At 46.6% G+C, this 71,901-nt stretch overlaps 3 protein-coding genes across 4 annotated transcripts; 2 read left to right on the forward strand and 1 right to left on the reverse strand.

Annotated features, from left to right (window-relative positions):
* The first annotated feature begins 4,122 nt into the window (after positions 1–4,122).
* Positions 4,123–7,157, forward strand: LOC136504200 (AP-3 complex subunit delta-like). Its single transcript, XM_066499049.1, has one exon. The coding sequence runs from the start codon at positions 4,244–4,246 to the stop codon at positions 7,082–7,084; it is 2,841 nt and encodes a 946-aa protein (XP_066355146.1). The 5' UTR covers positions 4,123–4,243; the 3' UTR covers positions 7,085–7,157.
* A 13,217-nt stretch (positions 7,158–20,374) lies between these two features.
* Positions 20,375–37,207, forward strand: LOC136505504 (dihydrofolate synthetase-like). 2 transcript variants are annotated; one of them, XM_066500663.1, is made up of 13 exons: positions 20,376–20,865; positions 20,951–21,048; positions 21,794–21,944; positions 22,151–22,213; positions 22,885–23,046; positions 24,348–24,539; positions 24,640–24,739; positions 24,969–25,103; positions 25,198–25,329; positions 25,443–26,610; positions 27,474–27,712; positions 35,853–36,005; positions 37,079–37,207. In XM_066500663.1, exons 1-10 carry the CDS (start codon positions 20,587–20,589, stop codon positions 25,826–25,828), a joined length of 1,698 nt encoding a protein of 565 aa, XP_066356760.1. In that variant the 5' UTR covers positions 20,376–20,586; the 3' UTR covers positions 25,829–26,610; positions 27,474–27,712; positions 35,853–36,005; positions 37,079–37,207. The 2 variants fall into 2 exon arrangements, with proteins under 2 accessions (XP_066356761.1, XP_066356760.1); XM_066500664.1 differs by lacking the exons at positions 25,443–26,610; positions 27,474–27,712; positions 35,853–36,005; positions 37,079–37,207 and having other exon boundaries at positions 20,375–20,865; positions 24,964–25,103.
* On the reverse strand, positions 31,932–32,480 carry LOC136503528 (uncharacterized). The gene has a single exon (XM_066498577.1). It carries the CDS (start codon positions 32,478–32,480, stop codon positions 31,932–31,934), a length of 549 nt encoding a protein of 182 aa, XP_066354674.1.
* Positions 37,208–71,901: the final 34,694 nt, after the last annotated feature.

The following is a 71,901-nucleotide window of genomic DNA, read 5'->3' on the forward strand; positions in this document are numbered from 1 at the left end:
TTTGCAAATGCATGGTTACGTGTGGATAAAAGACACACATGAGACTATCTAGTAGATGCATTTATTAGAACCATGAAGTACCTGAATAGTCAAAACGGTGGTTGTATGGGGCCACAAATATCTCCTTGAACGCGTTCAAAAAATTTTAGTGGCTCATTTTAGATCTTAACGAGCGATGGTCGTACGATCAATTTCCCTGTAGCACATGAAGAGCACATAAAATCTGAAGATTTTGGGAATTTAGCAGTATTTAACTCATGACCTTTAGAATTGCTGATAATTTTCCGCATCATCCCTATACCAGGATGGCCAAGGCGTTCATGCCAAATTTGGAATGCGTCAACATTATGAAAAATTATCTTGTACGCAACATGCGGTACGGGTTTGATGTATGTGTAATACAATCCGGATGGAAAAGAGGGAATTTTCTTAACAATTTGTTTGCCATATCCACTATTTTTAGTAACAAGGAGAATTTTCTCATTATTGTCATCACGGGTTTCTATATGGAAACTATTTTGACGGATATTTCTATAACTTAACAAGGTACGCTTTGAATCGGGATACAATAATGCATCCTCAATTGTAATTTAGGTACCCATGGGAAGTACAATAGTGGCACGACCAGAGCCAACTATTGTAGCATCACGTCAGGCGATTGTCAAAACATTTCCTTGTCTTTTTATAAGAGTTTGAAAATATTTTATTTCTCTAAGTATAGAATTAGTGGTACCACTGTCCACTAGGCATAATTCCTCCTCCATCAGATTGACCCTCGTAGAAACTATATATAAATAAAGAATTTGATATAAAACTCTTTGATGATATATAGAATACATACTTTATTTATTGAACATCAAATGTTTACATTATATTTATTGGATATTCAAACCAAATAGTGATGACATTATTAAATATTTACAACACATATGACATAAATTATTTTAACAATTATAATCACTAGGACATAAAGACATGAGAATCTAAGGAATTGGGAGCCTATTCAAAGTCTCCAAATATGTCGTTGGATGCATATTCCACGATCATATTCCCCGTATCAGCAAGATCCTCGCCTCCTCGTATGTTGTTGCTACTTGGTTCCATTGGAACTTGTTGCGAACAACCAGCCTCACTCCTGGTGGTGTCATGTCGAATGTTGAAGTGGGCTTCATACTTCTGTCCTGGTGCAGCACGTCTGCGACCCACAGACGTTAAGTAGAGATCAACAAGATGACTTGGGGTACGACATTTCTTTGTAGTATGGCTATAACAACCACACTTCTGACACACATGTTTGTCATTCCTGTGTTTGGAAATGTTCTTACCATTGTTGGAAACACGAGTTTGTGATTTCTTATTACGTCTGCGTTGTTTTTTACCTTTCTTGGAATTTCCCTGAGGATGGGTCTTAGAAAGTCCACCATCAAATTTGGGTTTATTCTGAGTGTAAGCATGTACTTCGGGCAATGGAGCAGATCCTACGGGGCGCTGCTGATTATTCCAAACCATAAGTTCAGAATGTTTTTCGGCCTCAAGTAAAGTTTGTATAAGCTCAGAATAAACCTGGAAATGCCTTTCACGGTATTGTTGTTGAAGAATCCTTTTAGAGGGAAGCATAGTAGACAGAGTCTTTTCTATTTTATCCGCATCTGTAGGTTCTTTCTCGCAGAATTACAACTTTGAGCAAATCCTATGAACAACATGGTTGTAATCACTCACAGTTTTAAAATCCTGTAAGTGAAGTTGCGTCCACTCATAGTTGGCCGCAGGCAGGACAAGTGCATTTTGTTGTTCATAGCGTTGCTTAAGAGAATTCCATAGATTTCGTGGGTTCTCTTCCAACAAGTATTCAGCCTTAAGATCAGGATGAATATGGCTCCTAATGAGATATAGGGCCGTGTATACATGTTGATCATCAAAAGGTGCAACACCCTCTTCGGGTGGTAACATAGCTCGATAAAGTCCATAGGATGCAAGACTAACCTTTAAGTCCACAGCCCATGTGGAATAATTGTGGCTGTCTAGAGCAAGCAAATCAAACTCTTTGACGGTCATTGATCCTACACGAGGCAAACCATCAAAACATTTTTAAGTTATTAAAATGTTGTGGTGTGTTGTAATTATGGGATGCAAGATAGATACAAGATAAATCTTGTATTATTGATGTTGTAAAGATCTCATGTGCATAATGAAATAATGGAGGTAGTCACCATAAAAGTGTAGACCACAAATTGGTCATAGTCTGTATTAACAGTAGATGCCAAGTAATTATGCAAGTTGTATAAACATGTCTCAAGGTAGTCATCAAGAATGATGTAGACCTTAGTCAATTCGCAAACGAATTGGGTACGCACGTTGAGGATAGTCACTAAGTTGTGGATTTAGTGTAGATCCCACAGTAGCAACTATGGTGCTACCTTGTGTATGGCCAATAGAAATACGAATTAATGGTAGTCATCTTTGTGAAAAGATGTAGACCAAATGTTCTCATTTGTGATGTTGGGTACGCACATTAAGGATAGTCACTAAGTGTTTACTTAGTATAGATCCCGTAGTAGCAACAGTGGTGCTTCCTTGTGTATGGCCAACAAACAAATAGGAAACATGCGCGTTATACAATTGATGAGAAATTATACATAAAATGTCGCATCCATCATTTAAGCGCGTAGTGCTTTAAAGTAAAAAAGCATAAAAAGGGGCTTAAATAAAATGATCGATTGCAAAAGTGATTAATGAATAAATAATTTACAAGATCATGGTCGTAATAATAAGGATATTATTTATTGGATTTGCCATACATACATAGACAAATACTTTGAATAATATCATAAATTGATATTTTACAATGATAAAATATCACAAGTACAACTATAGTTAAAGTCAGTGACTAAACATAAGAGTACTTAATTTTACAGCACATAATTATAAGAGACTAACATAGTCATTGACGAATTAATGCTGAAAAATAAATAAAATAGGCACTAAGTTTGCTGGATCTATTGGAACTTGAAACAAAGCCAACATCGAATTCGGGCCTAGAAAAGCCCATGCAGGCAAGCACAAGGGAGTGGGCAGGGCACAAGCCTTGGGCCGCCGGCCCATTTGCACGTGCCATTATCCATAGAAGGATTGTTAGGATCATAAGCATAGAGTCCTTCCCCAGGCACATGATCATCAACTGGAATTGTAGCACCAGTTGTGTCAATATCAATGTCAGTAGTTCTATTTTCAGCTGTATTGTCCCTCTTAGCAGCAGCTTGAGCATCAGCCTCACTAGGCTTATCATGCTGATCATCCTCGTCTCTCAAACCCAAAAGACGAAACAACTGATCCTTATTAATTATATCTAGCATACCCTCACCCTCTCTATCAAATGTGTTTTCAATCTGCAGTTCCTCCCAATTAACAGCTCTAGAATGCCCTGCAGCCCGTGACCTACCAAGAAAATCACATGCTTCTTGTGAATTGCCAACATCTGGAGTTTCATCTACAAGCTAAGACGGATCATTGCTACCAATATCTGGAGTTTCTTCTACTGCATCTACACTATCGTCAGGCTCTGGATCGAGCCTGGACAAATTGTAAAAATTATACCGTGTTAGAAACCTATTAGACGAGGTGACTGTATTGGCTTCCCAAACTGAGTTAGAGAAATACAAGAGGAAAGAGGAATCTTACAGAACGAGGTTACTCCATCTGCATTCCATGGGGAAGGTCATTGCATCAGAGCTTGGAGAAGCTTGGCCGGGCGGGCGTGGGGGAGCGCACGGAGCGGGCGGGCGTGGGGGAGCGCGCGGTTGCGGGGGATTGGCCGGGCGTGGGAAGGCGGATCGAGCGGACGGCCGTGGGGTACCTCGGCGACGGAGGAGAAGAGCTCGAGAGCTTGATCCGTTCGTGGCTCCCGTTCCGTCCGTCCCAATCACGACCGTGAAAGGAAAAGAGAGAAGGGAGGGGTAGAAAGAAAATAAAAGGCTCCAAATTCCCTTAGATGACATTCTAGCGATTATGTCGCACTTGATAATAAGCGCCATTGTAAAATGGCATTCCGTCTATGCACACCTCTTGACGAAGCGCCATTGTAAAATGGCATTCTGTGTATGCCCACTTCCCACTCTCACCGAATAGCTCGCCTCACCAAGCCACGCCTCGAGCGATCTCGGCCGCGCCAACGCTTCCCAGTTTCTACCCCCAAAAGGCCAAAAGGCACACGGATCCAAGCCCCTTTCCTCTTCAGGCACCGCGGATGGCCTCCACGCCGGCGGCGCCCGCCGTGGCGCCGTCGCTGGTGGACACCCTCTTCCAGCGCTCCCTAAACGACCTCGTCAAGTCCCTCCGGGCGGACCGGTCGGCCGCCGGCGAGGCCGCGGCCGTCGCCCGCGCGCTCTCCGAGATCCACCGCGAGATCCGCGCCCCCGACGCCGCCACCAAGTCCGTCGCGCTGCAGAAGCTCACCCACCTCTCCTCGCTCCACTTCGCCCCCGTCGGCTCCCACCCGCTCGCCTTCCCCGCCATCGAGCTCCTCGCCTCGCCACACCTGCCCCACAAGCGCCTGGCCTACCTCGCCGCGTCCCTCTCGCTCCACCCGGCCTCGCTCTCCCTGCTCCCGCTCGCCACGCACCAGCTCCACAAGGACCTCTCCCCCTCCTCCGCTGGCGCCGCCCACCAGCAGCACCTCTCCGCGCTCGCGCTCCAGCTCCTCGCCTCGCCCGCCGCGGCCGCCGCGCCCGACCTCCCCGCCCACCTCGCGCACGACCTCGTGCCGCACCTCGCCCGCGGCAGCCCCCGCGCCATCGCCGCCGCCGCACGCGTCATAGCCGCCTCGCCGTCCGCGGCCGTGCCGGTCCTCTTCAAGCCGCTGGCGGCGTGTCTCGCCTCTCCGGATCCTCGGGCGTCCACGGCGGCTGCGGCAGCCTTCTGTGATCTATCGGCGCCCCCTGCTGACGCGACCCCTTTCCTGCCGCTCGCGCTCGACCTCTACAACCTGCTCACCACCTCCCGATCCAACTGGGCTCTCATCAAGGTGCTCAAGGTGTTTGCACGACTGGCTCCTCTCGAGCCCCGCCTGGCAGCGAGAATTGTCGACCCGGTCTGCCAGCTCCTCACCCGATCTTCGGCCATGTCACTGACCTTCGAGTGCATCCGCACGGTGCTCACTGCACTGCCAGCACATGATGCCGCGGTCCGCCTCGCCATTGGGAAAGCCAAGGAGTTCGTTGCTGCTGATGACGATCCCAACCTTCGGTACCTTGGGCTTCTGGCTCTTGGTATGCTTGGCCCAGCATATGCATCCACGGTGAATGATTGTCGGGATGCTATTGCGAAGTCACTGGGTGATGCTGACACCAACATTCGCCAGGAGGCGTTGCATCTCATTATGGGGATGGTTAATGAAAACAACATCATGGACATTGCTGGTATGCTGATCAGTCATGTTGCTAAGTCAGACCCAGAGTTTGCAAATGACATTCTTGGGGCTGTTCTAGCAGCATGTGGGCATAATGTGTATGAGATGGTGGTGGATTTTGATTGGTATGTTTCGCTCCTTGCGGATATGGCAAGGACCCTGCATTGTGCCCAAGGGGATGAGATTGGTCGGCAGCTTGTTGATGTAGGACTGAGAGTGTTGGATGCACGGCCAGAGCTTGTCCGTTCAGCTCGAACTCTCCTGATTGATCCTGCTTTGCTTGGAAATCACTTCCTCTTCCCTGTTCTTTCAGCGGCTGCATGGGTTTCTGGTGAGTATGTGGACTTAACGAAGGATCCTGTTGAGCTTGTTGAAGCACTCTTGCAACCAAGGACCAGCCTCCTGCCAATTTCAGTGAGAGCTGTCTACATCCATGCAGTATTTAAAGTGATTACGTGGTGTTTCAGTGTGTATGTTGGGAGATTGGGTGATTCAGGCATGGCAGTGGATGTCATATTCGACAGGTTAGCTGCTGATCAAACTGTTGGTTCAGAAAGCAATGTTGCACTTGGGTCTGGTGAAGAGCAAGATATTGGGGCGAGCACAGTGCGAAAGGACCCTTTTTCGCATGAATCTATACTTTACATGATTAACCTGATTCAAACAACAGTTGGTCCACTCATTAACTGCAATGAAGTAGAAGTCCAGGAGAGAGCACACAACCTGATTGGTTTTGTCCATTTAGTAAGAGAAATTCAAGAGTTGAACAAAAGGAAGGTTGCTGATGGTGACAAGCCAAGCAGGTTAGAAGAGCTTGTTAAGACTATGCGGACAGTATTCTGTCAAGAACTAGGTCCTGTTTCTGTGAATGCACAGATGAAGGTGGCCACTCCAGATGGCCTTATCCTGAATGAAAATCTTGTTGAACTTGCTGGCATTGTGAGTGAAGATGATACTACTCCCTCAACTTCAATCTTTTTCTATCCTTGCAGTCGTCATTCTGTAGATACCAGAGACGAGCCTGCAGTGTCAATTGGTTCGTCTTCTCTTTCTGAGCATCGCAAGAGGCATGGACTCTTTTATCTCCAAACAGGGAAAACTGAGGACGAGCCAAATGATTACCCTCAAGCTAACGATTCTCTACCATCTTCTAGCAATAGTTCTGTTAATGATGACAAGTTGAAGACTGCTGAACTTGTATTTGCTGGGAAAAAGTCGACGTCCACGAAATCTAGACCAAAAGTAGTTAAGTTGGATACTGAGGATTTCCTCAGTTCTATGATGCCTAGTGCAAATGTTCCAAAAGAAGACCCCTTGTCTGGTGCTCTACGTGATGTGCTCTTGGGTAGTGATGCTAAGGCATTGTCTTCACAAAGGGCTTCAGATATAAACTTGGAAGGAATGCTAAACAAAACAAGCAGTAATGAATCTAGCTCTCAGCAGATAGATAATTTAGGAAGCCATCCTGCTTCACGTTCTAGTAGTAGAACAAGTAAGCAACAAAACCATGATAAAGAGAAAGGTACAAATCCTCCTGAAAGTGATGGCAAAGAACCAAGAAAGCACAGAAGCTCTGGTAGAAGTGGACATCGTCAAGGAAAACATAAGCATAGAGAAAAGTCTAGTACTCAGCCTGATACTATACCTCAAGCTCCAGTCATTCAAGATTTCCTTCTATAGCATCTGAGAGACTCATTTGGTACACTTCAGTTACCCAATATATGTGGATTTTTGTTCCTTAAAGTTGAGTGCATTTCATTCTCTTTTGATCTGTGGTGCTGTTTAGTCTTTGATCTGTTACTGGTCATGCTGTTTCATGTCTATCTTGGTCATAGCACTTGATGCAGTTTGCTCTTTGATAGGTCTACTGAAATATGTTAGTTCGTACGTCATACTGTAGAGAGCCAGACACAGTTTTTATTTACTCTCTTTACGTGTACTTCTATAACCCTCCCATCTACCTCTCAAAATTGTGGAAGTCAGGCTCTGTTTGACAACCACCTAGATTATATAATCTGGGTGGTAGGCAAATAGGGCAGATTATATACAGGTGGATTATGATGGTAGATTATATAATCTCAACAAGCTGTATTGGGGGTAGATTATCTGATTATATAGCATATCCATTATCAACCTACAGTTTTTTTTTGAATAAAACCTACAGGTTATATAATCTAGGGGTTGCCAAACAAGGCTATGCACCAATACTTGCTGGCTATGTAAAAACTTCAAATACACATTAACTTACCATGGTATAGCATTGCACATCAATAGATCTATTTCAAATTGACTCATTGAATGTGTGGGGCTCATTTTTGCATAATTTAAATTGAAACATACAGATATTTCTTAGCTGTTAAGTAAGATGGGCTACTATTATAAGTGAGGCAGCCATATTACACAATCGAAATGAGGAGATACCGAAGCACTTTAATTAGTGACTTAAATCTGCGCAAGGTGTTTTTGACAAGATTCTTAAACCATGTTGTGTTTCAGGACATGGAAATGGAAATTAGAAGCCACACTTTTCCATAACTGCATTGTTCTGAGTTAGTACCATGATTATACAAAAGAAGATTTTTTAGTTTGAACACACGATACAACTGTTAAGGCTCTACGGAAATTTAGTATAGCGTTCGTTTCAGGTTTCCTCCAGTTACCAGAGTTAGATATCGGCGTTGCTATAGAATCCAAAAGTTCACAACAGGGAAATTTCTTTGGTTCGTAGGCTATTTTTTATTGTTCGGAAACAGATAAAGAATGACGTTCGAACAGGGCGTTTGAATGTTGCTTCAATTCTGTTGTTCCTTTTTTTTTTTTGATGTAGAAAGAAAGCAAGCAGGCAGTTCCTTAAAGGCGATGCATATGGAGATTTCTCTTCATAGGTGGTTCTCATAAGGAATGGGCTACTGTAGGAATGTTTCCGCATCTTTTAGCTTGTGCCCAAACCTGGCTAAGCAACCCAAACTCCACGCAACATACATAACATGATGTTATCATTCCGTTCTAAATTATAAATCATTCTACGAGCAATTAACCAGATCCTACAGCGACTTCAATCTCCTTGTGCTCGCATGTATGTACATCATAACTCTACCCAAGCATGTTGCTGCTAATATTAATCACTGTCACAAGGTCGAGTGCCGCTTGCTGCTCGCCGCCAGCCAAAGCCGCGGCCGCCGGTCGCGGTCCTTGCTCCGGGTGCCCTTGGCTTGCTCGAGCACCGCAAATTTGTCCTTACGTGCCGAGTGCCCCTGGGCAGGGCCAGGTGCTCGCCGCCCTGGTGCCCTGGCATGCTGCATGCACGAAGGACGGACCAAACATAAGGGCATTTTTTGAAATTTAAAAACGGGTTAAAATAAACGTTTCGTTTTTTATTATAAGACTAGTAGACATGCCTATGCGTTGCAACGGAGTTACGTGACCATCTGAACGACTTGTGGCTTAGACATTTATGCCATGGTCGCGTCATTTGTTTCAATATGTATTGAAGGACGCGTGTGGGAAAAGGCCACGATCGAAAGCAGTGTGTAGCCAAGCAGGGTTGAGCAAGTGGGCCGTGTGGTTGGACCGAAATAGGATGGATCGGCCGAAAAAAATAGTAAACAAATTTAGGATTTTCACGATTTTATAGGTCTTCATTTCAAATTTATACAGATTTTTCAAAACTGAACTGATTTGATCACTTTCAAAAAAGGCGGAATAGCCGATTTCGTCCTCAAAGTATTGCTCAAGGCTCACTTTTATCCCTGAACTACGAAAACGGCCGTTTTAATCCTCCAACCTTCTCAAACGGCTCAAATTCATCCTTCTGCCGACGTGGAGCGCCACGATGGCCCGCCTCGTCATCGTCTAGTCAGTTAGGGTTTCGATTTTGTCTTGAACTGACCCTTTTACCCCTCTCTTCTTTTTACATTAGGTTCAGGATAGCAGCCACCTCTCATTTCTCCCTCCCCATGGCGGCTGCACATGAGGAGTAGGGTTTCGTGAGGGGGTGGACAACGTTCTGCACGGGAGGAGTCTGGCTTCTCTTGGTTGTTTGGCGAATCCGTGGAGTGAAGATCCTGGATCGCGGAGGTGCGCCGACGGTTGAAGGTGAGTTCGAGTTGTACTCGTAGGATCTGAGTTTGATTTCGTTTTTGGATGGAATTTGACCATGCAGTGGATCTGTAGGGCGGATTTTGACATGGCAGATGTCGAGGTATTAACTGTTAGATTTCATTTCAACGGGGAATTTGTTCTTGATGGGTCGCAGATGTAGTATTGTGATGAGGATTTGGGAGTGTCACACATAGACAAGGATAAATTATCAATCCCAGAGCTCAGTGGCCATCTTTTGGATCGCACAACCTTTCATAGATCTGTTAGGATGTACTAGTTGCCAATTGGTGCAAAGCTAAATAGTGCAATGAGGCTGCTTGTAGATGATAAGTCATGCATGGACATGCTTGATGAGATAGGTTTTGTTGGGGCTGTGGACATATACACTGAAGTAATTGAGTTGGACATGAGTGGCAATGAAGGTACAGAGATACAATATGGTGATGATGACGTGTTGACCTGTTTTGAGATGATAACATAATGAATTTGGATGCTCCGGTAGCTCTTAAGGATGGTCAGAATGGACAAAATGGTGACCAACATGTAGAAAATGAGGAGGATGAGGAGGAAGAAGAAGACAGTGATTTTGATGCCACATGATTTATAAGTGATGACGATGATGAAGTAAGGGAAATAAGAACCAAATACAAAGAGTTTAAGGCAGAAGCAAGGAAGAGAGATTCCATTGGACACCCCAGTTACATTGGAAATTCCTAAAGAGACTAATATAAACAGTGCTCAAGTCAAAGAAGGTGGAGATGGCATTGTATATTTTGACTCAGACCATGATGCATCATATGATGAGGATAGTGATGGTGTTTCAAGGAGAAGGAACTGCAGGTTTTTTTAGTCTTTACGTAGCACAAACTTTGGGTGTCTTAACTACTGCAGGGAGGCTTAGGGTCACAAAATCCTTCACAACAGCAGGCCAACAATGCACTAAGTCAGGCAAGTACCACACCATTGGCAATAGAACCTGCACAATCCAAGCAATCTAAAAGAAAGCGTGCAGCCTCATCATCAAGTGCTGGAATAGCTACTGGCTCATCTTATCTTCAGGTCACTAAATTTTAGTGAAGTGATATGAAACGAGAAGTCAATTTCAGTGAAGTAATTTCAAACCATTTTTGTGCAGTCTGGCCATAAGAGAAAAATGGTGTCCTTTGCAAACTCGAAGTCCATTGCTGAAGCATCAGCAAAGGCAGTTGCTGGTGGCCTAGTGGGAGTGCATCTGTTCAATTGTGTTTGGATCCTTGAGCTAAAGTTTAGTCCGTGTCACATCGAATATTCGGAGGCTAATTAGGAGAATTAAACATGAGTTAATTATAAAACTAATTACACATATGGAGGCTAATTCGTGAGACGAATCTATTAAGCCTAATTAATCCATCATTAGCACATGTTTACTGTATCATCACATTGTCAAATAATGGACTAATTAGGCTTAATAGATTCATCTCGCAAATTAGCCTCCATCAGTGCAATTGGTTTTGTAAATAGTCTATGTTTAATACTCCTAATTAGTATCTAAACATTCGATGTGACAGGACTAAACTTTAGTCCTGGAACCAAACGGGGCCCGACAACCATCAAGGTGTCAGGTGGAACAGGACCTGTAAAAATTCGATCATCTTCAGCTGGACGTGGAGGAAAAAGCAGCTCCTCTCGAAAAAGATTAGGAAAACATGTAGTGTCATCAGAGAAGAGCATCATGTAATTCTAGTATCCAGTGCATGGCACAAGTATCATTTGTATTTAAAGATTCTCGTTGTCTGTCATTTGGAGATATGCTTACGTTTTAAAGCATTAAAATTGGGAGGCAAGTTGTTGGGAGCCGGCGAGCTATTGGGGGCGGCGAGCATCGAGCGGATGCTAACGAGACGGGAAAAACAGGGAGCATGCAGAGAAGGGTAAAAAGTGTATTTGGCCACCGAAGCTGACTAGGCGACGATGAGGCGGGCCAACGTGGGGCTCCACATCGGCAGAAGGACAGATTTGAGCCGGTTTAGAAAGTTGAAGGATTAGAATGGCCGTTTTCCTAGTTCAGGGACTAAAGTGAGTCTTGAGCAATAGTTTGAGGACGAAATTGGCTATTCTACCTTAAAAAAAATAGAAAAGCTAGTAGCAGCTTTTTCATCTGCAATCCCTAGAGCAATCCCTTGCGGACGAGAAAATTAGAATTTCGCGCTTATGCCAGATGGGTTTCACTCAAATGCTATCGAAGTTGTGGGCTTCGCCAGAATGCCTCTATGAAACTGGTACTTCATGTTGTTTTGCCATTTTGTGATTTTAGACAACTTTGAAGTTTTTTCAGCGTAACTTTTCACATTCTATGACCATTTTAGCCCTGGCTCCATTTACCTCATCCCCTCCTCGCTCTCATGGGAGCACCGGCGGCCACTCCGCTGCCCCCTACACGAGCCCCCCCGCAGCTCCTGGCCACGCCGCCCACAGGCTAGGACGCACGGTCGTAGGCTAGAACACACATCACCAGGCATGGCAGCACCCGTACTTAGCCCCCAGCCTCATCGTCGTCGTCCGCCCCCGAGCCAGGCTAGGCCTACGGGCACCGCATCCTAGCCTGCATGCGCGGTGGCCTGGGGCGGCGCGGCCTGGCCACTGGCCGGCGACGTGAGCAGGGAGCCGAGAGGCACGGCCTGTGGCGTCGCGCAGGAGGTGACGGGGTGGCCTAGGGAGGAGCGATAGGGGGAGGTGGCCGCTGGCATCGGGCGGGCTCCCACGCGAAGCTCGGTCGTCCTCCGTGCCGGTGAATGCGGACAGGTGGGAGCACTTGCTCTGCGCGCGTGCCGGTATGATGAGCATGGGCAGCGGCGCCGGGTGCGGTGACACGGGCGCCGACCACGCGTGGTCGCTGCTGCTCTCACTCCCACTCCTAGAGGACTCCGAGGAGCTCTAGCTGATGGGCGCTGCGCAGACCGCCGCTCCTAGGAACGCCAGCCCGTGCGGGATGGAGGCGTCGAAGATATGGGGGCTCGTGCAGGGGAACGCCGGCTCATGCGGGATGGAGCTACAGGGGCTCACGCAGGGGCGACGGGGTGGCCTGCCATGACGGAGATGAGAGGGAATGAGGGGATAAGAGGCTGAGGTAAAACGGTCACAAAAGGTAAAAAGTTGGGCTGAATTTTTTTAAAGTCGCTTAAAATCACTAAATGGCAAAATAGCATGAAGCACCTGTTTCATAGAGGCATTCTGGCGAAGCCCACAACTTCGATAGCATTTGAGTGAAACCCATCTGGCATGAGGGCATAATTCCAATTTTCTCCTTACGGACACAATCTGCGTGGCGACCATGGCTCGGTCGGCCGGCAGCATGCTCATGGGCGAGCACCGAGCAATGGAGCCCCTATACTACGTGTATGCGCATATCTAGGTTTCAGAGGTGTGGCCCGAGGTGCACCATGGCATGGTGAAAGCTCTAGTTTGGTTTTGGTGAATTGATAAAATCCTAAGTGCTAACCTAGTTTATCAAGTGATCATAAGATAGGTAGCACATTCCAAGTGGTGAAGCAAATGAAGATCATGACATGATGATGGTGATGCCATGGTGATGATCAAGTGCTTGGACTTGAAAAGAAGAAGGAGAAAAACAAAAGGCTCAAGGCAAAGGTATAAATAGTAGGAGCTATTTTGTTTTGGTGATCAAGACACTTAGAGAGTGTGATCATATTTAGGTTTGATAGCCGTACTATTAAGAGGGGTGAAACTCGTATCGGAATGCGGTTATCAAAGTGCCACTAGATGCTCTAACTCATTGCATATGCATTTAGGATCTAGTGGAGTGCTAACACCCTTGAAAATGTTTGTGAAAATATGCTAACACATGTGCATAAGGTGATACACTTGGTGGTTGGCACATTTGAGGAAGGGTTAGGAACTTCACCGGCGGAGTGTTCGCCCGTAGAGTGTGAATAGTCCAACGATGCCACCGGCGCCCTAAACTCAGGTGAACGTGGTCACTGTAAGTGACCGGACACTGGTCTCTAAAGGACCGACGCGTTCGGTCAGTAGCAACAGAAAAAGCGTAGCGTCGGTCATCGACTGGACGCTGGCGCTGAAACGATCGGACGCTGGCTGGCTGCGTCCGGTCACATTGACATGGTCGTGCATAGAGGAGTCACCGAGTGACCGGACGCTGGGTGTGTCCGGTCGAGCAAGTCATCTCTGGATGCTTACTGGAAACGACCGGACGTTGGGGATGAGCGTCCGGTCACTTTGAGCTGCTACGTCCGGTCATCACTTGACCGTTGAGATCGGGCGATCAACATTTGAAGAGAGGGGACACGTGGCACGCATCGCGTGACCGGACGCTGAGGTCCAGCGCCCAATCAATATGGTCGGAGCGTTCAGTCACCCCGTGTTGTGTCCAGTGAAGGGGTACAACGGCTCTATTTCATGGGGGCTTCTATTTAAGCCCCATGGCCAGCTCAAGCTCACTCTCTTGGCCATTTGTATTGACATAGCAACCTTATGAGCTTAGCCAAAATCCTTCCACTCATCTTCATCATTGATTCATCATCTTTGTAAGATTAGGAGAGAATCCAAGTGCATTGCTTGAGTGTTTGCATCTAGAGGCACTTGATGTTCGTGTTTCACTGTGGGATTCACTTGTTACTCTTGGTGGTTGCTGTCACCTAGACGGCTTGGAGCAGCGAGGATCATCGAGCGGAGGTTGGTGATTGTCTTCGGCTCCGATTGTGGTGATTGTGAGGGGTTCTTGACCTTTCCTCGGTAGAAAGCCAAAAGGTACTCTAGTGGATTGCTCGTGGCTTGTGTGATCCTCATCTTATGTTGGTTGTGCGGCACCCTATCGAGGGTTTGGCATGTGAAGCCAATTAGCGCGTGAACCTCCAAGTGTCGCCAACCTCTCTACCACCACCACCACTCCCGAAGACCCCTCGGCCGTGTCCCCCTCCATCCGGCCCACGCTAGGTGCCATCGCTTGGGCCGCCGAGGGCACAGGTCACGCCGGTGCCTCAAGCGCTACTACGGTTGTGCCCGGTCATGACACGACCTGTCTATCACGATCACTGCCACCTCCACCTATGTTGGGGGGTCATGAGTCACGACTAGCTATGTCATGCCCACCATGGTCGACGCAACAAGCATGGTCGGCAGCCCCGTCTACCTCATCATCGGCAGTGATATCGTGGCCATCATAGGCTACTCCACGACCTCCAAAGGCGCCCTTTGAGCCCCCACGTCTACCCATCCTGTCGAGGGCACGAGCGCCACCATGGGCAGCATCTAGCCGGCTAACAACGTGGTCACACTAGTGCCGCTCCCACCCAAAATGGGCGCAACACCAGCCGACGGTTGCCACCTCAATTAGAGGGTGACACTCTTCTTCAGCGCCAGCGCCAAAGGATTGCGCTGCCTACCAATGTTGCAAGGGATGAAAAGCATAAGTCATGATGAAATCTGACTAAAATAGCAAAAAATAGAAGAACTGATAACTCACCTCAGCGCCGTCGGGCGACAGATGCGTTTAGGGGGCGAACCCCTCGGCCACTGCTCCGCCTAGTCGGGATGAGGCCATTTTGAGCCCACCCCCTGCTCATGGGTAGAGGGGCTCACTTCCCCTAACTCTTAGGGCACAATGGTAGAGCTACCCGCCTCTGCCGACATCTTAGGCGCGGCAGCAGAGCCGCCCACCCCTATTGACCCCTGAGAGAGGCCAACGGTATGTCCTGCCTCCGCCGGCTCCCTAGATGTACCCTCCCCTCCATGGAATGGGAAGGATCCCAACTCCTACAAAGATTAACCAATACCTGTTAGCGCATCCTTGTTCTCCAGGATGTCCCACTCGACATCGTCGGCTACCTCGTTGTCGTCGCCATCGTCATCATCGTCGTCGCTGTCGGTGTCCTCCCCTTGTTCCTGCGTCTGTAGCTTTCGCTGCCTCTTTCTCTTCTTGTCCTCCTTCACCTTCCTCAGCCGCTCACCCTCGGCATGATTCGCTGCCCTCACGGACGAATCCCTCAGCAACGACGCTGGGTGATCCGTGAAGATGAGGTCCCTCGGCTGGTCCCGCCCCTCTCAAAGTTAGTATCAAGAGGTTGGGAAATCTATTGAAGAGAAGGCATGAGAAAGGTAAACTTATGAAGACGATGTGGCCTGGTTCTAGTTGCATCGGAGGATGTCCTGGCACCAGGTAGACAAAATCAAGGGGGGCACCCACGTCATCTCGCAAGAGCTCCATTGCCTCCTTGATGCGTTGTGCGATCTTGGAGCTACGGAGCGCCCCCTTGGTGAGCACCATTCCATCAAACGACACCTCGGGCACCATCACATACAGCGAGAACGCACGTGTCATCAATGGTGCCACCCTCCTTGCGTGGTAGGCCCTGATGACGCCCGACCCCTTCAAGCCATTCTCCTTGAGGATGTGGATGATGGCGATGTGGTCCTAGATCTTCTTCTTGTCCTTCTTCGGGATGCCCCACTTCCTCCATGACTCTAGGGCCTCTTCGATCAGGCACCCAGTGAACTTCGGCAGAGGGGCAACATCGTCATTCTTGAGGTAGAACCACTGCGAGTGCCATCCCTTGTTGGACGTTGATAGCCGAATCGACGGGTACTCACCGACCCGATTGTTCCAGAGCTAGATACCAGCGCCCCCATTGGCATGTGTAGCTCCTATCTACCACTCTTCTCCCTCTTCTTCTAGAGGGTGATGGTGAAGAAGTACCTCCACAAATCAAAGTGGGGGCTGATCCCCTAGAACCCCTCGCACAGGGCGACGAACACCACCATGTGTTGGATCCCGTTGGGATTGAGATGTTGCACTTTGATCTTGTAGTAGAGTAGCAGCTCCTGAAGAAATCTTTGGGCGGGGGTCACAAACCCATGCTCGTGGAAGTGGGCGAATGACACCACATAGCCATCGGGCGGTGATGGCACGTCCTCCTCACCGGGCAGCAGCCACTCCTCGGCCATGGTCCGTGCATGGAGAAGACCGCGACGGACAAGGTCCTCCATGCATTGGAAGGTGATGTCAGAGCGGCACCACGGATCCATTGGAGATGGGGCGGGTGGATGCGAGCTCAACGGCGGTGGGGATGCAGAGATAGGAAACCTAAGCGATTGGCGGTGGTAGTCATGGATACGGAGGCAAGGATGCAAGGTATAGAATCTAGGGGGTGGACCCTTTTGTTTTATAGGGGCGATAGATACGAGGAAACCAACTGCCCGCCTAGATCTCTATGCCTACCACAATCTACCACAACATCCCACCATGGGACGTACGCACGCAATCTCTGTCCGTTCCCTTAGAAAACTCATCGAACGTTTTGCCTCTCTGGACAGGCCACGACTCACCACGAGTAAGAGGAATTCGGATCTAAAAGCGCCTCTACGGCCCGACTGGTCCTAGGAGTTCGTAGGTCAGCCCATCGATGGGTTCGACAACCGCTCCAAGCGCCTTTAGGGTGAGAGGTGGAAAGGGACGGGCCCACTAGTGGCCAATACCTAGGTGCATGAGCGCCGTGGGCATCTCGGCCGGTTACGATCCATGTTTTTTTCGAAGAATGGTACTTAGCCCTCAGGACTAGTCGAACAGACTTGAGAATTATATGGATTGACCACTGAGAATCTGTGGTTAGTCACCAAGCTGACCCAAGCTAGATCCCCATGAACAGGATGCTAGGGGCCCCACTCAGACTAGCACATTAACAGGTCACCGGGTGCCATAATTCGTCCTTAGAGGAAAATCATGGCATGACTCGGCCCCTCTGTTTTTATCAGAAAATGCTTAAGGGAAGACAATTGCAAAGACAAACCGATCCTCAACTGGGCCCCTGCTACAGGAGGGGGCTCGAGGAAAGGGAATCACCGCCTCTAGGTCATGCTATGGGCAACAAAAGAAGGCCGAGGCCTTAAGAGTCCTCCCATTCAGAAAAGCCTCCGAAGGAGCATTCTACTCCTCGCATGCTCGAGGGCTACTATCGGGGACCAATACTAGGGTACCCAAAGAGGAGGAGCTAATAATCATCAACATTGATTCATTTGAGTAGTCAAGAGTGCGACTATAGCTCCAACCGATCCCTAAGTGCGCAAGCTTGGCCTCGCTCGACCTCTGGGGACAGGCTCTGCCTCGCTCGACACCAAGGCCGTGGACTCTGCCTCGCCCGACATCAAGGCCACGGGCTCTGCCTCGCCCGACACCAAGGCCGTGGGCTCTGCCTTGCCTGACACCGAGGCCGTGGGCTTCGCCTTGCCCGACCTCTAAGGGTAGGCTCAGCCTTGCCTAACACAAGGGCCACGGGCTCTGCCTTGCCTGACCTTTGAGGGTGGGCTCCACCTCGCTCGACACTGAGGCCGTGGGCTCCACCTCGCCCAACCTCTGGGGCGGGCTCTACCTTGCTCGACCCTTGGTTTAAGCTCCACCTCGCCTGACCTCTAAGGGCGGGCTCTGTCTCGCTCGACACCAAGGCCATGGGCTCTGCCTTGCCCGACCTCTAGGGGCGGGCTCTACCTCACACAACCCTTAGATTTGCGCTCTGCCTCGCCCGACCTCTAAGGACGGGCTCCGCCTCGCCCAACACCGAGGTCGTGGGCTCTTTCTTGCTTGACCTCTGATGGCGGGCTCCACCTCGCCCGACCTTTGAGGGTGGGCTCTGCCTCGCCTGACCTCTGAGGGCTGGCTCCACCTCACCTGACCTCTAAGGGCGGGCTCCGCCTCGCCCGACCTCTGGGGACGGGCTCTGCCTCGCCCGACCGTTGGGTTTGCGCTCCATCTCGCCCGACCTCTGAGTGTAGGCTCCGCCTCGCCTATCACCGAGGCCGTGGGCTCCGCCTTGCCCGACCACTAAGGGCTAGCTCTGCCTCACCCAGCCTCTGAGGGCAGGCTCCACCTCGCCCGACCCTTAGGTTTGCGCTCTGCCTCGCCCGTCCTCTAGGGGGACTCTGCCTTGATCGACCCCAAGGCTAGAGGATCCGTCTCGTCCGACGGAGACCCATACCGCCACTAATCACTCTAGGTCCAAGCGAATGGTCCTGGGTCAAAGCTCTGACACCAGGGAGGTGATCGGCATACCCCTATATAACCTGTGGTCGTAATGGGCCATACTTGGGGATTCACATCAGGAACATTATCGGGCGTACCAGTGCGGTTTTGCTTAACCCTCGTACGAGCACTAACAGGCACGTCAATTCACCACGACGTCCGCCAAGATAGAGTGGAGCGCCACGACCAGGAGACGACGCCTACGCATGGTGCCAGTGACGGACAGAGCCGTGACGTGGAGCTGTCCTTGTTGACGTCCACAGGATCTGTGTGACCTGCGTGAAAGGAAAGAAGGACCCAACGATCCTAGGGGACTTCTTCTCCTTCTCATTCTCCTCTTTTCCCTCTACTGTAACCCATGCCTTCCCTTGGCCTATAAAAGAGAAAGCAGGACGTCCTATAAGGGGCATCGCAACACATCGCATCAATTCGGACTTGAATCCATCGAACCCTAAACTGATAAGAACACACAAGCACACAGCCAGAAAGCGACCGAGCTCTCAACACCTATTCGCTCCTCTCACCAGAGACTTGGGACTTGTCCCTCTCTCGACCATTTGTAATCCCTACTACGAACTTTCAGTGCTAGTAATATGAGCAACAGCAACGAACTGGACGTAGGGACATTCTGCCCGAGCCAATATAAACCTCGTGTCCTCTTAGCACACCATCCGAGCCAGACGCATAATATTAGAAATTTACTAGTCGGTGGCAACTCAAAACACCGACACCCCCAAAATCGTGCTCTGTTTCAATGGGGAGATGACCGGTGGCGACGGAAACCCAAAATACCGGCCACGCCGATATCAGCCAGAACTGGACTGCCATGTTTGTTTGTGGACTCGAGGAATTGGAGGATGAGGCAGAGAACAGGGCGAATTTGAAAGGCGGAGGAACGAGCTCGGCACTGTGGCGACAATGGCGTTCGGTCTTTGCATATGTGGCTGCGCCGGTCGTCTTGGGTTCCCACAGGGTCTAGACTGGGTGGTCGCGCGGTCTGGCCTGGGGACCTGCGACGGCCGGGACGGGCGGCCGGTCGGCCGGCTATGGCCACGCTAGGCGGCCTAGGTGGCCGCGGGGGCCGCCCTTGATCCAGAGGACGAGGAGACGCTCCTCCGGCCTGTGCCCGCGCCGCCGTCCATCTCCATTGCGGCGCGCCAGCCTCCGAGAGGAAGGAAAGACGATACGGTGCAACCGGATGGGGGAGAGGAAGGAAGGACGGGCGGGGCGTGCATAAAGTACTTGGGCTGAGCGGAAAGGAAAGAGTGGATCCGACTGTTGGGATGGATTGAATGGTCTGGACGAAAAAAAAACTAGAAATTTTGCTTATTTATTATTAGAGATAGATTAGATAGAAATAGAGGTTCTCTCTTTTTTTCGTTAAAAAAATCACATAATGAGGTTATGTAGTTTCAGAATGACTGTTCAGTAAACGTTCTTAAAACGATTCAAGGGGTGTTTAGTTACTCCAAATTCTAAATTTTGGCACTATGCAAAAAGAAGATTCACCGTCACATCAAACTTGCGGTACAGGCATGGAGTACTAAATGTTGACGAAATCAAAAACTAATTGCACAGTTTGGTTGTACTTTGCGAAACGAACGTTTTGAATCTAATTAGTCAACGTTTGGACAATTATTACCAAATACAAACGAAATGCTATAACAGCAACTATGGCTACGATAACTTTGCCGGCGCGGGCCGAACTAAACGAGGGCTCATATGTCTTTGGACAACAAGATCAGAATGGCGCAGGGAAGCGTGGTGGGCCCATAAACCACAGCTCCAGGATCGAAACCGATCGAGATCGAAACCTTGATTCTAATAGGTTTATACTCTTTTTTTTTTTGCTGAAATTTTCATTTTACTGTCGTCTGTCGTCTCCTCGCGCCCGTCCTCCGCTGCCCGGCTCCGGCGTCGTTCCCACCGCTCAAGCCGTTCGTCCCTATCCCGTAGCAAGCAGCGGGCGCGCGCCCTTGATTCGCCGCATCTGAACGTCACGGCCGCGACCGCGCGCCTTCCGTCGCCTCCCGCCGCCGCCGCACGGCCGCGACGAATGCTCGGCCACCGCTTCCCCGGCGCGCTCCGCCCCCCGCGCGGTCTGCTGCTGCTGCTGCGGAGGGGCATCATCGCCCGCCGCGGCCTTTCCGTCATGGCCGGAGGCGAGGCGGCGGAGGGTTCGCTCGGGGGCTTCTTCGAGTACATGGAGCGGCTGCGCAACTACGAGCGCTCGGGCGTGCCGCGCGGCGCCGGCACCGACTCCGACGACGGGTTCGACCTCGGGCGCATGCGTCGGCTCCTCCGCCGGCTCGGCGACCCCCACACCCACTTCCCGGTGAGGTCTCTCGGATGTCATTTTTTTCTTTCTCGGAGCTAGTTTTCAGTGAAGGCAAAGATGAGCTTAATAGATGTGTCTGTAGGCTATGCATATCGCCGGCACCAAGGGGAAAGGTTCTACTGCTGCATTCCTGTCCAATATCATGAGGGCGCAAGGCTACAATGTGGGCTGTTATTCCAGGTAATCTTATCTCATCATCAGCATCATCTTTGTCAGTCATGTGCAGTTGTTACACATAAATTTTGTGGTGCAAGTATGATAGGGGGCATGAATACAATGGATTCATCATTGTTTGCTCGAACAATTGCATACAAAACATGGTTTTAGCCTTTAGGCTGGATATCAATTTTTAACAAAGGGCGTACCCAGTGCAGAGAGCTCCCGCTCTCTGCGGGGTCTGGGGAAGGGTATTAGTGGCAAGCCTTACCCTTGCCTATGTAATGCGAGGAGACCGCGACTCGAACCCGGGACCTTCCGGTCACAGGCGGTAAGACTCTACCGCTTGCACCAGGCCCCCCCGGTCACAGGACATCTGGATATCAATTTTAACAGAGGATATCAATTTGGAATTGCAAAAATGTATGAGTAAGAGAAATAGCCTAAATGGGTATGCAAATAATTCAATGTGGTATGCACGAGCAAAATCTAGTCTGTTTTAAGTAGCTTTGATTGAACGAGGCTTATGTATCCAAAAAACTATCATTCTCTGGTCTGTGCCTTAGCAATATCTTGTCAATAGCTTCTTTAGCTGGATCTCGTTTTCTCTCAAATTATTTTGTAATATTATTATTATCCTTCACTTTTCATGTTGAGATCTATGTCAAGGTATTGAAGTGTAGTCCTCTATTCTAGATGGTTTGTAATTGTTCAGTTCCATTGTGTCTCACTGTGTTTTGACACCGCTATAATTCTCTCTTCAATGCAGTCCGCATCTTCTAACAATACGTGAACGGATTTCTGTTGGAAATGATGGAGGCCCTGTTCCAGTACGACTGTTGAGTGATCTTTTTGATGAAGCTAAGGAAGCTATTGATGAAGCAATAGAATCAGAAAATGGATCCCTGACACATTTTGAGGTGTTTGTTATTGGAAATTTGCCTACCTGTTTTTTTTATGATGATTAGAATTTGACTGTTTTGTGGACACATACAAATAATTATTGTTAGCAACTGATAGGAATTTTCTCTTACATCCAAATAGTATTGGCTTTGAATCTGTTCATGTTTTGTTTCTCATTTGATCATAGTCATGATTTCCAGAGGTTATCTGCATGCCTTTGCAGGTTTTTACTGCTCTCTCATTTCTTCTATTCTCACAAGAAAACGTTGATATTGCCATCATCGAAGTAAGTTACAGGACATCTGTTACTGCCGTATATGTCCTCTCAAGTTTTGTGCTCATTGCTGTTAAATGTCAAGACTGAAATAGGAAGTAATGCAATTGATATAACTGATTAAAAAAATGAGTTCTTTGCATGGTTAGGCAGGCCTTGACATGGACGCCTTCCAAAATGATGACAAGTTGCTAACTGAAGAGGTGGCCAATTGATTCTGCCAGATAATGGCTAAGTTGAGAGGGTATATAGGATGTTGTCTAGACTGAATTAGCTTGCCAAATTATAGATAAGCATACAAACTTATATTATGCTGAACAGAAGTCACAAGAGTGCTGCTGCTGGGAATGTAGAATAGGCAACTGATGTATTATGAGATTGTAGGCCAAATGGCTAGCATGCAAAAGCAGTAAAGCACATGAAATACAAGACTGAAGGAAATAGTGCTAATAAGTAAAAAAGTTATGCTTTGCTAGCACTTTCAATGATTGCTTTCCGATCGATCTTACTATAATATAAGATCAAATGAACATAAGGGCAATGAAATAGGTCCGTTTTGTCTTGAAGGCAAAGGGCCTTGCTTTTCAAAGTTGAGTCACGTTCTCAATATCATCTGTCCAATACTGATTCTCAGTCATAAAAATGATATCACTAGTGCTTGCATTTATCTATTTATTTCCTAGGCAGGTCTTGGTGGAGCTAGGGATGCAACAAATGTTATTCGAAGTACTGAATTAGCAGCATCAGTCATAACAACAGTAGGGAGGGAACATCTGGCTGCATTGGGTGGCTCCCTGCAAAGCATAGCAATAGCAAAGTCTGGAATCATCAAACAAGGACGACCAGTATGTAATTCTCTTATCATTTTCCTTCTGTATGTCTACCAGTATCTTGTTGCTCCTGTTTATACCTTGAGCTTACAACCAACTTGAATGTGTTTAGCACTTTTTTTTTTACTTGTATTAAATGGTTGATATGACAGGCCCTGCTCCTGACACATGGTTCATTCCATTGCAGGAATCTTGTTCTCGTTTTTGTTCAGTAACATGAGAAAGATGTTACTCCCTCCGTTCCAAATTACAAGTCGCTTTGACTTTTCTGGTACATCAAATTTGCTATGTATCTAGACATAATGTATGTCTAGATACATAGCAAATTCAATGTACCAAAAAAAAATCAAAGCGACTTATAATTTGGAACGGAGGGAGTATCCTTTTTCTTGAATCTTAAAAAAAAAAGATACTTTCTCCGTTCCAAATTATAAGTCGCTTTGATTTTTTTTGGTATATTGAATTTGCTATGTATATAGACATACATTATGTCTAGATACATAGCAAATTTGATGTACCAGAAAAGTCAAAGCGACTTGTAATTTGGAACGGAGGGAGTAACATCTTTCTCATGTTACTGAACAAAAACGAGAACAAGATTCCTGCAATGGAATGAACCATGTGTCAGGAGCAGGGCCTGTCATATCAACCATTTAATACAAGTAAAAAAAAAGTGCGATGTGAAGGGCGGGCCTGGTGCAAGCGGTAGAGTCTTACCGCCTGTGACCGGAAGGTCCCGGGTTCGAGTCGCGGTCTCCTCGCATTGCACAGGCGAGGATAAGGCTTGCCACTGACACCCTTCCCCAGACCCCGCACAGAGTGGGAGCTCTCTGCACTGGGTACGTCCTTTTTTTCTTTCTAAATGACATGTCCAGTGTATTATCCTTACATAAGATCTGCCACAGTATATGACAATTATGATTGGACATGCAGGTCCTTTCCTTATTCAGTTATTCTTGTTTATGTTTACCCAGAGGTCCCAGACTGCTTGATTCCTTGTTTCTTAAAGCAACATTTTAATATTGATTTGTCTGCTACATAATGTGTTACCTCAGATGTTGCATCATGTCTTGGGTCTTGTCACATTGCACTGTATGCAAGGAGCAGCAGTAGTAGAAACCCTCCCTCTTCCAATTTCCTCTAATTTAGCTTCCTCAAAATCCTTCTTATTCCACTAATCTTTCCTCCACTCATATATGAATTTCTTACCATAGCATACATGGTCCAAATGAGGACACTGTGATTTTAAAAAAAAATTCCAGGTTAGTTTCAGACCTAGACAAGATGTAACCTGGATATCAAACATTTTTTGTCAGGTTGTGATTGGTGGACCATTTTCAGAAGATATTGAGCAAATTATTCGTGACAGGGCATTCTTGACACAATCTCCAGTGATATCTGCTTGTGATCCTGGCATCAAGAGCTTTACAAAATGCATAGATTGGGATAATGGTAAGCCGTATCAACGCTGTTACATCAACATAAAGATTTCAAATGATGTGCCCTTGGTGAGTTATATTGGGAACCTCACCTACTTCATCTGAAATTGATAGGTTCCCATCTGTTTTTCAAATCCTCTGACTGATCAGCGCAAACTATCCTTTTCAGTGCATTGAAATGCATGACATAAACCTCCAACTGCTGGGACATCATCAGCGTCAGAATGCTGTCACAGCTGCTTGCGCAGCTCTCTGTCTCCGTAGTCAAGGTAACAATACTCCTAAGCCAATTTGCTGTGACAGTCCGTCCATCCAGTTTCATTAAAGCGACATTTCTCCAGTGTTAATAGCATGTTAAATTTTGGTTCCTTGAGTCTTGATTATGAACGAGGCTGAACATTTGCTTTCTGTGTGGCTCTTGGTTCATTTGCCCTTGTTTTTATCACGCGCATTCACTGATCTATTTTTCCTCCTATGGTATGGCTTTGGTAAGTTAAGGATGGGATATCTCTGATGCTTCTATCCAAGCGGGCCTAGAGGAGACCCAACTTCCTGGGAGGAGCCAGTTTCTCACAGCAGAGGAAGCCTCGGTACTTGGGCTTGATGGTGCATCTACTGTACTAATAGATGGAGGTTAACCTTAACCTCTGCTATAACCTGCTCTTGACATCCCTCCCTTCTAGTGATTAGGAGCGTCAGTCGGTGATGCTTGGACTATGTTTTGCAGCCCATACTGAGGAATCTGCAAAGGCCTTATCAGGCGTGATAAAAACTGTCAGACCGGAAGGGCCTCTAGCGCTTGTTGTCGGAATGGCTAGTGACAAGGAGCATCTTGCGTTTGCTGAGCAGCTTCTGTCAGGTAGTAGTTCTGCTCATCTCTTGCTGAGCATTTGAAATCCAGGCAGGCGCATGAACGAAAGCAAGCTATTGCTGAAATTGATGCCACAATATTATTCCTGAAACTTGCTGCAGGTCAAACGCCTGACGTCGTGCTACTGACGGAGGCGAGCATCGCCGGAGGAACCTCCCGCGCGATGCCAGCCTCTTCCCTGAAAGACGTATGGATAGCCGCGGCACGGGATCGTGGCATCGAGCACGAGGACATCGGTGGCATCAGTGCCGGCGCTGAAACCCCAGAGCACATCGGTGGTGATCTGTTGGGCAGTCCGTCGTCGAGTTCCGGAAGAAAACCCATGGTGATAGGGTTCCAAGACGAGGGGGCGCCGTTCTCCTCGAACCTGATCATTGCTGCCTCCCAGCTCCTGGAGAGCAGAGGCAGGGCTCCTCCAGGCCTCATCTGCGTGACCGGCTCCCTGCATCTCGTCGGGGCCGTACTGCAACAGCTGGGACGGCATTAGGAACCAACCATTTCATCTTAGATTCCACGATCATTCGTGTGGTGTGCATTGCATCTTTGGCTGGTCACCTGCATGTGACACTGACACGCGTGGACGGCTGGCAAGCAAGGCATCTGTGGTGTAGTGGATCACGTCCTGTGTTACTGCCGCTCGTTCGTCTGTGTTACGGGCCCGATTAGCTTTGCTTGTGCTGGCAGCCTCGGCCTGGCACATAAAAAACCTTGGGCTTGGACTAGGGCCCAGGGGATTCTCAAGCAACCGATCCGGCCTAAAGACGAGCAACGGTAAAAAGTTCCAAAACCAAATGGCCCCGCTCCTCCAAAACCAAATGGAGGCCGAAACGGCAAAATTCCCCCGCTAGTCTTTGTTCCTCTGTACGGCGCCGTGCCGTCGTCGTCGTCTTCATCCCATCTCCGGCCGCCACGGGGCTCCTCCGGCGGCGCCAAGCTCTCCTCGGCAGCAGGGAGCTCTCCCCTTCCCCTCCGACCACCCCACCACTCTCTCCTCCGCGAAGCTACGAGGTCTCCCCCAGCTCCCCCTCCTCCCTCGTCCGTCGGCCGTCGCCATATCCGTCCTACGCCACCGTGCATCTCTCCAGCACCACCAAGCTCCCCTGTTTGGCGCCGTGCAGTCCTCGGCTGCATCCCATCCATATTCCCCGCTCGCCGCCGCCGCCGGTGAACTGTGCTGCATCTGCAACCGACCAAGGCTCTCCGCCACCGCCCGATCGAGGAAATAATAACGCCGGCCCCTGATCCATCCGTGTCCCACTCCGATTCAAGGTACTAAATCTGCTTCAGATGTGAGATGGTTTATTATTCCCTCGAATGATTTGATCCGTCGATGGCGATTAGATGTGCAAATAGTTGTAGCCGTTGGTCCTTTTCGATTCGGTTCAGATTTCACTCTGCCCCGTTTTTTTACTTGCTTCCTGGGGATTGAAGGGGAAACCTAATCCCCACGTGGAAATTAGTTAGAGGATACCCAATAATCCTTCCCAATACATGATTTTCAAAAAGAATGAAAAAAAATCATCTCAAATGACTCTTAAACTCATCTCCCAGTCTTTCGACACTTAGGAAAAAAAACCCCTTACACGTAAAGATGCGCAAACTCCAGGTCGTGCGTATCTTCTCCCACGGCTATCCAAACGCCGTATCCTTTGATCAATCTAGTGTTGGAAGGGCGAAAAAAAATAAAGAGTAAAAAAAAAGTTACTGATGAAAATATACAAGAGAGAAAGAATATATAAAAATACTTAGAATAATTTAGATATAATATATGATTTCTGATGTAAAATTGTCTCATATATTTTAGGAGTGAGTTATTGGAAACCATTGAAGATCTTATTTATTCCTCCTCATACTTTTGGACGAGTTGAAAAACTTCATAATTTTAGGAAGAAATTCTCAGTAACTCTCAGAAATGCTCTTACTCGGTGAAAATGAGAGGATGATCGTCCTACTCCCGTTGTTAAAAGTTTCAGTAGGAATTAGCTTCCCTAGCAGCAGTATACTTTTTTTTTCTCGAATATGCTACGACCAGCTGGACTAACTCCCATTGTAGTAGCAGTATACTATGTTTTATTCTGGATGCATCAGATAATTTTCTCACCCTCTACGCTCATTTTTTTTGGGTTTTGCAGCTAAGCGGGACAATGCAGCTCAGGTCCGGGCGTCGCTTAGTGTACCCACCGCCGAAGCCGCAAGGAGGTGGCCACCGCCGCCGCAGGTCCCAGCACAGCTCAGAGGACAGGATCAGCGGCCTCCCTGAGGACCTGCTCCTCGAGGTTCTCGCCCGTCTCAGGTTTCCTGCTGGAGCTACGCGCGCCGGAGCGGTCTGCCGTGGCTGGCGCGGCTTCTGGACCGACCTTCCTGAGCTCAGGTACGTTCTGCGGCGCCCAACCCCTCCATGTCGAGTCAACGCTAGCCAGGATCACCCGTCCCTCGCTGGACCTCCTCGACATCAATCTGTGGGCAGACTGGGCCGACGACGAAGACTGGACTGAGCGGGTATCCTTGCTTCTCCATGAAGCCGCACAGGTGTTGCCAGAGAAACTCATCATCACGGTGTCGTGGTGCCCCCTAACAGACTACGCCGTGATAGACTTGACAACATCGTATGCATAGATCTAGCATGTAGAACTGACATTTGAATAAAGTTGTAAACCCTAGAACGTGATCTAGTGCGAGAAACAAAGAGAGGGAGAGAGATGTGGGGTGGTAAATCATCGTCCGCATTCGCAGAAGATGAGCTGACCATCGCTGATGCGCGGTGGAGGTGCGGTGGTGACGCGGTGGAGGCGCAGTCGCAGGGCGGCGGTGCAGAGGCGGGGTGAAGCCGGTGGCGGTGCTTCTCGTCGCTGGCAGCACCCCCAATCTAGATCGGCTTAGGGTTTGTAGGTGGGGTGTCTGGCGGCTCAGGTGAATCTCGTGCCTTGTGCCTCGGCCCCCATCTCCCTTTTTATGGCGTTGTGCGACTGGGGCCCACCAACCATAGTTAGAATTGGGCGTCCATGATCAGGGCACGGATCAAGGCTCAATTGGCTGTTGGACCAACTAGTGGGATCAATCTAACATTCTTTCCCTTATCTTATCTTATGACTTAAACTTAACTTACTTTATCTTGTTCCCATTCCACCACAGATCAGTGCATAGAGCGTGCCTCATCGTCACGGTCAGTTGCCATTAGATTAAATAGCTACAATGCACCTCTCTGTTTTGAAACAGATTCTCAACTAGGCCCTAATTCTCCAGGAATCATTGGCTTTCCCTTAAACCCATGCTGGCTAAGTGTTATCTGAACACGTTGGGTGGTAAGCCTTTTATAAGCTGATCCGCGAGCATCTTTTCTGTACTTATATGCTCAAGACTAATTATATGATCCTGAACTTTGACTTTCACAACATAATACTTTATGTTAATGTGTTTGGCAGCACCACTTGACTTATTGTTGTGAGCATAACATACTGCTGGATTATTATTGCAGTATAACTTGAGTGGCTTAAGTATGTCATCTACCACTTTCAACCCGAGCATGAATTTCTTCAGCCAATTTACCTGCCCTGTGGCCTCATAACATGCTACAAACTCGACATACACTGTGGACGATGTAGTGATGGTTTGCTTTAAGTTTTTCCACGATATAGCTCCTCCTGCGAGAGTGAATATGTATCCTGACGTGGACTTTCTGTCATCTCCCGCATAATCAGAATCTGTATACCCCTCTATGTGTAGGGAATCAGATCTTCTGTACGTTAGCATGAGACCCTTTGTACCTTGTAGGTAACGTAAAACTTTCTTTACTAATTTCCAGTGTTCTATTCCTGGATTACTCTGATATTTACCAAGTAATCCGGTAACAAATACTAAATAGGGCGAGTACACACTTGAGCATACTATAAACTTCCAACAGCTGAACTATATAGAACCGCTTTCATTTGATCGATCTCATATTGGTTCCTGAGACATTGAAATTCCTCATATCTATCGCCCTTGACTATGAGAGTAGGTGAAGACTTATAATTTTGCATACTGTATTTCTTTAGAACATTTTCTAAGTATGCCTTTTGTGATAATCCTAAAACCCCCTTTTCTCTATCTCAGTGAATCTCTATTCCTAGGACGAACAAAGCTTCACCGAGATCCTTCATATCAAACTTCGAGGACAAGAACTTCTTTGTTTCTAGTAGTAGATTAACATCACCGCTAGCGAGCAAGATGTCATCCACATACAAGACTAGAAAAATATATTTCTCATTATTGAACTTTGCATAAACGCAATAGTCCTCTATATTTTCTTGAAACCCAAACTTTCTTATTGTTATATCAAACTTCAAATACCACTGTCTTGAAGCTTGTTTTAATCCATAAATGGATTTCTTTAGGCGACATCCCATATATTCTTTTCCTTCCACAACAAAACCTTTCGGCTGTGCCATGTAAACATTTTTCTCCAGATCCTCGTTTAGGAACGTCGTCTTTACATGCATCTGATGTAATTTGAAATCGTAATGTGCTACAAGCGCCATTATGATTCTAAAAGTATCCTTACATGAGACTGAAGAAAATGTCTCATTATAATCTATACCTTCTCTTTGCATGAAGCCTTTCGTCACAAGTCGTGCTTTGAATCTTTCTATATCCCCTTTGGAGTCATGTTTGGTTTTGTAGACCCATTTATAGCCTACTGTCTAGACTCCTTTATGAATTATTTCTAAGTCCCAAACACCGTTGGTTTTCATTGATTTCATTTCATCTTCCATGGCTTCAAGCCACTTTGATGAGTGAGCGCTTCTCATGGCTTCTTCAAATGAGGTGGGATCACCCTCCATTTGAAATTCCTCACATTCATAAACTTCGTAGTCTTCAGGAATGGCTGATCTCCTGACTCTTTGAGACCTTCTAGGGGCCTCGTTAGATGACACTTGATCTATATAAGGTTGTTGTTGCTCCTCATGTGTGACAATGAGTTCTATGGGATCCTGAACGACAGGTTCCTCATGTTCATTCATTGTTGCCACAGGAGAGCTAACAACAGATGCTGTTACTACAGTGTCTTGCACTATTGGTACAACAACAACAGGTAGCATGAAGAATGGTTCCTGAACCATTGGAGTGGGCACGTATACCCGCTTCTCTTCAAAATTAATTTCTCGTGCTACCATGCTCCCCCTTATCATATCATCCTCCAAGAACACAACATGTCTTATTTCTACAAACTTCGTTTGTCTGTCAGGACAATAGAAGCGATAACCTTTTGATTTTTCTAGATAGCCAATGAAATGGCAACTGACTATCTTGGAGTCTAGCTTTCCTATGTTTGGGTTAAAGACTTTAGCCTCAGCTAGACAACCGCACACACATAAATAGTTAAGTGAGGATTCCTTTCCTGTCCACAACTCATACGATGTTTTGGGCACCGACTTGCTTGGCACTTGATTAAGAATATGAATGGCGGTTTTTTAACGCCTCCATCCATAAACTTATCGGTAGGGTAGAGTAACTTATCATGCTTCTCACCATATCCATTAAGGTACGGTTGCGTCTTTCCGCTACTCCATTCTGCTGAGACTCGCCCGGTGTAGAATACTGGGCAACTATGCCATTTTCCTATAAGAATCTTGCAAAAGGTCCAGGAACTTGGCCATATAGGGTGTGTCGACCGTAGTACTCTCTCCCACGGTCAGATCTTACTACCTTAATCTTTAAATTGTGCTGATTTTCTTCTTCAGCCTTAAATATCTTAAATTTATCCAACGCTTCTGATCTTTCCTTAATTGGATAAATATAGCCAAAACGAGAATAACCATCTATGAATGCTATAAATGAATCATAACCATCCACACTTTTCACAGGAAAAGGACCACAAATGTCTGTGTGAACTATTTCTAAAATTCATGCGCTTCGTTTGGCATCTTTCTTTATTTTCTTAACATACTTTCCTTTTATGCAATCAATGCATTGCTCTAAATTTGAAAATTCTAAGGGCGGAAGAATTGATTTCTTAATCAATCGCTCTATTCCCCCCTCGAAATATGTCCTAAATGACAATGACATAATTTCGAAGATACACCATGCACTCTCTTTCGCTTATTTGTTGCATTCATAGACGATGAAGCATTCTCATTCTCAGTGCTCACAGCATTCACATTCTCAGAAAGTGATAATAAATAAAGCTTGTCTTGTAGGAAGGCAAGACCAACACACTTATTATTAATCACAATTTGACATTTGCCATTACCAAAATGGCAATCATATCCATCATCATCTAATCTGGAAACACTTATCAAGTTTCTACGCAAAGAGGGTACACAAAGAATATATGAAAGTTGAAGACTAAAACCATCATCTAATTCTAGAGAGAGATCTCTAATGGCTTCAACTTCAGCTTCAACTCTATTTGCAACTTTAATTCTTCTTTCTCCTCTTTACAGGGTCCTCCTCGTATGGAATCCCTGTAATGAATTTACAACATAAATAGTTGCACCTGAATCAATCCACCAAGTAGATTTTGCATAATTTAAATACAAGGACTCATCTTTGAATGTAATATGGTCCTCACCTCTCTTTAGAAGGCTCTTTAGGAAGTCCGGATAGTCCCTCTAGTAATGTCCATGCTTCTTACACCATTTGCACTGATCCTTTTCAACTTGAGCATTGTTGTTCTTCTGATGGTGCTCAGTCTGAGAGGCTTTCCCTTGAGATTTGGCATTCTTATTGAAGTTCTTCTTCTTGTTGTCCTTCACAAGGTTAGCAGAGTCACCTTGTGAGCTTTTTAGCCTCTCCTCTTCTTGAACACATATTGCAATGAGCTTCTCTATATCCCATTTATCGGGGTGCATGTTGTAGTTCACAACAAAAGTTTCATATTCTTTGGGCAAGGAAGCAAAAACCAAATGAATCAGGAACTCATCCTTGAGCCCCAAATCCATTGGCTTTAGCTTCGAAGTCATGTTGCTCATCTTCAGTATGTGCTCTCTGATACCGCCACCAGTGTATTTCTCATTGAACAATTTCTTAATCAAAGTACTAGCATAAGTCTTTGAAGAGCCAGTAAACTGACTCTCCACTTTCTTGAGGTATTCTGTGGTGGTGTCACAATCTAGAATAGACTCCCTTATCGCATCTAAAATTGTGGACTTAGCCAGCATCAAGCACTTGTAGTTTCAAATATCCCATTTCTTGCGTTCGAGATCATATTTCATCTGTACTTCTGCATGATCTCGCTGTCGAGGAGTGAAATCAGCATCAAACTCATTTTCTTCCCTCACCGGGTCCACTGGCTCAGTGGGACACTGGGAGATAAGTGCTAGGTCATTCTTAGACAGCGCAAGTGCTAGTTCATACTTCTCTCGCCATACCCTATAGTTGTTGTAACACCTCTGGTTAAGCATTACAATTTGCACTTGTATTTCATGAGCACAAGCATCATCCAAGCATTCATGAACATGAGCATATGAAATTTTATCTCATTCTTATACTTTGTCACATGAAATGTTGATTCATATATATATGCTAATGCTTACATATGCTAGGATTTACATGTGACCAATATATAAAATGTTTGTGGGACCTTAGGAGTACCTTAAACATGTTTAGAATGTCACATGGAACAACTTTAGTATTCATGACTTGGACCCATTTGGCCTCTAAGTCATGGTTATAGTGTAGGCTTTCATTTTCAAGTTGTATGTTTGACCTAAGTTGAACTATAGCATAGAGTGTTTGCATGGCAGTGCACACTTAAGCAAAGTTGTAGTACTTGACTAGGGTAACAACTTTTATTTTTTGGTCAAGGTCTAATTCAGTGCATAGCATGCTAAAAAACAGCTCACAAGTTTCAACAAAATGTTGTTTTGGACTTGCAAAATTTTTCCAAGTCTTAGTGCTGTTTACAGTTTCAATGTACCTCACTTTGGAGCAATGTAGTTTGTTAACCAGTGAGACTTAGATGTTGGTCCTTAAAGCAAAGTTGGAGATCTCATGTAGCTCTACAACTTTCATTAAGGAAGTTTTTGCTAATTTGCAACGGATTAGGAGTAATTGGATCACTAATTCATGTTGTCAGTCAGCGAAGGCAGCGCCTGAACCATGCCCGCGCTTCCGGTAGTGGCCGACTGTCCATAGTCCGCGGCAGCCATGTGGTGGTCGTACGCCGGTGTTGGCCCGGTCGGTCAGGCCAACGCGCGCACTTAAGCGCCGCGCATCCACCGTTCACTCCACTCAGACGCCTTTGCCTTCTCCTGCTCATTTCGCCTCTCCGCAGCACTGCTCTGAGCTCGCCGAGCACCACCTTAGCTCTGCCACAGTCGCTTGCCACCGACGTAGCTCCACCGGCTGATTTGTCTCATCCACAACTGCTATGCCATCACATCCACCTTCTCGAGCCACCAGCACCCCCTATTGAACCCAGGTAGAGCGACATTTTGACTCGCCATGGCCGCCACCATCACCGGAGTGCCACCACGCTCGTGGCTCACCGTGGCTCTACCATTCCATCGCACCACATGCCTTCATTTTCTTTGGTCCAGCACTGCGCTAGAGTCTAGCAGCTTAGGCAAGAGTTAGGGATGACGCTACCGCGTGACGGCGCCAGAATGAGTCGCCGCCCCGCGCCCGCCTGCCATGGCCGCCGTGGCACTCGAGCTCGCTGTTGTTGAGTTGGTTCACCGTCTCCCTCTTTTCTTGCGCGCCTTAGGTCGAGCAACCCTAGGCCTCGCTAGTGGCATGACAGAGACCCGCCTTTCACCGCCATTTAGCTTAAATAGCATGAGCACCGCCATGCTCCGTGCGCCACCGCACGGCCATGCACGCGGTCAAGCTCATCGGTGCCACCCTAAACCCTAACCTGCATCCTTTAGCTTTGCTAGGTCACTGTGTAGATGTAGCGAGTCTCGCCTGAGCTTACCGTGGTCGGAGCTCATCGGAGTGCTGTCGTGTAGCTCCACCGTCGACTATGGCCGCCGTCGAGTCTACTTCGGCGAGCCTCCGAGCCAACCAAGTGCACCCGTCGATGCGGGACGTCGAGGCGAAGCCGTCGGTGGTGACCTCACCGCCGGTGACCTCGCCGTCGACGAGCTATGGCTGGTCAGCGCCGTGCTCTGCTTCTGTGTGTCTGACGTGTGGGTCCCCATTGATCATGGGCCCCAGCTGTCAGCCTAAGTAATGTTGATTTTCTGAATTGTTTTTTCACAGATTTGAATGCAGGTTTCAAAAATTCATATCTCAAGCTAGGAGTGTCCAATTTTGGTGAACCAAATTTTGTTACTTTAATATTGAAGTGTAGTATTTGATAAAAATATGAGATGCACTGTTTCTAGTATTTTTTTGGGAGAATAAAATGTAAATTGCATAACTTGAGCTAGAAAAGTGATAAAATTATGATTCCAATTTTGCTGGTCTTGTGTTGGCTTGCTCTAGCTAGGAAAAATATTAGTCCTATAGTAAACATACTTTTAATATGATCTTCATATTTAATCCTAATTAATTGCTAGTTTCTGGTGAAATTAATTAAGGTGAAAATACATAACATATGATCATGTAAATGTTTACACATTATTCTTATGCTTGGAGGAATGTAAGAAAAATATTAAATATGTTATTTGACACTTTTTTACTATGCTAAACTATTTTTTTGCTAAAACCAGCCTATGTAACTTGTCATTTTTGTAGAGGTAGTTGTACTTATTCAAATCACATGAAATTTGTACAGTGGACTATTGAGGGCATTTGCAGGCTACTGTAATTTTATCAGAATTTATGAAGCACTGGAATTATTTATCCTTTAAATCACCCTATTATTTAAGGAAAATAATAAATGGATATAAATAAGTTAGTTATGTTTGACCATGATATTTTCTATGGTGATTGTGATACATATGATCTGTTCATGTTATTAGTAAGGCCTAAAAGCAACTGGTTGTATGCAACTAGTTAATTATTGCTTTATAATTCAACTAGATGGCTGCATGTATAGTTTTGGTTGAGTTGATAATTTCATGATGATAATGGTCTTTACTATAAAACTTATTAATAATAGAGTTGTAGATAACTTACTTATCTACCTTGTGTTAAATTTTTATAGTCATAGGCCTTAGGGTTTAAGAATTATGGCTCTTAGAAGTCTGCTGTCAGAAATACTTACTCTCTGGAGAGATCTGGAGGATTGATTTGTTTGACCAAGATAACTGCTGAATCACATTAAGATGATTGAAAGAAAGTTGTAGGAAATTTTATAAGCTTTCCAGAATGTCCATAACCATATTATTTTGCTATGTATAACTCCAGTTATGGTCAAAACAAGTGGCTACTGTCTAGTAGTCCATAAAATGATTTACATCAGTGTTTGTTTAGTTATTAGAAAAGAGATATGCGCCTACTCAGTAAAATAAGATATAACTTGTTATTACTTTAATACAATGCTGTTGAAAACACTTATGATGATGCATTCATCACATCATATCATATTATACATATCATTATATATGCATTCATAATATCTTATTCTATACTCATGCATGTAGGATCGTTCGATGAGATAACTCTCCTAGAGTTCAATGAAGAAGAGGAAAATGATCAGCAGGAGATGCCTTAGGCCACAACTCTAGGAGAAGAGGAGAAGACTCTCGAAGATCTCCCTGAGTGCCTGGATCACCGGCCCACCTCTTTCCTCAAAGGCAAGCCTCGGAGCATTCTAAGTCTCCCATGTTTTACAAAATATTACTTGAGTCATTTATGTTTGATGCATTAGGTTATAAGAGTTGAATGGAAACACTTGATGCATAAAACTACCTTATCCAGTAACATATACCTTTGACCCTATGTAGGTCTAGGATCAAATATATGCTTAGCCATGCTTAGACCGATAGAAGTCGGGTGATTTCCTGTCACCTGCGAGATATAGGTGGATACCAAAGCACGGTTGGCTATATTTGCTATCGTAGAAAAGAACCATGGGGTAATATAAATGGAGGCCAAACGGAGTCTATGTGTAGGTTGATTCATGTGATCCTGTCTGTGCCAATTAAGGACCGTACCGTTGTTGGGCGCTTTTGATAAGATTGAACACATGCCTATCACTTAGCTGGCTAGATAACTCGTTCTGACCAAGAAGCTAAGTAGCTCAACTCAGGCCGAGTTCCATTCTATAAAAGTGCGCACTCTGGATGGTAGTAAGGATGTGCGGGGAGCCAGACGTGAGCCCAAGGGCAGGCCGGGCCTGAACGTCCTGGTAGTTGGTTGTCCCTGATTGTGCGGCGCTGGGCGAACCCATGAACTATGGATCTTAGTTGTACCAAAGGTGACCTAAGGTGACCATTGATCTGGTCTGCCTGGGTTTGTGTTAGAAATAAATTCCCAGCTGGTTGAAATCAATTCGAAGCTCCATCTCTCCCGGACAGTGAGAAACTTGGCTAGTACCAACATCGTAGTAACTGTGTTATGGAAAATGATGGTTATGATGAATGTGGAATTACTACACTGGCTATGGTTACTATTATATGCTACTAAATGATATACTACATGTTTGGCCCAGGTTAGTTGCTAATCTAGAGATGAGTCGCTATAATGAACTTGATGACCAAATTATAATTGTATAACTGAGTTAATCGCTTTTTATGCAAAATGTTGTCAAGCTACCTCCACTTGTAAAGCCTTATATAATCCTTGGAGTCATATTATTTTTGGTTTATAATGGGTAAGTCTAGCTGAGTACCTTCTCATACTCAAGGTTTTATTCCCATTATTGCAGATGGTATAGTTTATCACGGCTATTGCAAGAACTGCTTCTATCCCACCGTGGATGAGAAGTGAGCCCTAGGCAGGCATCTATTATTAATCCTTCTTACATGCTTTTGTGGGAGGGTGATCACAAGTTGGCACTGTCTCTGAATTATGATGGCAAAATTTAGCTTCAAACTTTAATTTGCTTCCGCTACTATTTACTAAATTTGGTTTGTAATAACCTTAATTCGTACTTTGATGAATGAACTCTATTTGTGAACCTTATGTAACATGTGACATGTATGTTGAATCATGTACGATCTTAGTTGTATGTTGATGGTTAATCGAGACCCGTTGTGGTACTCAACGGACTACCGGGTTTATATAGGCTCAAGTATGATAGTGCGACCGCTCGTGGGCTGCCATTGTACTTGTGCTCTTATAAATTGGTCGGTTTTACTACAGCTGCCCCCTTCAAGAAGCGGTATGTGTGAGATAAATGCTATTGGGTTTAGTCCTAAAAAACACTGTCAGAGATAGTGAGAAAAATGACATAATAATTGTATGCCTTAGTTTAACATTGGTCAAAATTAAAATATACAACCTTCTTATACACTAATTCTACATCATTATTGGACAGAAATAGAATTAATGCATCGAAAAACTCATGAAAAATTATTATAATATTGCTATTATCAATATTGGTAAGAAAAATAACAATATCATAATTTACTAAATAAAATTTAACTGCTCTTCAAATTAAATTCTCTCGTTGGTTCCAATTTAATTAGAAGATAATAAACTTGAACATTGCAGCAGAAACATGAAAAAATTATTTATCTACTTTTTAGAAGCATTTTACTGTACTCATCTACTCTCTAAAAAATTATCCCGTTGGTTCAAATTTTGATAGAGATTTAAACTAGACAAAAAGTCAACAAAATTTGCTTCTGAAAATGAATAAACATGACTCGGTATCTACTGTTCATTTTGCCCAGCCCGTTGAAACAGTACACGGCCCAGCAGCAAAAAACCGCCCGCGCGCCTGCGCTCGTGGCCCAGCGGCAGCCCAACACGGCGCGCGCACCTGCTCCTCCACGCCCAGGCCGCAACCTGTGCCTGGGCCGGGAATCTCCGATCTCGCTTGGGCCACTTTTGGCCTGATGTGTTCTGAGCCGTTGATCTACATCCGATGGTCGTTCACGCGTTTCGCTCGGAATAAAAATGGCGACCGCAGCGTTGCGCCTGAAACCCTAACTCATTTGTTCCCCGACCTTCTCTCTCTTCGCCGCACACGCAGCCGAGCAGTGAAAAGAGTAGCGGTAGCGGCACCGCCGCCGGTCCCCTCGCCGGCGCGAGCGCTCGCCCTAGGTTAAGTGCACCGCCATCGAGCAGTCTAGGCGACGATGCCCCATTCCCCACACGTGCTGCGGTGGGCTCATCCTAAACCCTAGATTGTCCCCTTTCTCCTCAGTGCAACCGACGTCGGAGACGAAGAGTGCGGCGCCACCGTGGGTCCCCTCGCCAGAGCGTGTGCTCCCCAGTGGGTGAGCGCGCCGCCGTTGAGTGGTCCTGTGTCGGCGTCCTGAGCCCACGTGCCGGTGACTGAGCGTCGTGCGGTGGCTCGGCCCATTCTACCTACGCGACGATAGGATTCTATCCGTGCGACGGCAGTGGTGACACGCGGCGGGGAGTCCGGGTAGGTCCTCCCCTCCTTAGTCCTTACTCTAGGGTTAGTGTTAGGGTTAGGGTTTCTGGTTGGGGTCGATCCACTTGGCAAATCAAGTCCCCTCCTTCTATTTTCTTGTTCTGATCTACTCCAAGAGCTAGATCTACGCCTAGTTAGGCGCTTTGATACCATTGATAGACTTGACATGATGACTAGCCATAGATCTAGCATGTAGAACTGACATTTGAATGAAGTAGTAAACCCTAGAACGTGATCTAGTGTGAGAAACAGAGAGAGGGAGAGAGATGCGGGGTGGCAAACCATCGTCCGCCTTCGTAGAAGATGAGCTGACCATCGCTGATGCGTGGTGGAGGTACGGTGGTGACGCGGTGGAGGTGCAGTCACAGGGTGGTGGTGCAGAGGCGGGGTGAAGCCCTTGGCGATGCTTCCCTTCACTAGCAGTGCCCCCTCTCTAGATCGGCTTAGGGTTTTTAGGTGGGGTGTCTGGCGGCTCAGGTGAACCTCGTGCCTTGTGCCCCGGCCCCCACCTCCCTTTTTATGGCACTGTGCGACGGGAGCCCACCAACCATAGTTAGGATTGGGCGCCCCCGATCAGGGTGCGGATCAAGGCCCAATTGGCCGTTGGGTCAATTGGTGGGATCAATCTAATACACCGTGGATCTTCCTTGCTTCGAGCGCACCTCCTACCTTAGTCTTGACTTGTTTGGAAGCCTCCCAATTACGTTGCCACAATACGGCGAGTTCACTGCCCTCTAGAGCCTTTATCTGAAATCGTGCTGCATTGACCTTGGCGCCCTGCTCCCCCTCTGCCCATGCCTGCGCATCCTGAACATCAGCAATCTAAGTGTTGACACGGTGATTGTTCACTCGCTGTCGCTTGAGGAGTTTGGCTTGGAGGTACACAATTATGACATCAGTTGCATTGACATCGCAGCTCCAGTACTTAAGGAGGTGACATTGGATGTCGATATTGCCAAAGGCTTTAGTTTGTCTTTCTCGGCACCAACGGTGAAGAAACTCAGATGGGGTTGCTATTTTCCATGTATTTGTGTTGGGTTCGGCCAGATATGGCGCCTCATCAGCATAAAGGAGCATGAGCTAGATGTTCCATGTCGTCTCGCTGAAATTAAGGAGTTTTGCTAACGTGCGTATGTTACTTTCCGGGGGTGTAACTCCTTCATCCGGACTCCAAATTAGATGTTCCATATATGTTTTTTTGACCTTCTCGACGAGAGGAATACAATGGTGAAGTCCATTCCACATTTTGACAACTTCACAAAATAGACAATTTTGGTTGTCAACATATGTCCCCTGTTTTCAGGTGAATGATGCATGAACCTGAAAACACCGGTCAAAACAAAACCAAACAGCGACGATACCCATCTCATCGACTGCTCAGTGGCTAAGAGCGATGTATACATTGTCCATTTTTGTTCTAAGGGTGACACATATATTGACCATTGTTTGGAGAGCACTTAGGCTTCTTGCCAAACACTTGGAAATTACTTTTTCAAATACCTCCCGTTGATTGCTCTTGGGAGACGTTCACCTTGCAATGTCTCTAGCATATAAGAATTTCTGAATACGACTTTGATCACTTTGTAAGGACCCTCCCAATTTGATGACCACTTGCCAAACTGATCGCTCTTCGATCCAATTAGTGGTATGGTTTTCCACACTAATTCTCCCACTTGGAAGGATTTACTCTTGACTTTCTTGTTGTATGCCTTGGCAACTCGAGCTTTGTCTTTCTCTATTTCCTGAGAGTTTTTAATCTTATGTCAGTCACATCATCGATATTATCCATCATCAAATCATGATACATGACAACAGATAAATCATTTTATTTAGCAAGCCTGTATGCATCTAAATTTACTTCAACAGGCAACGCTGCCTCTTGACCATATACCAACTCAAAAGGAGTAACCTTTATAGCACCATGCCTTAAAATGCGATGTGCCCATAGAGCTTCAGACAAAACTTCATGCCACCTCCTTGGATTTTCCTCAATCTTCTTTTTGATAAGCTTGATCAAAGTCTTATTACTAGACTCAGCCTATCCATTAGCTTGATCATAGTATGGAGATGAATTGAGCAACTTAATCTTATATAATTTGGTAAACTCCCTCACCTCCTTAGACACAAATGATGTCCCTTGATCTGTAGTTATTGTTTGAGGGATGCCAAATGTATGGATGATATGCTCAGTGATAAACTCAATTACCTCCTTATGTGTCATATTCTTCAAAGGAACTGCCTTGGTCCACTTAGTGAAGTAATACATAGCAACCAACACAAATCGGTGTCCCTTTGAAGATGGGGGATGAATTTGGCCAATGAAGTCTAGCCCTCAACCATGAAAAGGCCATGGTTTGATGATAGGATGAAGCATAGCAGCAGGCACAAGCTAAATATTTCCAAACTTCTGGCACTCTTCGCAACCTTTGTAGTAACAAAAACAATCGGCCATCATAGTAGGCCAATAGAAACTGGCTCTACGCAACAACCACTTCATTTTCAAGACCTATTGATGCATACCAAAGATGCCTTCATGGACTTCTCCCATAGCCACTCTTGCTTGATCAGATCCTAAGCACTTGAGCAACAAATATTTGGCAGTTCTCTGATAGAGCTCATCATTATGCAACACATATTTGAAAGCGCTCCGCCGAATACCTTTATCAATCCTAGCACTTGGATCATGTAGATATCTCAACAAGGGAGTCCTCCAACCTTCTGAATCGGTCCCAATATCACTAGAAGTTACATTGTGCCGATTTGGGAGCTTCTCGAGTGAATTGACCAGGCTGGTCACATGTGAGTTGGCTTAGCTGGCTTGGTGGAGTTGGCCTAGCCGACTAGAGTAGTCAGCCTAGTCGACTGAGCTGCAACAGAGAGGGAATTGGCCGAGCCGACTAGGGTAGTCGGTTTAGCCGACTTAGGTGTATCTGCGCAGGAAAAAATTAGATTTTCATGCATCGACTGTTCTTGTATATAAAAATTACGCCCACCGGCGTCATAGCCAGATGCCTCTTGAGCAAGCATGTTGGCCTTTTGATTTTCATGCCTCAAAATATGCCAAATTTGGAATTTAGCAAAATAGTCAATAATATCAAGGCAAGCATCAAGACAAGTTTTTAGTGACCCTTCTAAACATTGAAATTCACTAGCAACTTTCTATACCACCAGCAAGGAATCACCATAGACTTCAACATGTTATACCCCATGGATTGCAATATGTCCAAGCCGAATAAGAAAACTTCATATTTGGCTCAAATGTTGGTGTAGATATAATTTTAATCGACTTGATGTCTCCAATAGCACCATTGTGAGAAATAATGATTATGCCATCACCTTGGCCTTATTTGCAAGCCAATTAATCATATTGTCACATCCAAGAAGTAAAACAAAATACATATATTGTCGACGAAATATGGTCGGCAGTCTACCTAGGGGTATGCCCAAGGTAGTAGATTATCGGCAGACAGATGCGCAAGTCCCAAACAAGACGGTGACGCAAGACAGACACGAGGTTTTATCCAGGTTCGGCCGCCAAGAAGGCGTAATACCTACGTCCTGCGTCTGATTTGTATTGCTGTATGTCAATGAGAGATGTTTTTTAGAGGGGTCCCCTGCCCGCCTTATATAGTCCGGGGGGCAGGGTTACAGATCTGGAAACTAATCCTAGTCAGTTACAATTGCCATATGTGGCCAGATAAGGATTCCTATTCTAACCGACCAGGATCCTGCTTGGTCGCCAAATCCATCTTGATTCCTTGTGCGGAACTCCGATCAGGTTGACTGAGCCGCACGTCGTCTTTCGCGTGGACTGAACCCATCGATCCGGGCCAGCCCAAGCTTAGCCGTAAGGGTATAGGGGTTAATACCCCCACAGCTAGTCCCCGAGCATCATGTATTATGCTGCAACACGCCATTTTAACCTTCTCCGACAAGCGAGGCTTGAATCCTTGACGCCTCCGACCACCGTCATCACCGGAGAAGTAGGTTGTCCGAAGAATGTATGGTGCTCTTAAGAAAAAAGAAAAAGATTTCTGTCCTGAGAAGTGTGCCCACTTGTATTTCTGAAAAGAAATGTAAGTGGTCTTGAAGCATAGCGTCCTTGAATATCAGAAGCGTAGGGGTCGAAAAACAAACACATTCACCGCAAGGTGAAGTGTGCCCACTTAGTCCCCGAGCCTGGTAGTAGGTGACGTAGGCACGTGGTGCCAGGGTCTAAAAAGAATTCCCAGTTAAGTTGAGAACCCAATCGTCGTACAGGCCAAACAAAATACACCGGCAGGTGCATCGTACCGATGTAGTCCCCGAGCTTGCTGGAAGGCGAAATATGAGTCTTGCAGCAAGGTCCAAATAAATGTCTTTCAACTGTATGTGAGTATAAATCACATGTAGCCGAAGAGAGCAAAACTCCAAAAAGTGGTCGGGAGGGTCTCCGAACACATCGGTGGTCATAGCAGTTCCTGAATATAGTAATGGTCGGAGCAGTCCCCGGGCACAACCGTGGTCGGAGCAGCCTTCGAGCAAAAAAGGTGGTCTAGACAGTACCCGAGCACCGTAGTGGTCTGGGCAGTCCCCGAGCACCGTAGTGGTCTGGGCAGTCCCCGAGCACAGTAGTGGTCAAGGCAAATCCACGATCACGTGCACTGCTTGTACTATTATTTGGTGTATTTATTTTTCTCTACTCTCTGCCAAGCCTAGTCTGTCCAGTCTGACACGTCTGGTCAAAAAAACAAATAGGTATAGTACGTCATTCTGTCTTCTTATTGTTTTCTGACAAACAGTCGGTTGACACCTGTATTGAGGTGTGTCAGTGTGGGCCCTCTTACACCATCAACGAAGAGGCGCGTACACTGTTATCGAAGGAGCGCGTTTATTGGCGCAGATTTCGGGGTTGTGTGAACAACCGTCCGCGGCGCGTGCGCACGACTCCCAATATTCTCGGGCGGATGAAACGATGGTGCCCTTTTGCTTTATATAATGTAGGTCTGGTAAGTTACCCTCACCATTCCCCATTGTCATCCGCCGCCGCAACCTTCTTCTTCCTCCTGCCAAACCCTATTCCCCAAAGATCATCACCAATCCCCTCGGTCTCCCGCATCCACCCACTTAGTAAGGACGAACAAATGGCAAAGAGAGACGCCCAGAAGAAAAGCGGGGTCATGGTGAAGGAATGGTGGAAGTCGCGGAGCAACGAGCAAACCATCGAGGACCTCGTCGCCATGGGAGTGCTCCACAACAAGGCACTTGCGGGATGGCGTGCACCCGAAGGAGAAAACTTCCCCGATCCACAACCAGGTGAAATTGTGATCTTTGAAGATTTTTTCAAACGGGGTTTTGGGATTCCAGTGCACCCTTTCCTTCAGGGGCTCTGTTTGTACTACGAGATTGGGATTTGCAATCTGCATCCCAACTCGATTCTTCTTGTCTCTACCTTCATCCATCTCTGCGAGGCATATGGTGGCTTCCAGCCCCATTTCGACCTCTTTCGCCACCTGTTTTGCCTTCGGAAAAAGGGAAGCGGTGGCTCGAAGATCGCCGGAGGCGTCTACCTGAACCTTCGGGACGGCATGAAGGCTCAATACCTGCACTGCCCCTGGAACACCTCTTTGGACGAGTGGTACAAGAAGTGGTTCTACATCCGTGAAGAGCCAAACTCCATCACTCTATGCGATGTGGGACTGATTCCAGAGAAGAAAAGCAGCTGGTCGGAGAAGCCCGACAACTTGGAGCAGATCGCCGAACTACTCGGGTTGATTCCGTGGGGAAGGCTTGACGGCCCGAGCGTTGTCGGCAACTTCATCAGCCGTAGAATTCAGCCGTGCCAGAAAAGGATTCACCCCGGCTTCGAGTACCAAGGAGGCGCTGATCCGACGAGGACCAGAAAGGAGCCGCTGGACAAGCTGGAGATCAAGTCCAGGATTGGAGAGCTATTCAACCTGGCCGATCCCAACTATGTTGCATTGAACGCCATTGAACACGCCTTCAAGCTGGCTCGCCCTCCCCCAAAGGTAAATGACGCCTCCTTTTAACTGTAAAGTCATGTTGCACCAAGAAAATAACTGTTTTTTCCTTCATTTTGCGTCTCAGTATAATGGCCGTGACCGGGCAGGAGTGTTTGTGTCACCTCCCCTCGGTGTAGAGTGGCCGCAAGTTACTGGACCAACCGCCCAGACCAGCGCCAGGACCGACGGCGTTCACTGGGCGGTACTCGAGACCGTTGAAGACGCCTCGACCAGAGCCACCGGCAAGCGTCCGGCTACCAGCAAACGACGCCAAGCCATCATCTCCCAGTCGGACGACGAAGCAGAGGATGCGGACATCTTCCGGCTCATCCCCCGAAAGAGGAGAAGGCAGGTGGGGCCGTCGGAGCAGGGTGGCTCCTCTGTGCCAGCAGTGGTCACAGCACCGACCACGGCAACACAGAGCACAGACGAAGGGAACATGCCGCATCATCCTCCGACGCTCGTACCGGAGGTTGAACAAGTCCCGGTGGAAACTGCCGAGCAAGCAGAGCAGGGGCGGTCGAGGAGACGTTCCTTCGCCACATCCTTCCGCAAGTCAAAACTGTAAGTATATATATTTTGGATGTAAGCTTGTCATTTTGCATTGGATGCTATTGTCTTATGAATTTGTCTCTGAATGTATTAGATCGGCGTCCACCGAAAGCCCCGACCAGCTAGCTGGGTGCGGGACGTCCTTTCCAAAAACGGTGGGACAAACTGCACAGAAACAAGCCGTGGAGGAGCCCATGGAAGGGACTCTGCCTGGGCCTCGGCAGGCGTACGACCAGACGCCAGTCCCCGAGCAGAACGCAAGTGCTCCGAGCACAAACCCCGATGAGGAGGATACCACAGCACCACAGGAGCTGGATCTAGCCGAGGGGCAGCAGCCAGAAGTTGCCCAGGACAAGGGTGCCGACGCGACGGCTCGTGGGAAAGCCCTGGTGGTCGTGGAGTCTACGAACTCCGGACCACTGCCGCCTCCCGAACAGGAGGCTGAAGAGGATGAAGTGGAAGAAGTCCTGGGCCGTCCCCAAGATAGACGACAACATGTATATGTGTCGCGCTATCGGAACGATGAATGGGTCATGCACGAGGAGATCCCAGAGGCCGAGGAAACCTTAAGAGTTGAGCGAGCAGCCAAACGCCTGGTGACTGAAGTCCAGGTATATTTGGCTTTAGTCCTTAAACCTGTTGTTTAGTCAAGCTGTCTGACGTAGCTTGTCTGTATGCAGGACGTGATGAAAACTGCGAGGTACCGAAAAAGGTGCTTCGACCAGATAGAAGTAGTCATGAAGACCAATAAGGAGCTGACGGCTGAAGTTGAACGCCTACGGCGCCAACTTGAAGCCACCGACCAGGAGAGGACAAACCAAGAAACACAGAACCAAAACCTGGTCGGCCAGCTCAAAAACAAAGAGCAGGAGAAAACATGTAAGTGTTCACCGTATCATAGCAAGTGCTGGACTTGTGTTTTTTTTTTTTTTTTTGTTCCTGACAGTAATAGCTGTAATGCAGGTTTAGAAGCTGAAGTGACCCGCCTCCAGGGGGAGAACAGCCGCGCGCTTGCAGAATGTGGTCGCCTGAAGGAGGACAACGAGAAATTGGAACGCCGCCAGTCGGAACTCCAAGACCACACTAACAGAATGAAGGACGACCTGAAAAGTAAGCACTCCAGACCGCCTTGCTCATTCAACTGCCCACATTGCCTTGTCGTGTCATCACGTTTGATGTCTTGTAATATTTTCAGTTTTGAAAGTAAATGCCAAGAGGCACCTTGAGGCCGTGATCAAGGAGCGTGACGACTGGAAAGCACAATGCCTTAAGGCCGTCGAGGAGCGGGACACGTGGAGCAAGCGGTGCCAAGAAATGGCAACTGGCATTGTGCCCGTCCTCGACCTCATCGACCCGGCGCTCACAGAGGAAGAGCTAAGGACGCCTCAGCTCGGACTGGTCGAGAGATGCAAGCAAGCATGGGGATGGTTCCAAGACTTCGTGAAGGAGGCAGGTGAGTACACGGGCGCCCATGTGCTAAGCATGGTGCGTGCTCACTACCCCCTGATCGATCTCAAACGCTTGGAGGCTGGGTACCCGAAGGAGATAGACCCAGACAAGGCCGAAGAGCTTCGGACAGCCCAGCTGGACTTGTCGTCAAGGATAATTGGCGATATTAACCTGTGCGGAGGTGGGACAGCACCTGTGCAGGGTATGCCATCGACAAGCCAGCTGGAAATGCCATCACCTTCAAGCCAACCAACGAAGCCTGCGGTCTCGACCAGCCAGGCACCGGCGGGGCCATCCCCTTCAGCTTGACTAGCTCTAGAGTCCCCTAGAATCGAGTAGGGTATCGGAGGCGGCGAGCAGTAAATGCCATGCGCCCCGACCAGCCAATGTAATAGGCTTAGAGCTGTAGAAGGAGGACATAGTTGTGTTATTGTAAACTTGAGCCTTTTCAGGCAAGCTTGTAATAACGTAACTGTATATCATTATAAGCTTATTTGTTTTATACAAAACGCACTTTAAGCTTGAATTTTTTTTTTGTCGGTGTAACTAAGTGGGAACGTGTTAACGCTCTGTTTTAGTTGTACCGTTTTGCTCGACACGTCATCCTGAAAAGTTTGTGCGGCCCCAGTCTGGCATGTGGTCGGAGTATGAGGTACTATGACCTGTGCATACGTGGACGCAGACAAGTCAAACCAGAGGGGACCTGCCGATCACCCGCAACGCAGAGAGCAGATCCCGTGCACGTGTTGGGAGGAACCGGAGACAGGGCCTGCTCCGAAAACCGTAGAAGGAGTGGTGGTCGGCTTGTACTGCCTTAGGTTAAAATAACCATAAAATTCGGAGTGACACATTAGAGTGGTCGGAGAAATCATAATTGCTTTATTAAAGTAAATCGAAAATGTAAGTAGAGTACATATCTCAGTAGTTAAGCATAGAAACGTCTAAGCTTGTCGATGTGCCACGAGTTTGGTACGTCCGTGCCGTCCAGGTGAGCTAACCTGTAAGACGTTGGACGTGTGACTTCCTTGATCATGAAGGGTCCCTCCCATGGGGTTGCGAGTTTGTGGACGCCAGCCTGGTTCGTCTTCCACTTCAGGACTAAGTCCCCGACCACGAAGAAACGCTCTTTAACGTTCTTGTTGTAGTATCTGCGCAAAACAGCAAGGTATTTGGCCGTGCGTACGCAGGAATCAAGCCTTTTCTCTTCTGCGCTGTTGACTTCTAGCTCCCGTATTTCATTGACCCTGCCTTCATCGAAGTTCTCTACCCGTGCTGATCTGAAAGCTATATCTGGTGGGAGGACTGCCTCAGCGCCGTAAACCATAAAGTATGGTGAGACGCCGGTGTTACGACTGGGCTGAGTTTGGAGGCCCCAGACCACGGCTGGTAACTCTTTGAGCCATCTTCCAGGAGCTTTATCATTTTCTCTGTACATCCTCTTCTTCAATGCGTCCAAGATCATGCCATTTGCCCGCTCGACTTGTCCATTAGCTCTAGGATGCGCCACCGAGACGTATTTTACAACTATGCTCCTTTCATCGCAGAAGTCCCAAAAAGCGTTCCCGGTGAACTGAGTACCTAGATCAGTAATGATGCTGTTGGGCACGCCGAAACGGTGGATGACCTGGTCGAGGAATGTGACAGCTTTCTCTGAGGATGCCTGTACCAGAGGCATGTATTCTATCCACTTAGAAAACTTATCAATTAGCACGAAGACACATGTAAATTTCCCAGGAGCTGGTTTGAAAGGCCCAATCATGTCCAGTCCCCAGCAGGCGAAGGGCCAAGAGGCTGGAATCGTCTGGATCTCATGTGCTGGTACATGGATTCTCTTGGAGAAGAACTGACAACCCTCACAGCGGCGGACTAGCTTCTCTGCGTCGGCCACTGCTGACGGCCAATAGAACCCTGCTCGGAAAGCCTTACCGACCAGTGTTCTTGAGGCCGCGTGGTTGCCGCAGGAGCCAGAGTGGATTTGGTCTAGGAGATGCTCGCCTTCCTCCTGGGTTATACACTTCATCAAGATTTCCTCCTTAGCGTTTTTGCGCCATAACTTGCCATCGGCGAGCAGATACTGCTTACTACGACGCATCAGTCGCTCATTTTCTGTTCGATCGATATAACCGCTACCATCTGTCAAGTACTTGATGAAAGGTGTTCTCCAGTCCGGCTCATGAGTGGTCGGAAGCGGCTCGGCTGTGCTCGGCGCCGGAACCGTAGCCACTAATTGCTGGTCTGAAATTTTGTTGGTCGTTGAATCTTCGTCTTCAATGGAAGGCGTGAGCAGGTCCTGGACGAATACGCCATGTGGGATTTTGGCTCGGGATGATCCTAACTTTGACAACGCATCCGCTGCTTGGTTCTTGTCCCGGACCACGTGTATGTACTCGATGCCATAGAACCTGCCTTCCAGCTTTCTTATTGATTTGCAATATGCGTCCATCTTTTCACTGGTCGTGTCCCAGTCCTTGTTGAGCTGGTTGATGACCAGAGCCGAATCTCCGTAGACATAGAGACGTTTAACCCCAAGCTCAATCGCAATGCGTAGACCATGCAGGCATGCTTCATACTCTGCGGCATTATTAGATGCTGGGAAATAAATCCTGAGGACGTACCGGAGCTGCTCCTTGGATGGTGACACGAAAAGAACTCCTGCTCCCGCACCGTCAATGTTGAGAGAACCATCGAAGTACATCGTCCAATATTCGTCGGATCCCGGAGAGGCAGGAGTGCTTAAGTCTGTCCACTCGACGATGAAATCGACGAGTGCCTGAGACTTGATTGTAGTACGGCTTGCAAATTCCAAGGAAAGGGGGCATAGCTCCATTGCCCATTTGACGATGCGCCCGTTCGCATCCTTATTGCGAATGATGTCCCCCAAAGGATACTCGGTCATGACTACCACACGATATCTGTCGAAGTAATGTCTCAACTTTCGGGATGTTATCAGTATGGCGTAGAGCAGTTTCTGAATCTGTGGGTACCTGGTTTTGGATTCGTTGAGTACCTCACTAATGAAATAAATTGGCCGCTGTACCTTGTAGGCGTGGCCCGGCTCGTCGCGCTCGACCACCAGTGTAGTGGAAACCACCCGATCGGTTGCCGCAATGTAAAGTAGGAGAGTTTCGTCTTCTCTGGGAGCAGTAAGTACCGGAGGTGACGTGAGGTATTGCTTCAGCTGCGTGAAGGCAGCGTCTGCTTCCTCCGACCACTCAAACTTCTCGGACGCTTTGAGCAGTTTGAAGAACGGTAGTCCTTTTTCTCCTAACCTTGATATGAAACGGCTTAGAGCAGCCATGCAGCCGGTAAGCTTCTGGACATCCTTCACCTTTCTCGGGGGCTTCATGTCTAAGACAGCTTTGACTTTCTCCGGGTTAGGGCGTATGCCGTCGTAACTGACGACGTTGCCAAGCAATATGCCAGAAGGGACACCAAAGATGCACTTCTTTGGGTTTAATTTCCATTGGAACGTATTAAGGGCTGCGAAGGTGCGTTCTAGATTGTCAACAAGGGTATGAGCTTCCTTGGTTTTGACAACTACGTCGTCGACATAAGCCTCGACGAGGCCGTCTTTTATCTCATCGTTGAGGCAGGCCTGTACAGCGCGTTGGTAGGTAGCACCGGCGTTTTTGAGCCCGAACGACATAGTCGTATAGCAGTAGGCGCCGAAAGGCGTGATGAAAGATGTCTTGATCTGGTCGTCTTTTTTGAGAGCGATCTGGTGATAACCAGAGTAGCAATCGAGAAAGGAAAGCAGCTCGCAACCGGCGGTTGAATCTACGACCTCGTCTATGCGAGGTAAACCAAAGGGGTCCTTAGGGCAGTGTTTGTTGAGATCAGTGTAATCAACGCACATTCTCCATTCATTATTCTTTTTGCGTACAAGAACCGGGTTGGCTAACCATTCCGGATGATATACTTCTTTGATAAATCCGGCTGCCAAAAGCCGCGTAACTTCTACCCTAATCGCCTCCTTTTTGTCGCGAGCGAACCGTCGTAGCTTCTGCTTGATTGGTTTGGCCTTGCTGTTGACATTTAAGGAGTGCTCGATCAAGTCCCGAGGTACACCGGGCATGTCGGAAGGTTTCCATGCAAACACATCCACGTTGCCCCTCAAGAACCTGACGAGCGCGTCTTCCTATTTGGGATCCAGGTCGGCCCCGATAAGGGCCGTTTTGCTGGGATCGCCTTCGACCAGCTGGATCGTCTTGTGCTCCTTGGATCTGATGTTCTTGCGCGGAGCCTCGAGCTCTGGGATCTCCAGGTGGTCGGCCGGGGTCTTCTTAGCGTCGAGCATGGTCTCGGCCATGCGAATAGAGAGGTCGTGGGCCTCTGCGATTTTGAAGCTGTCGTCCTCGCAGGTATAAGCTGCGTATACGTTGCCCCTGAGGGTTAAAACTCCTTTCTCAGTAGGCATCTTGAGCACCAGATACCTGTAATGAGGTATGGCCATGAACTTGGTGAGCGACGGTCGACCAAGAATAGCATGGTAGGTGCCGTCGAAGTCAGCGACCACGAAGTTGACGTAGTCGGTGCGGAAGTGGTCCGGAGTCCCAAACTGCACAGGTAGCGTGATCTGCCCGAGAGGTGTGGAGCTCTGTCCGGGGAGAACGCCCCAGAACTGTGCCTCGTACGGCTTCAGGTCTGCCTAGGCTATTTTCAGAGCGGGCAGGCTGTTCTTGAACAGTATATCAATGGAGCTGCCGCCGTCGATCAGTACCCTGTCGAATTGAACCTTGTTGATACAAGGATCGAGGACCAGGGGAAAATGCCCTGGCTCGGGTATGGCGGCCCATTGGTCCTTCCTGCTGAAGTAGATTTCACGGTGAGACCACGGAGGAAGCCGTGGATCGGTGAGAAGGTTGTCGGTGTTTGCCACGTTCATGCAAGCGCGGGCGAGCAGCTTGCGTTCTCGTTTGGTTTCGATGGACACCTTGCCGCCGATGATGGTGTGTACGCGATCAGTCGGCTTGACGTATTTGTGACGAGGGTCTGCATCGTCGTCGTCGTTGTCCTCGTTGCGCTGTTCCCCCGCGTCGTTAGGCTTGTCGGACGTATCCGGAGCCTGTTGACGCGTGTAGATAGTCTTGAGGACGCGGCAATTCTCCATGGTGTGGTTCGACTTAGGATGGAGCTGGCAGGGCCCCTTCAATGCTTTGGCGTAGTCGTCCTCGTAGTTACGACGTCCGCCGCCCTTTTTCACGGTATTGACCTCGCCGTCGTCTTCCCGAGCGCGCTTGTTTCTGTAATCGCCACGGCGGTTGCGCCGCTGATTACGTTGATCACGGTGGTCGCGGGAGTCGTTGCGCTGGTTGCGGCGGTCAAAATTGTCGGTCCGACCATGATTACTGCGGTAATCGTCGCGGTGTGGAGGGTGGTCGGAGCGTGGAACCCTTGCTGCTTCTTCAACGATTATCTTTTTAGCGTCGTCAGCGTCCGCATATTTCTTAGCGGTGGCCAAAAGCGCTGTGACCGATTCGGGTCTCTTCCGGAGGAGCTTGTCTCTTAGGGCGTCGTGGAAACGGAGGCCGGTGACGAAAGCCTCGATTGCTTCGTTGTCGGATATTGATGGGACCTTGATGCGCATCTCCGAGAAACGCCGAACGTACTCGCGCAGTGGTTCATCCTTTCGATCTCGGATCCGCTGCAGATCGTACTTGTTGCCGGGTTGTTCACAAGTAGCGATGAAGTTGTCGATGAAGGCCTGCCTGAGCTCCTGCCAAGAGTCAAAATAGTTCGCTGGCAAGCTAACCAGCCATTGGTGACCTGCATGACCAACAGCGACTGGGAAGTAGTTAGACATGACGTGCTCGTCGGCCATGGCCGAGCGGCATGCAGTTTTGTAGAGCATGACCCATAATTCGGGGTTTTCCTTGCCGTCGTACTTCTGAAGCTTCTCGAGCTTGAAATTCTTGGGCCATATGACTTGGCGCAGGTGTGGAGTGAACTGCTTCAGGCCCGGCGGACCGTGGGCGGTGTCATACTCCATACGGCGATAGCTTTCATGGGATGCACGATCGTCGGCTCTCTGGTTGATGCGAGCACGTAGATCACGTCCACCGAGGTGATGGCGGAGATCGTTATTGCCATCGCGGCGATCTCGATTGCCATCTGGGTTGGCCCTGCGACCGTGGTTATCACGGCGATTGTCGCGGTTATCTCGGCGGTTGTCGCCTCGAACGTCGTGGCGGTTATCCTCCCGGCGGCGGTTGTCGTCCCGACCACCATCACGACCACCGTTTCCGCCTTGACGGTTGTCTGATGGGTCGTTATTGCGCGAGCCACGTTGGTTGAGTGGCTGTGAGCGACTTGAGTATTGGCGGCTGTGGCTTGATTCGACAGAAACGGATGGAGCCCGGGCTTGGTTCATCTCTGCGGTCTGAGCCATAGCAGCCGTCAGATAAGCTTGTATGTCATCACGGATTACTTGAGTCTCGGGAGTGTTGGGCAGCCGCTGCATTGTCGCCATGGCGACGGCTACGTTGGCGCTTGGGGTCTTGAAGACTTGTTTGTCCCCCACCCTGTCGAAAGCATTGTTGAGGTCACGTGGCTGGACCCTTATGCGTCGTGCCTCCTGGTCTGCTCCAGCTTCGGTTTGCCGGCGATTAAACCGGTCAATATTGCGTGCTTCGCGTGCAGTCTTTTCTTGTTCTGTTTCGCCAACCGCTGGCGGCTCGTCGTTGCTGACAACATGGATTAAATCCCCTCGTCTTGGCGGGAAAGACGGAAATTGGGGGAAACCCGGGGCGTGGTCTGGTAGATCCAGATCGTATTTGACGCCTTCATCTTCGTGACGCTGAAGCTCGGTGTGGACCGATGCGTTGGAAGCAATGCCGGATGAGGAGCTGGAATCACCCTCTCGGACTGTGTGGACGGATCCTTCTTGATAATCTTCGATCCGGACCATGTTGACGATGTTGCATGGCTTCGGCCGAGATCGATGTATAGGACACAGATCCGAGCGGCGTCGTAGGTTGTACGCGTAGCTGGAGGCAGCGTTTCGCAGGCCGTAGGGCTGGACCTGGTGGTTCTCCTTCGGGACCTTGTACTCGCAGAGTCGGAGACCCGTCGCGAAGGCTGGCTGGCGACGAGCGGAGCGCCCCTCAGGGGTAGATACGACCACAAGATCTGTTCCAAGTCGTGCAGGACGACTGGTCCGAGCTGGTCGGATAGATCTGTTGCGGGGAGATGTTACCTGCTCATTAGGTTGGCTTTGAATCGTACTTACCAGAGCTAGGGTTTCAGCGAGTTTGATGCCGATCCGATCGATGGAGTCGAGCAAGTCGGTGTCGTCGATCTGCTTTCCTTTGTAGCGGGGAAGCGGACGACGGGTTGTCGGCGTGGCTGTAATCGTGGTCGGAGCCAGATGTACCGTGGTCGGAGCCAGATCCATCGTGGTCGGAGCCACGTTCGTCGTGGTCGGAGCCGTGTCCACCGTGGTCGGAGCCGTAGCCGATGCAGGTGGAGTAGTCGTCGGCGCGGGTTGAATCCACGCCTCCTCCGCGGTCATGGCGATGGAAACGTCGGGGCCGGTGGTCCAGGTGATCTGGCCGACGGTGAACGTGAGGCCGTTGGGCGTAGCCATGGAGCCGGAGATGATGACCATCTTGTTTGCTTGGAGAGCAGTACGCACACCCCCTACCTGGCGCGCCACTGTCGACGAAATATGGTCGGCAGTCCATCTAGGGGTATGCCCATGATGGTAGATTGTCGGTAGACGGTGCGCGTAATCAGGAACCAGATGGTGACACAAGGCGCAGAGACAACGATTTAGACAGGTTCGGGCCGTCTGATTGACGTAATACCCTACGTCCTGTGTCTTTGGTGTATTGTATTGAGATGTATACTGTATGATATCTATGGATCTGTCCTCTAGGGGACCCTTGCCCCTCCTTATATACTCCGAAGGGACAAGGTTACAAGTAAAGTATCCTATTTGGTACTATTACAATGTAGAGGCGTAGCGCGATACCACAAGAGCGGTAGTACATGATGGTGTACGAAATATATTGACCTCTCTATAGGAGGTGAAGTAAACACTTGGTGTTCGGTTGGCGATGAATTATACTTGGTGTAATATTCAAAAAATAACATTAGCTGTTTTTAGCCCTTTTGTTATGTAGAGGCGTAGCGCGATGTATTAACCTGTCCTGAAGAATGCGCCAGCCCTGGGCTGACCAACATCTCGTAGCGCGAGGTACGGAACGCTGCCGCGCGTAGAGTGCCAGTGTTACCAGGGAGCGACTGCCGACTACCCGTAGCGCAGAGGGCGGACTCTCATGCACGCGTGGGGTGGAGCCGGAGACAGTGCCGGCTCTGGAATTCTCAAGCAGGAAGGAAAACGTATCGGCGAACCGTTGTAAAAACTTATACATGTTTTGGACTGTATGTATGGAGAAAATTCGACGCGGAGCGCACCCTAAGGGTGGTCGGTGGAGGTGTACGATGATCGAAGAAATTTTCAATTAAAAATAATACTTAGCTTTATTGACGACCGGTGGGTGTAGTCGGTGTGTTGCGATGTTCGAGAGATGGCTTGACGTGTCGTTGGCGATGAAGTTGTCCAGTCCTCGAGCCTTTTGACCTGTTGTCATGACTGTGGTCGCGATTGTCATAGCACCGTTCTTCGCGGCGATCATCATTGCGACATGGTCTGGTGGTCGAAGCTCGGCGGAGCCGCTCGGGATGTTTTCGACGTGGTCTGGTGGTCGACGTGGTCGGAGCTCGGCGGAGCTGCTCGGGACGTGGTCGACGTGGTCTGGTGGTCGAGGTGGTCGGAGCTCGGCGGAGGCCATCGAGCGGTGACGACGAGTCGATGGCGAGGGACATCGGCGAAGGCCGTCGAGCGGTGACGATGAATCGACGGCGAGGGACGTCGGCGAAGGCTGATGAGGGCAGCGACGGTGAGTTTTCGGCGAGGGCTGACGAGAGCAGCAACGGCGAGTCGTTGGTGAAAACGACCTCGGAGGTGGTTCTGAGATCGGATCTGCTGTCGCAGGGGCTGGTGTAGCAGCGATGAATCGTCGTCGTGGACCGGGATGGATCTCCACGAGATTGACGACGAGAACGCGTTGTTGATTTGGGGTCCATCTGGCTCGCCATGGATCAAGCGCACACCCCCTACCTGGCGCGCCACTGTCGACGAAATATGGTCGGCAGTCTACCTAGGGGTATGCCCAAGGTAGTAGATTATCGGCAGACAGATGCGCAAGTCCCAAACAAGACGGTGACGCAAGACAGACACGAGGTTTTATCCAGGTTCGGCCGCCAAGAAGGCGTAATACCTACGTCCTGCGTCTGATTTGTATTGCTGTATGTCAATGAGAGATGTTTTTTAGAGGGGTCCCCTGCCCGCCTTATATAGTCCGGGGGGCAGGGTTACAGATCTGGAAACTAATCCTAGTCAGTTACAATTGCCATATGTGGCCAGATAAGGATTCCTATTCTAACCGACCAGGATCCTGCTTGGTCGCCAAATCCATCTTGATTCCTTGTGCGAAACTTCGATCAGGTTGACTGAGCCGCACGTCGTCTTTCGCGTGGACTGAACCCATCGATCCGGGCCAGCCCAAGCTTAGCCGTAAGGGTATAGGGGTTAATACCCCCACATATATCATGCCCCCCGATCCTTAAAGCCATCAAAGTAAATTCCATGGGGGCTTTCTAATAGCACGATGGTCGCAAGCATTCATCGGCTATATTTCTACGATAAGGGCTGTTGACGGTAGTTAACAACCATTATAAACCATCAATATAACATATATAAGGGCATAAATATAATTACCAATGAAGGTTTAGGGGTTTAAACTAACAAATTCCATGAGTTTTGGTGAATCTGTATTTTCTGGAGGGTTTATCCAGAAAATCATCAAGGTGGACTTACATGTCAGATTTAATTGCGCTTATCTATAGTGAAATGGACACCAGAAGATTCTAGAAGACTCAGGAGGACTCCACACCAAAGCGGAGGGCGAGACGCCACCAGGTGGGGCCGCTCGGCCCCACCTATAAGCTGCCCGGCCCCTAGGGACCACCTGTCAGCCCCTCGTTGTTATGTCGGTTCTCTACCGCCTCCTAGGTTGCATCTACGCCATCCTTTAAGTCGATTTGATCTAAGGGCTCATGTTGGACGCTTTGGCCTATATATATCAGCCCCTGCCCCCCTTGAGGAATTGCATAAGTTATTTGAGAAGACATAAATCCTAATCATCCTCAGAGCTCCACCATATTCTAGGGCATAGCTAGTTAGGCTGGGTCTAGAGGGAGGCAAGCAGGCTTCGCTTGGATTCCCGATCTTGTCAAGAGCGTGGTTTGGTGTAATCTTTGTACCCCTCTCTCTTTTGTATCTTCATTACTTTTATATGCTAGTTATAATTGTTATGACAATATCAGTATTCATCTTATTCATGTTCTTCGTTATAATGTTCATGGTCTGCTTTGATTATATGCTTAGTATAGTTAGATTATCATTATGTTCATGCATGAGTTCGTATAGCGCTCACTCTAAGGATTCATGGGTGGGTGGTCGACATTGTTTAAGCATGGTGCTTATACGTTGTTTACCTACGGATACACCCTATATTCTAGGTCATGTGGTAGATCATGGATGTGACACTCCCATTGGGTCCTTTGTAGTCCACTCCCCGAATATAGGCGCACATAGGGTTCAGTTATGATGGAAGAACAAGCTCTGTTCTTAATCTTCCTTAGTAATATCCCTTATGTGTAGATATGAGGATGATCTTAGCAATGATTACTAGGTATAATTGCACTAATCAATGTATGCTTTGACTTGTAATTAAGAATGACTTAGGAATTATTCCTCTAATATTCTACTTGACTATGCTAATGCCATAGAAAGGAGTTCTATGAGTGATTTATCATTATAGCCAATTGTTAAAGACAATGCAAATTATTTAGCCAATTGCTCTCAAAATTTAGCACCATATGCCAATGCTCCTATTCATAATTTGGCTTCATGTGTCACTTCCAACTCGAGCCAAATTAATAAAAATTCAGCAAGGTATTTAAGTGCTAATACTCATGATTCGGCTCCACGTGTTACTAGTAACCATAGCCTAATTAATGAAAACTCAACACCTTATGCAAGGATCAATGCCCACAATTCAGCTTTGTATTTTGCTCATGATCATAGCTGAATTAGTGAAATTTTAGCAAGACATTCGAGTGCTAAAACTCATGATTTGACTCCACATATTGCTAATAATTATAGCCGAATCAATAAAAATTCAGCAATGTGTGCACATGCAAACAATCATGATTTGGCTTCATATGCTGCTCTCAAATCAAGCCAAATAGATGAAGATTTAGCCCATGCTAGGAATCCATATGGGTCCTCTAAATGGAAGGTGCCCACGTATCATAGACCGTACCCATTGCACATTGAATACTTAAAAACCCCTAATGGTTGGTGGGTACCTAATTTTTATGAATTTAGTGGTGAAGATGATAAGACCGCTGTGGAACACATTAGTATATATCTCTCACAGCTAGGTTTTGCCAGTAAAGAAGACTATATGAGAGTGCAAAATTTTCCTTTATCTGTTACTGGTATTGCCTTTGCACAGTTTACATCTTTGTCCTGGTGCACAGTTGGTTCATGGTCTCAATTAGAGGAGCAATTCTATGAATATTTTAGAAAGACTAATGAGAAAAGGTCGGTCGCAGTTGAGTCATCGGCTAATAGAGGATTGCTAGTGGGAATGAAAGAAAAATTGGTTCGGTTGTAAACAAAGGTTTAGATACAAAAGTTGAACAACATAATATCCTTTCAGAATCAATCACATCTCAAAAAACAAATCTTGCTACTGAAAAGTATGAAAAGCACCAAAAAATAGCTAGCCTTGATTTTTCAAGAGCTAAAGGGGTTGTACACTTATCTAGTGATTATCGCATCTTTGATGGAGATTAAGCCCCAACAAGCAACAAAAGAGGGCTGCCTTCCTACTTAGAATTGGCTGAGCCAACTTCAAAGTCGGCTGAGCTGATTACTGCCTGCCTTGAGTTGGCTAGGCTGACTGGCTCTACCGCCTGTCCTGAGTCAGCTACGCTGACTTCCTAGTCAACTAGGCCGACTGCCCCTGCTAGTGCCTAAGTTGGCCTTGCCGACTTTCTCGGTTCCAGCAGCCGTTGATGCATCTTCAGATGACTCGGCACCTATTTTTGATCTTTCTCTAGAGATGAAGAGCAACATCATTCAAATCAAGGGCATGCACTTCTCCAACATGATCAACAAGGTAGAAAATACAAATATTTTTCTCAAATTCCAATCTGGTCATACTATGTCAATTTCTGCAAGTATTAGAGATATCCTTGCTAGTAGTTGTAAAAGACCGATTGAGAATGCCATTTTATTTGTTAATGATAAAATAAATTCAGATTCTATCGGCCAACACAGTGTGCCATATGGCAAGGCCGATGGTGGTACTTCATCAAAGCTAAAGCTTCCTGTAAGCAATTGCAAAGGTGTGGCCGAATGGATTGATAATAAATTCGATCCATTCGTTGGCCTAGATTTAAAGCCGACTCCACAAAAGAATCGGCTAAAGAAATCAAAGTACACCTTTGACTTTACTTTTTGTGATCATGTCTTTGATATCTTGCTCAAGAATAATTTTATTAGAATCATTGATCACAATGCTTTACCATCTATTCAAAACTTAGAAGAGCTTACATATTGCAAATGGTATAACTCATTTGATCATAATACTTCTAATTGCAATATGTTTCATCGTGTGATCCAATCGGCCATTGATAAAGGATGATTGAGATTTTCTAAAGCTCAATAAATGGACCAATTGGATTCAATTGGTCTTGATGGCAAACATGATTCGAATCAGCTTGCATTAGCCGATTCACTCAAAGCTCAAAGCTTGAACGCCCAAGAGAGAGATGTGGAGCCCTCAAGTGAAGACAAGGACAACAAAGTTATCATAGTTTTAGAAGACACTGGGGGCAGCTGAAATCTCTCCAACCAAAGCAAATGGTGATTGATCTCGTTGAGCAAGGGGAGTCGGCTAAGGATCCTCCTTAAGAGCATGTCTATCAAGATGGGGAGAAGGAGGATGCTCATAAAGCTAATTGAGGTAAAGGCCATGACAAACTAAGAAGTAGAAGGCCGAAGCTCAGCTTCGAGGAACTTCTAGCTAAATATAAGAGGATAGGAGAAGCAAATATCACCAATCGGCCAAAGAAAGTCCAATCATCAAAATTGCCTCCAAAGCACAAGTCTCAAGAGTGGAATCGATAAGGAGATAGATCTCATGCAGCAACAACATATTCTCCTTTTGAGCAGCCAATTCCCATGTCGTATGGACCACAACCCATATATTTTTATCCCTATTCATCTTGGGGCTGATTTGATGAAGAGGCACATATTCCACCATATTTTAGGCCAGAATATGTAGAGTATGCAGCTCCTAGACATTAAGAGAGATCATCATCTTGTAAAGACCATTTTGATCAAAATTGGTCTGGAGCTCAACCAAAGAAGAAAGCAGTAAAGCAAGTTTACCGCTTGAAGTATGATGGCCGAAAGAAGAAGAGTTTAGATCTGAATTCAACTATTAAAAAGCCAATTACATTGCTGAAAAATCTGGCTATTGATGGCAAAGAAGTGGGGAAATCATCTATTGATATTCTAGGTGCCAAATCTGAATAAAAGAAGGTGGGAGTGCCCAAAATCAAGAAAGATTTGTCACTGTCCAAAACAAAAATAAAACATATATGCTCAATCGGTTTACCAAAGTGGCAAGAAAACAAGCTACAAAAGCTTAGCGTAGAGAAGCTAAAAGAAAAAGGCTTGGCATGGGTTCCCAAAGCAAGTATTCAAGCTTAGAAGGATGATGTTCAAGCAAGTGGTGCAACAAAGGCAAAGGAGAGAAGGAGATTCAAGAAACAATTGCCAAGTTGGAGGTTTGCACCAAATCATCAAAATTATTGGTCATGGCCTCATCCATATTCTTTGCCTATGCCTATGTGGAATTCATCCCATGGTATGCATGGTTATCCCTTAGCTTCTTATTTTGATCCTTGGAGTGGATCTTTATGTTATGGAGGGTTACCAAATTATTTTACTTATTGATGATCAGGAGCCAAAATATTTATTTCGGTTATGCATGCTCTTGTGGATGAATTCATATGGTTGATATTTTGATATCGCCCTTAGTGTAAAAATATAGCCGATGAATGCTGGCGACCATCGTGCTATTAGAAAGCCCCCATGGAATTTACTTTGATGGCTTTAAGGCCCGGGGCATGATATATGCATTTTGGATTTACTTCATGGATATGACAATATGATTAATCAGCTTACAAATGAGGCTAAGTTGGCATTGTTATTGTTTCTCCTAATGGTGCTGAAATTGGGATGTCAAGCTGATTAGATTTCTATTGTACCAACAATCAAACCGAATACGAAGCTCTCTTATTTAGGTTGATTATGTTGTGTTCTATGGAGGTAAAACATGTTGAAGCCTATGGTGATTCTTTGCTAGTGGTGCAACAAGTTGCTGGTGAATTTCAATGTTTAGAGGGATCACTAAGAGCTTGTCTTAATGCTTGCCATGATATTATTGACTATTTTGCCAAATTTTGAATTTGGCATATTTTGAGGCATAAAATCAAAAGGCCAACATGTTAGCTCAACAAGCATTTGGCTATGACTTTGGTGGGAGTAATTTTCATATTCAAGAATAACCGATGCATAAAATTTTGAATTTTTCCCGTGCAGGTATAGACCAGTCGGCTAAGCCGACTGATCAAGTCGACTTAGCCGACTGATCAAGTCGGCTTAGCCGACTCCATCTCTATTGTGGCCAAGTCGGCTAGGCCGACTACCCTAGATGGCCAGGCCAACTCCTCCAAGTCAGCTAAGCCAATTGCCCTAGTTGGCTCAGCTGACTCCCCTATGACGAGCTCGGTCAATTCACCCAAGAAGCTCCCAAATCGGACTGATGTAATTTCCAGTGATGTTGGGGCCAATTTAGAAGATTAGAGGACTCCCTTGCTGAGATATTTATGTGATCCAAGTGCTAAAATTGATAAGGGTGTTCAGCAGAGCGCTTTCAAATATGTGTTGCATAATGATGAGCTCTACAGGAGAACCGTCGAAGACTTGCTGCTTAAGTGCTTGGGATCTGATCAAGCAAGAGTGGCTATGGGAGAAGTCCATGAAGGCATTTGTGGTACGCATCAATCAGCACCAAAGGTGAAGTGGTTATTGCATAGAGTCGGTTTCTATTGGCCTACTATGATGGCCAATTGCTTTCTTTACTACAAAGGATGCGAAGAGTGCCGGAAGTTTGGAAATATTCAGCTTGTGTCTGCTGCTACGCTTCATCCTATCATCAGACCATATCCTTTTTGTGGTTGGGGCTAGAATTCATTGGCCAAATACATCTCCCATCTTTGAAGGGACATCGATTTATGTTGGTTATTATGGATTATTTCACTAAGTAGACCGAGGCAATTTGTTTGAAGAATATGACACACAAAGAGTTAATTGAGTTCATCACTGAGCATATTATTCATAGACTCGGCATCCCTCAAACATTAACTACAGATCAAGGGACATCATTTGTGTCCAAGGAGGTGAGAGAATTTACCAAATTATATAAGATCAAGTTGCTCAATTCATCTCCATACTATGTTCAAGCCACTGGCCAATCTGAGTCTAGTAATAAGATTTTGATCAAGCTTAGCAAAAAGAAGATTGAGGAAAATCCAAGGAGGTGGCATGAATTTTTGTCTGAGGCTCTTTGGGCACATCACATTTCAAGGCATGGTGCTACAAAGGTTACTCCTTTTGAGTTAGTATATGGTTAAGAGACCGTGTTGCCTATCAAAGTGAATTTGGATGCATACAGGCTTGCTAAACAAAATAATCTATTAGCTGTTGTGTATCATAATTTGATGATGGATAACATCAATGAGGTAGTTGATGTGAGATGAAAAGCTCTCAAGGAAGTATAGAAAGATAAAGCTCGAGTTGCCAAATCATACAAAAAGAAGGTCAAGGGCAAATCCTTCCAAGTGGAAGAATTAGTATGGAAAACAATACTACCAATTGGATCAAAGAGCAATCAGTTTGGCAAGTGGTCACAAAATTGGGATGGTCCTTACAAAGTGATCAAAGTCATATTCAGCAACTCTTATTTGCTAGAGACATTGCAAGATGAATGTCTCAATAGAGCATTCAACCGGAAGTACTTGAAAAAGTATTTTTCAAGTGTTAGGCAAGAAGCCTAAGTGCTCTCCAAGCAATGGCCAACCCATGTATCACCCTTAGAACAAAAATAGCTGATGTATACATCGCCCTTAGTCACTTAGCAGCCGCTGAGATGGGTATCATCGCTGTTTGGTTTTAATTTATTTGATTAAGTGTTTTCAGGTTTATGCATTATTCACCTAAAAACAGGGGAGCATACGTTGACAACCAAAATTGTCCATTTTATGAAGTTGTCAAAATGTTGAACAGACTTCACCATTGTGTTTCTCTCATTGAGACAGTCAAAAAAATATATGGAACATCTAATTCGTAGTCCGAATGAAGGAGTTATGCCCCTAGAAAGATGCTTCATTGTTGGGACTTCCGACCCAAGTTGGGACTTCCGACTGTCGGAAGTTATGACAGGTGTTGGGACTTCTGGGAAGCCTGAAGAAACCTACTCGAGTGTCTTGTTTATCCCCACGTCTGGAGTTCCAACAATGGTTGGAAGTTCTGACTGACAGGAGTTCCGACCTAAGTCGGGACTTCCGACAGACCTAACAAAAAACCCTATTTGAATCTGGCCTTTTGGATTCTGATCGAACCATTCCAAACTCATGGGAAACTTGGAAAATAAGGCTTGGAGAGGTTTTCTACTAGGATAAGACCACCCCCTCAATATATATGAGAGAATCATGGCCGATTGAGATCGCATCTATCCAAACGACACAAAAATACAACAAATCAATCTACTACCTCTTTTACCCTCTTTTCCTAATCTATGTCTTCTCCTCATTCTTTGTTAGTGCTGCATGTCTAGAGGATCAACAATGATGATGCTCTAGAGAGGTCAGGCCAGCTAGAGCAGCCCATAGCCGCTGCACGCCCCGATGGGGTCCCTCCCTGGCGTGTAGGGTTTCTTTGCTAGTTTGCCTAAAAACTAGCTGGTTCTTCATCACGCAAGCATATTGGTTATCCTTTGGTGGTTTGCTTGTAAACCTCTCCATTCATCACCATGAAAGAATGACATCCTCGCTATGTTCTTCGGTCCGTAGTAGCCCAGGCATCCAATGCCCTTGCTGGTGTGTGATTTGGACCACATCCAACATCAACACACTTTAGAGAAAAGAAAGTTTGGTGCTCCTATTGTTGCTTCACCTCATGCTGCATATATTAGTGAATCAGCCTTGGCTTTTAGTCAACCTCAATATGAGAGGCCGTTTCACTATTATCTTGATCAACATGGCAGGTTTGGTTTTGATAATCAATCCGAATTGGCCTCTTCGGCGCCTAAAACCGATAGGGCCAATTCAGGAGGGGTTAGCACTACGCTTCCTGCTGAAAGGCCGTGTTATTTTGATCAGCATGACATGTTGATTTTAAAGAGTCAATCCAAATTGGTCTCTTCAGCGCCTAAAACCAATAGAACCAATTCAGGAGGAGGTAGCACTATACCTCCTGGTAAGAGGCTATCTTACTATTATATTGATCAATACGACAAGCTTATTTTTAGGAAGAAACCCGAATTGATCTCTTCAGCGCCTAAAACCGATAGGACCAATTCAAAAGGGGTTAGCACTATTCTTTTTTTCTAACACATCTAATTTGGACATAAGCTTAACCATAGTATGAACAAGAGGAGAATCTTCATCTATTCCAAGTGCTTTTACCTCAGCTATGATTGTAGACTTGATGATGCTCTCCTGACCCATTGGACCGGTGAACTCGCCGCTGCGACCGTTGTTCCACATCTTGATAAAAGGAGATCAAGACCAGATGCTATCGGCCTTTTGGGCTAGATGCAACGGTAATGATAAACACAAGAAGGATAGATTGGAAATAACAAATTGGCTAGGTCCAAAAGATCGGATATAGGAGATAGCCGAACCAATCGTTCCCCAGTGGAGTCGCCAAAAAGTGTGTTGATGCTTAATTAGGTCACACACTCAATAAGGAGCTAGATCACTCGATGTAGGGCCTAGCCGATTTTAGTATCGGCTAGCACCTAGGGGATATCCACACCTAGACCTTGTTCCTCTAGCGATGAGTGCGATATGCAAGACACGTCACCAGAGGAGCCTTGTTGGGAGCGTGATACGCAAGACACGCCGGCGAGGTCTCTTGAGACCCGAAACCCTACACGCCTGGGAGGGACCCCATCGGGGCGTGCGGCGGCTATGGGCTACTCTGGCTGGCCTGACCACTCTAGAGCATCATCGTTGTTGATCTTCAGACATGCAGCACCAACGAAGAATGAGGAGAAGACATAGATTAGGAAAAGAGGGTAAAAGAGGTAGTAGATTGATTTATTATGTTTTTGTGTCGTTTGGATAGATAGGATCTCAATCGGCCATGATCCTCTCATATATATTGAGGGGGTGGTCTTATCCTAGTAGGAAACCTCTCCAAGCCTTATTTTCCAAGTTTCCCACGAGTTTGGAATAGTTCAATCGGAATCCAAAAGGCTATCCGAACATGTTTTTTGTTAGGTCTGTTGGAAGTCCCGGCTTGGGTCGGAACTCCTGATGTGGGGGATAAACTAGACACCCGAGCATGTTTCTTCAGGCTTCCTAGAAGTCCTAACACCTATCGGAACTTCCGATAATCGAAAGTCCCGACTTGGGTCGGAACTCCCAACAACGGAGCATCTTTCCAGGGGCGCAACTCCTTCATCTGGACTCCGAATTAGACATTTCATATATATTTTTTGACCGTCTTGATGAGAGGAATGTAATGGTGAAGTCTGTTCCACATTTTGAGAACTTCACAAAATGGACAATTTTGGTTGTCAACGGTTTCTTTGTTTCCTCCATATAAAAGGATGCTCTTGGGGCTAGGATCATGCATATTATAGAGAGAGTTTACATTATATTTTGCATTAGATAAGACCATCACAAATGCAGGGTAAGGTAACCCAGCAGCATCTCTCTGCCTCAATTCATATAGAACCTACCCTTGGAAGTTGGAACTACGATACAAGTTTAGGAAATGGATGGTAGCTGGTGCCTAGTGCCTGGTGGGTAATTTGCTCTTCCCACCATTCCAAAACAAACGCAAGTCGGTCTTAGCTTGGTCAAAATCCTCCAACTTTGAACTACCTTTGGATCATATGGTTCTCCTTGGTCATCCACCACTTTCTTCCATTCTTAGAGAAAAGAATAAAGTTCAATCAAATCCAATCCACATCAATCATATTTGCATTTGGGGGGGGCATGTTCTGAAGCCTATCTGTGGTTTTGTTTGATGAAACAAAATAGAATGGGGTTCCTCCGATTCTTTTCATGGGGCGTATCTAGGTGGAAAAGGAAAACCTGGCCTAGATCCTAACCCCTAAAGCCGAGCAACTCCTTCACACTGTGATCCATTATTACATCAGCAGAAAAGAAAAGAGAATGGGGTCCCTTCATTCTCTAAAATTTGGCTCCCCATCAAGCTATATGAGATGGAAGCAGGCCTATGCAAAGTTTAACAGGGCTGGGCTACCAAAACTGCCAATGAGATTAGGGATGGAAGTATTGCATCCTAGGAGCAGGAGGTGGATGCATGGGCCTGAAAGGCCGCATGGCACGCTAGGCGGGTGAAGAGCGAACTACATCTGAGGCGCTAGGTTCATTAGCATCTGCTGCTGAAGCATCGGTGGCGCTGGAGGCTGAGTCAGTGACATGACAACCATTTTTTTGAATCAGAGGTAAACCCCATTTCCATTATTACTAACAGAAATACAACATTTTTGGAGATAGTTCAGATAGAAAGAAGAGCAGGGCCCAAGGCAAACTTATGACTACTAACGCTAGTATACATGTCCCCATTAGAAGAGCCTAAACCAACAACAGCTAAGCTGTTGGTTTGTATGTACAAATTGCCATATGATACAGATCTATTATCGTGTAGAACTCAATGGAAAATACATAAAGAAGTACTATACCCAAGTATTTGGGTCCATGCTTGATAGCCGAGTCTCATCGGCTCAAAATATAGCTGACACCTAAAGTATTGCCTTTAGAACAAAAAATAACAATAAAAGGCCTAGGATCAAAAGTGACATTCAAACTGTAGATTCTTTACTTATAAGACCCTAGATATAATCTATGGTCCTAAGAAAATATTATTTACAACATCTTCTACATGGATCAGTGAAGTCTCCAATCAGGTCCTTTTGATCTTCCAGCCGATCAATGTCCAAAAAACTAGGTTCTAGGTGATAGAGCTCATGCCCTGAACGCAGTTGCGCTGCAGCTAGAGCGACACCAGCACCATAGCAGACCCCATGAGTTGCCACTTCTCTAGCACAAACTGGGATATCCTAGAGGCGATCTTCAAGAGAAACTCCCCTGGCGTTGACTATTGAAACTACGCCTTGTGCTGCTCGTTGGAGGATCTTGTGGTGACTCTCCAGGTCAATCTCCCGGCGATGAGCCTCCTCGATCTCGCGATGAGAAGCAACCAGTTGTTCCTCAAGATCTAATAAAAATGAAGTGTTATCGGATAAAGTCGTGAATATAAAAGGAAAGACTCTTCAAAGAAATTTTACCTGTTGCCCTAGAATGAGCTTCATCAACCCTCATCTGAGCAACATTGGTCTCTTCTTCAGATGTAGAGAGGGCTGATTTAACAACATCGAGACATAGCTTGAGCCAACCTACCTCTTGTGTCGCGTTAGAATATAGGTTTTCGGCCTCCCACCTTTCACGAATAAGATTTTGGACATCCTGACCATCATATGACTTAGAGTCGGAGGATGAAGATGAAGACAAAGATGAAGATACCATAGACCCAGCAAGATGCACAATCAATTGTTGTCCAACCTCCGCCTGAGTTGGCCAATGTACCATAGCATGAGAGGTAGCCCTGCATATTCAAATGATTAATGCAAGGCAACCATAGAGATAAGAAATCATTCCCTCCTGTAAGGGACCATGACGCCTAAGAGGGGGGTGAATTAGGCAACTTAAAAATCTAACTCTAAACTATGGCCTTTAATTCCACCTAGTCAAAACCTAAGCAAGAAAGTAATCTATCTAGATGTGCAACTACGGTTTTGCTAGGTGTGTTGCTATCTCTACCGCAAAAGAGTTATGCAACCTAGGTTCTAATCCTATCAACTAGCCTATGAAAGTAAAGCAATCAACCAAGGTAGCAATGTGAATGCAGAAGGTAAAGATGAGGTAGAGATGCAAACTCCTGTCAATGACTCCGGTTTTTTTACCGAGGTATCAAGAAGTGCTCAAGCTTCCCCCTAGTCCTCGTTAGAGCCCCTCGCAAGGAATCCCTTGCAAGGGCCAAGCTTCCAGTTGGGTAACTCCATGGATAGCCCCGGGCCTTCCCCACATGCAAGTGGGTCTCCAATGTGCCTTTCGACAAGCCTCTCTCGGATCGCTCCTTGCCGTCTTCGCTATCAAGCTTTCGGCCGAATTGCCGTGGGCCTTGTTCCCTTCGGTACACGGTGGCGGCCACACCACAAACATGGTTGGTGTGATCTCGCAAGACTATAAGCCCCTCCGATGTACAACAATGGTGCGTGCAAGCATTGAGTGATAACAGGTGTGCAAACCTTACTAAATACTAGGCCTAAACCTAGAGCAAGCATATAAGCGGTGGTCTAATCAACCTAAGCACTTCGCAAAGCACCTACGCTAATCACCTAATGAATCACTAAGCACTATGTAAGTGGAGATCACTAAAATGGTGTATCAACACCCTTGGTTTGTTTCCTTAGCTCTCCACATCTCAAATGGCCTATTGGAGGGTCTATTTATAAGCCACATAGACAAAGTAGCCATTGGGGGCGAAACCCAACTTTCTGCTACTGACCGGATGATGCTGTCATCCTGACTAGATGCGTCTAGTCATCCCGACCGTTGAGCGCGTGCATAGAGATCAGATGCATTGCCAAGTCTGATCATCATCGACCGGATGCGTCCGGTCGCAATTGTGTCGCTCTAGAACCTCTCTAGACATGATCGGACGCTACACTTTGTGCGTCCGGTCATCCAGTGTTGCTACATCCGGTCCTCACTGAGTTGTTGCCACGACGATGAACAGTGAAGTCCTTGTGTCTGGTCACTGCCTCGCCCAGCGTTCGGTCACTACTGCTGACGCCTGCTGTTGTTGAGCAACTGATCGGACACGTTCAGTCCTCATAGGGCCACGTCTGATCACCTCTGTGGAGCTCATTTCTTCATGATCTTGCGTCTGGCTTGGTTCGTATCTTCATGCTTGGACTTTGCTTGATATCTTGGATCCTCTCTTATGCTTCTAGGACTTGCTTAAGGTGTTGATCATCAGATCATCATGTTGTCTTCGTCCAATTCATGTTTGCACCCTATTGAACTATAAAACAATTACTTGAAAATTTATTAGTCCAATTTGGTTGTGTTGGTCATCAAACACCAAAATCTAAAGTAAATGGCCCTAGGGTCCATTTTCCTTACAATCTCCCCCTTTTTGGTGATTGATGACAACACGACCAAAGCAAGCAAATAATAAAAATTTTGGAATTTAAAAACTATTTACTTGCTAGGATACAATGCAAAGGGCAAGGTTATATGATGCTAAAAGATACCACATGAAAACATCTTTGGAAACTTATCTTGCCCTTGCAAATGTCCTTATGTGGCATTATGGATTTAAGCCTCCCCCTAACTCCATAATCCACTATTCTCCTTTTCTCGGACCATTACTACTTGTAAATTATTATGATCGGGCTTGTTTTTGGTCCTACAAATTCTCCCCTTTTGGAATCAAACACCCAAAAGAAAGACATTAGTAGCACAAGAGAGGGTCAAACTTTGTGACCCTTTATATGTGGAGTGGAATAGGTCACAAAATTTGACTCACATTACATATACTAAGCTCCCTCTAAATATATGCATAATATGATGGAGAATGTAGTTTATACAGAATTGGCAATTTAATGCTCAAGGAGTTTAATCTATATAATACATGAAGAAAGCATATAAATACCAAAGTGAAATCAACATGATGATATCGGTTTAGAAATACCATATGTGAAAACCAATTTGATTTATACCACTTGCAATAGGTGGTGGATATTTGAAGTATGATGCTTAACTCCAGGGACTCCATTTTTCTTGCAATGAGACTACTATACACATGATAAGCTTGAAAAGGTGTTAGTCTCAAAGCATCCAACTTATAGAGTAACCTCCCCCTAAATTTGTGCACACAAGTATGGAATACTTGTAGGAGACATGCACATTGATTTTAGAATAAAAATACCACTTGAAAGATGACATCACATTAATGTGAGAATCATTTTTGAAACTGATATTTGGGAGAAATTATCTACAATTTGGACTTTAGCACATATTAGATGAACAATTGTAAAACAAGCTATGTGCCGTGCTCCTAAACAATTTAAATCATGTAGGTTTTCTCCAAGTGTTAAGAGTGAAACCGAGCAAGCCTACCATAAGATATACCTAGTGTATGCAAGACAAAAGATTAAACATGTAAATGCAAACCTAGGCATGAAAAGGAACTAGATGCTAATTGAAATTGCAAGAAATTAAATCTAGTTACATAACATGGGAAGGGGAATTTGGGTCTATAGTATTCACTAACCCACTTGACAATTACCATGTCCATAATGATGCACCCTATGAAATGAACCCATACTTTGCCAAGTCTCTGAATTCCCCGAAGTCCATCGGACTTCTCACTTCCCTTTTGAGATCCAAATCTTCTTGGTGCTCTTTATGTTGGAAATGATCTCCTTTGGCACCCAAATGCGTTTGGCCCCATTATTGGCTTGCTTGTTCACCTTGATGGCCACCACCTTGTCATTTTTCTTCTTCTTCTAGAGATAAGGTGTGGAGGCCTTTTTGTCCACCTTGTTAGTGTAGGTGTTGGAGAGCTTGCTTGTTTCCTTTTTGTTTTTCTCTTTCTTCTTAGCTCCTCCCCCATTCTTTACCTTGTAGTCATAGGACTTGTGGCCTTCCTTGTGGCATACGTAGCAAACCATGGTTTGTCCTTCATCAAGCTTCTTCACTCCCTTAACGGTGTTATCTTGATGATGTTGGGCTAGCTCCATTTTGCCTTTTACTTGAGTCAAGTCCTTGGTAAAGTGAGCCACTTCTTGCTTGAGTTGCTCATTCTCCATTGTGACCTCTTGTTTGCATGTATCTACAATAACTTTCTCAACACAAACTTAGTTGCACAAGGGTGAGTCTAAACATAAATCATTACAAGAAGTAGAATCATCCTTTTTAGGCATGTCAAAGATAGAACTTTTCTTTTTAGGTGCCTTGGTGAGGGTTGTACGGATGGCTTCAAGATTAGCAACTTTATTAGTTAGCTCATCACAATGTTTTGCACATGGTTTCCATTTTAGCAAGCAAACTTTTATAAGCATCTTGTGAGCTAGCTAACTTTTCTTTTAATTTTTCATTTTTTCTTTACAAGTTGTTCATCATTGATTGTGGATGCATTTGTTGTTGCACTAGCCTCAAGTTGCCCAATTTTAGTAGATAGTTCAATATTGAGATTAACAAATGTCTCATATTGTTTAAGCAAGGTTTTATATGCTTCTTGTGAACTATCTAGCTTTTCTTGCAACATTTTTAGCTTCTTTTGTTAGCTAGTGTAAGCCTTAGCATATTTAAGATTTTCTTGCACAAGTTCATTAAGAGAAGGCATTTCATCATCACTATCACTCTCACTAGAGGATGAGCTTTCATTACCTCATGCCATAAGGCACACACGAGAAGAGCTTGATGATGAGTACTTGTGGCCTCGCCTATTGTGATGGTCTTCTTCTTCACTTGAAGAATCATCCCATGACCTTATTGATGTGAGGGCATTGTCCATGCACGCCTTCTTCTTTGTCTTGGGTGTGAGCTTCTTTGGACAAACTTCCACAAAGTGCCCCAACTCACCGCATCCACAACATC

This window comes from Miscanthus floridulus, chromosome 14 (assembly GCF_019320115.1).
Source record: "Miscanthus floridulus cultivar M001 chromosome 14, ASM1932011v1, whole genome shotgun sequence".
In the NCBI taxonomy this organism is placed as follows: Eukaryota; Viridiplantae; Streptophyta; class Magnoliopsida; order Poales; family Poaceae; genus Miscanthus; species Miscanthus floridulus.

Coding starts and splice junctions, on each gene's coding strand:
- LOC136504200 (XM_066499049.1), top strand. CDS start 4,244: ATGGCCTCCACGCCGGCGGCGCCCGCCGTGGCGCCGTCGCTGGTGGAC.
- LOC136505504 (XM_066500663.1), top strand. CDS start 20,587: ATGCTCGGCCACCGCTTCCCCGGCGCGCTCCGCCCCCCGCGCGGTCTG. Junction 20,866..20,950: donor ACCCCCACACCCACTTCCCG/GTGAGGTCTCTC, acceptor ATGTGTCTGTAG/GCTATGCATATCGCCGGCAC. Junction 25,330..25,442: donor TGCTGAGCAGCTTCTGTCAG/GTAGTAGTTCTG, acceptor AACTTGCTGCAG/GTCAAACGCCTGACGTCGTG.
- LOC136503528 (XM_066498577.1), bottom strand. CDS start 32,480: ATGCTGGCTAAGTCCACAATTTTAGATGCGATAAGGGAGTCTATTCTA.